Source organism: Gopherus evgoodei, chromosome 8 (assembly GCF_007399415.2).
Source record: "Gopherus evgoodei ecotype Sinaloan lineage chromosome 8, rGopEvg1_v1.p, whole genome shotgun sequence".
NCBI classification, from domain to species: domain Eukaryota; kingdom Metazoa; phylum Chordata; order Testudines; family Testudinidae; genus Gopherus; species Gopherus evgoodei.
The window spans coordinates 63,585,163-63,657,251 of NC_044329.1; positions in this window are offsets into that span (position 1 = coordinate 63,585,163).

Consider the following 72,089-nt stretch of genomic DNA (forward strand, 5'->3'; position numbering starts at 1 on the left):
TGTGATGGGAGTGAGGCCAGAAGGAAATGCAGAGTTGGTTCTGCAATACCCTGAGCCCTTGCTTATTCCAAGAAAGCTTAAAGCATAGTAAACCCTTCTGTCCTCCCTTGCAGCTCCTCAGAAACACCTCCATCTACATTTACACCTAGAATTTGTTTGTAATGTAGTGAAACTGTGTGTGTTTTCATATAGCTGTATGCATTTATTGTAAGGATTATTTTGTAAGAATGGAAGGGAAGATGGCGTACTGGAATTAGTGGCAATGACTGACTCCCATCTCATCCCTAATCTTTGTAACCAAAGAGCCTATGTCCTTGTGATTCCTTCACAATAAAGAGTGTCAATTTCCTTCATGATTTCTCTAATTTCTTTATTAGAAGAAAAGTGTTAGACACATTTTTATTCTAAAAATAAATTAAAGGGAATTTATGGACCTGAGGGTAGTTTGTTTGAAACTTAACCTACTTTTCTCTCTCTTATATCTCTTTGCAAAGTCTATATAATTCTTTTAGCTCCTCTTTTAAAAAAGTCCTTCAAAATTTTGCATTGTATTCAAATAATGATGATAAACAGCTTTGCATTACTGAGCTAGCATGCAACAAATGATGGAGGAAAAACATTGAGACAAGATCAGATTTGAGTTTCCAGGGTTTTATATAACTGGTATTGTTTTTTTAACACAACTTATGAAAAACTCCATAACAAGTAACCCTTTTAGTCTAACATATGCGTTTTGATTTAAGAGTACAGTGATTAAAGGTTGAAAACTTGGAAGTCTAAGCATTAGATTTTTCTTCTGGTTGTTTGAAATTGGTTGAGTTTATGGAGCAGAAAATCAAGAATTTTGACAGGTTTTTTAATATGTTCATTTTCCTTTTTAAAGCAGCACATTTAGTGCTTCTGAAAAGATATTGTTTTCCACGGGTGACATGTATTTACCTGATTTTTCATAGGCTATGAAGTTCTTAGGAAAATATGGCAATTGCTGGCTGTAAGTCTCTAGGAGTCACTTGTCTATTTTGTACTTGCTTTTATAGGCCCTGTAGGAAACTAATTAAGTTTTTCCCTGAATAGGGATAAATAAATAAAATAAAATAAATAAATAGGGATGGTGGACTTAAACTTTTTTTTAAAAAATGCTTTCCTGAATCAAAGTCATGGCATAACTTTCCATAATGTATAAAAGTTCAAATATATATTGTAATAAGTGAAGACTATATTTATAGTTATTTTCTGCTTTAGCTGGTGTCTCATTTAGTACTGGTAGTAAAATATGGATCAATAACTGAGATGTGAGTGGCAGTGGTGATTTTTTTTTGTTTAAGCCTGTCATATGTTAAAAGGCTTGGGACAGTATTAGCTTAAATGGTAGTATTAGGTAGGCACGACCTCGCCTTCTAATGTTCTGAAGAAAGTGCATATTTTGCATTTTGTACCCTTTGACTGTTATCCTTGGTCAGTTTTATTGTTTGTTTATTATTGGTTATTTTGTTATTTACAGCGGATTGATGCGGGAGGTCCTTGACAAATAAATTACATGTTTTTAGGGTGGGATGGGGCACTGCTTCATAAACTAAGTTTTTATTTTAACTAAAGAGTCCTTTCTCTCACAGCATAATTATAAAAGTTTTTTTTTTTCACCCTCATCAGTATCATAGAATCATAGAAGATTAGGGTTGGAAGAGACCTCAGGAGGTCATCTAGTCCAATCCTCTGCTCAAAGCAGGACCAACCCCAATTAAATCATCTCAGCTAGATATTTGACAAGCTAGCCTTAAAAACCTCTAAGGATGGAGATTCTACCACCTCCCTAGGTAAGCTATTCCAGTGCTTCACCACACTCCTAGTGAAATAGTATTTCCTAATATCCAGCCTAGATCTCTCCCACTGCAATTTGAGACCAGCCGAGCTCCATCCTCTTTGGAACCCCCCTTCAGATAGTTGAAGGCTGCTATCAAATCCCCCCTCACTCTTCTCTTCTGCAGACTAAATAACCCCAGTTCCCTCAGCCTATCCTCATAAGTCATGGCCTCCAGCCCCCTAATCATTTTTATTGCCCTCCGCTGGACTCTCTCCAATTTGTCCACATCCTTTCTGTGGTGGGGGGCCAAAAACTGGACACAATACTCCAGATGTGGCCTCCCCAGTGCCGAATAGAGGGGAATAATTTCTTCCCTAGATCTGCTGGCAATGATCCTACTAATACAGCCCAATATGCTGTTAGCCTTCTTGGCAGCAAGGGCACACTGCTGACTCGTATCCAGCTTCTCATTCCCAGGGCCTTTTCTGCAGAACTGCTACTTAACCAGTCAGACCCCAGCCTGTAGCGGTGCATGGGATTCTTTCGTCCTAAGTGCAGGACTCTGCACTTTTCCTTGTTGAACCTTATCAGATTTCTTTTGGCCCAATCCTCCAATTTGTCTAGGTCACTCTGGACCCTATCCCTACCCTCCAATTTATCTACCTCTCCCCTCAGCTTAGAGCCATCTATGAACTTGCTGAGGGTGCAGTTCATCCCATCATCCAGATCATTAATAAATATGTTGCACAAAACCTGCCCAAGGACCAACCCCTGGGGTACTACGCTTGATATCGGCTGCCAACTAGACATGGAGCCATTGATCACTACTCGTTGAGCCTGACTTCTATCCACCTTATAGTCCATTCATCCAATCCATACTTTTTTAACTTGCTGGCAAGAATATTGTAGGAGATCTTATTAAAAGCTTTGCTAAAGTCAAGGTATATCATATCCACGGAGCCAGTTATCTCATCATAGAAGTTGGTGAGGCATGACTTGCTCTTGGTGAATCCATGTTGACTGTTCCTGATCACGTTCCTTTCCTCCAAGTGCTTCAAAATGGTTTCCTTGAGGATCTACTCCATGATTTTTCCAGGGACTGAGGTGTGGCTTACCAGTCTGTAGTTCCCCAGGTTCTCCTTCTTCCCTTTTTTAAAAGATGAGCACTATATTTGCCTTTTTCCAATTGTTGAGGACCTTCCAGATCACCATGAGTTTTCAAAGATAATGGCCAATGGCTCTGCAATCATATCAGCCAATTCCCTCAGCACCCTCGGATGCATTACATCTGGACCCACGGTCTTGTGCATGTCCAGCTTTTCTAAATAGACCTTAATCTGTTCTTTCACCACTGAGGGCTGCTTACCTCCTCCCATACTGTGTTGCCCAGGACAGCAGTGTGGGAGCTGACCTTGTCTGTGAAGACCAAGCCAAAAAAAGCATTGAGTACTTCATCTTTTTCCACATCATCTGTCACTATGTTTCCACATCATCTGTTACTCCCCCATTCATTAAGGGTCCTGCACTTTCCCTGACCTTTTTCTTTTTGCTAACATTTAAAAAAATCTATGGAAATAATCTCATTTTCTTTTAAATTCAATAGGTTTTTTTAGAATATTTTAATGGAAATTTACTAGTTTTTCCCTGGCAAATTGTATAGGGCTCTTTCAAAGTGTTAATTACAATGTTAAGTTAAACTATGAACCAGTCTGAATTTTAAAATGTAAGAACATAACACCAATTCAGTGAGTGTGCCTATAGGATTAGGAGAAAAAAATGTGAGGGATGCTCTGGTTATATATATGTACTCTAAACACAACACACAATGAATAAGGATGAACGACTGAGCTACTTATTTTTTTTGAATCAAAACATTTCTAAATAAAAGTGCTGTTTAAAATGATTTTTTCCCGATTACAGGAAAAATCACTGAAATTGTTTTAGATTAACAGAGCTAGGATGTGAAGGTAAATACCCAGAGATGATGCAGTAGCTAAAAGTGATGGGATTATTCAGAACTGACACCTACTGCTCTGTTCAAACTGACACAGTAGCAGCCTTTATTTGTATCCCCCATTGCCAGTTGTGCCACCATGTCACTGCAGATTGTGTGCAGAGATTTATTTTCATGCCCCCAAGGTAAATAGTTGTTTCCTGTATGAGACAAGTAGCAAGAAAGAAAAATCTCTTGGTGGAATACAGGACCTACATGAACTATAGGCCAACTGAACTCCAGCCAATCACAGCTGAGGCTCAGTACTGAAAACTGAATCGATACTGCTCACCAACAAAGATCTCCCAGATCTCAGATTGCTGCCAGAATTGTGGTCGTGTGCAAGATCTATCATACTGTATTTGTGACTCCTAGAGTTGCTAATAAGAAAGTTGCCAGTGCACTATTACAGGTTGTACACTCGATGACATTACCTGACTTTCTCATTAATACTTCACAAGGGCAGTGTTCAGCCTTTAGAATAAGAATAATATTTCATTACTAACAAGTTTAACCCCTCACTAGTTCACATCCCATATAGATTTGTAAAGAAATTAATACAATTAATGCAAAGCAATTAGTTATCCCTTTCACAGAATATTAGGGTTGAAAGAGACCGCAGGAGGCCTGCAGAAAGCTTTCTTTTTACCCTACATATCCTTTGCTAGCTACAGCTCCAGTTGTGTTTTGGCCTTCCTGATTACACCCCTGCATACTTGAGCAATATTTTTATACTCTTTCTCATCATCTGTCCGAGCTTCTACTTCTTGTAAGCTTCCTTTTTGTGTTTAAGCTCACCAAAGATTTCACTGTTAAGCCAAGCTGATTGCCTGCCATATTTACTGTTCTTTCTGCACATTGGGATGGCTTGTTCCTGCGCCCTCAATATGGCTTCTTTAAAATATAGCCAGCTCTCCTGGACTCCTTTTCCTTCATATTAGCCTCCCAGGGGATCCTGTCCATCAGTTCCCTAAGGGAGTCAGTCTGCTTTTCTGAAGTCCATGGTCTGTAGGTCTTATCCATCCCAGTACTGAAGTTACACAAGGAATGAATTTTTCCCAGTGTGTTTTAGCAAATGCTTGTAAGTGACTGAACTGTGGAAGTGTTTTCAGACATGTCTACATGCAGCATAAATTTAGTTCTGTAACACAGATAAGGAGTGGGTGGTTCCACTTGTTCTCAATGTCATTCTGCTGCTAGTCAAAATCTGTCATTTAATGATGTCTGTCATTGTCTCAGAGATGAAAATGCAGAGTGTTTCAGTGCAAAAGAGACTTTAATCAATAAAAGATCAGACAACAGATCAATATGTTGTATCCTTAAGGATGAATCAACTAGCGACATGAAAGAAATCCTTTCACCCAGCAAACATTCATGCAATAAGAATGAAAAAAGCTATCCGCTAACACTGGTACCAGCAGAGCACGCAAGCTTATAGCATTTATTTATTTATTTAAAAATAGGTCTTCATGAAAACGTGGTTGGAATGATAAACATATGAACAGAGGTAACATGGAGGGGGAAGGGCATGCGGGGTCACAGGCCCCCCCCATTTGCTGTTTGGCTTGTACTGGGCGTGCTCACACAGATTAAGTGTGCTCAGTAACGCTGCTGAAGCCTGCTGCCCTCACTCTGCCGCCTGTACTGTCGACAGGCACTGGTCGTCTCTGTGATATGACGCCAAGCTAAAACCTCCTTTTAGTGTCCCCATTTATAGAAAACTTATGAACTATACCAATACCTTGACCTTTTGCCATAAGATCTCTTTTGACTCCAGCCTAGAAAGAAGTGACTGAAATCTTTCTTAACTAAATTATGAAAGGTCAGAGAAAGTACAGTAGTTTAAATGATTACTAGTAAGTTGTTAATCAGATATTAAAAAAAAAAAAGAGGGATGGGTAGAAGAAAGGAGGAGGTAGTTAGCTTCGCTATAGCCTGCTGCAATGACTTAAGCTGATTGATTTTGCATTTGCATGATGACTTCATTTTCTAGGCAACTGACAGCAAAAAGAATTTCAAATTGAAGAAAGGAGATCCTGGTATTAGTAAAGTTAGAAATGTAGTAGTATTGTTAAAACTATCTTCTATAAAATCTTCTCTCAATATAGATTGCTTGTCTCTCATAAACTTCCACAGAAAAAAAAATACTGTAAGTGCTCATTGTAAAGCATTTTAATAGATATATGTCTTGCTTGAAAGAATAGTGGGGAAAATAAAATCTTAAGTGAAAGATGTACTATATGTGCCCAGATTTTATAAAGTACTAAATTACTTTTTAAAAGTACTAATTACTAAATACTAATTAGCCATGCTAACATACAGGGAATTAAAATGAAAGTGCGTATTTAAATGTTTTAAATTAGAAATCTGTTTCAGTCAAAATATCAGTTATAAACAAAAATATCGAAAAATACTTTTTTCTTACCATGTTGTGCAACAAAGGAATTATTTGCTTAAAATCCCAAAATTCTTTATTTGAAAATGATGTTCTGTGCCTGTATGCATTGTTGTCCAGTCTGCAGCAGTATGAAGTGGGGAGCTGCAGAGGTATGAACTGTGTGTGTGCGCATGCACACGTACATGTACATATAATGCTGACTAACATCTTTGATCTGGGTTTTTTTGCATATATTAATCCTACAACTTTCAAATGTCTTCTGTCTCCCTGAGTAAATTCCACTGAATAACACAGTTCCTGTAATAAAGACACTATTTTCCTGCAAAAAAGGTACAGTTTATATATATAAAATAGGCAGGTGTGTGTGGCAGATTTCTGATACATTAACAAAGTTCTTTGGTGGGTCTCAGATTAATTTTTACAGCAGCTGGGTTTGCAGTATTGCAAATAAATTGGAGTAGGGGAAAACAAATAAAAAAAGTAGAATTGAGAATGAAGCTGTATTCGTAAGCAGCAGGTACAATAGGCAAGGGCAGGGTAATCCTCCTCTGGCATAGCTGCACCTGCTGGCCACTGGTTGCAGGATTTGCACTGGAAGTTTTTGCTTATTATGATGCCCCATGCAGGTTCCAGGGGACCTGAGGAGGTGGTATATGCTACTCATCTTCCTCCAGGGAGATTATTGATGAACCCAGGAAGCGATTAACTCATACTGCCAAGGCCCACTGCTCAGTGAGGAGGAAGAAACAGTAACAGGAAACTTGGAAATGGCAGAGATGCTTAATGACTTCTTTGTTTCGGTCTTCACTGAGAAGTCTGAAGGAATGCCTAACATAGTGAATGCTAATGGGAAGGGGGTAGGTTTAGAAGATAAAATAAAAAAATAACAAGTTAAAAATCTCTTAGAAAAGTTAGATGCCTGCAAGTCACCAGGGCCTGATGAAATGCATCCTAGAATACTCAAGGATCTAACAGAGGAGGTATCTGAGCCTCTAGCTATTATCTTTGGAAAATCATGGGAGACAGGAGAGATTCCAGAAGACTGGAAAAGAGCTAATATAGCACCCATCTATAAAAAGGGAAATAAAAACAACCCAGGAAACTACAGACCAGTTAGTTTAACTTCTGTGCCAGGAAAGATAATGGAGCAAGTAATTAAGGAAATCATCTGCAAACACTTGGAAGGTGGTAAAGTGATATTGAATAGCCAGCATGGATTTGTAAAGAACAAATTGTGTCAAACCAATCTGATAGCTTTCTTTGATAGGATAACGAGTCTTGTGGATAAGAGAGAAGCGGTGGATGTGGTATACCTAGACTTTAGTAAGACATTTGATATGGTCTCGATGATTTTCTTATCAATAAACTAGGCAAATACAATTTAGATGGGGCTACTATATGGTGGGTGCATAACTGGCTGGATAATCGTATTCAGAGAGTAGTTATTAATGGTTCTCAATCCTGATGGAAAGGTATAACAAGTGAGGTTCTGCAGGGGTCTGTTTTGGGACCAGCTCTGTTCAATATCTTCATCAATGACTTAGATGTTGGCATAGAAAGTACGCTTATTAAGTCTGCAGATGATACCAAACTGGGAGGGATTGCAACTGCTTTGGAGGACAGGGTCATAATTCAAAATGATCTGGATAAATTGGAGAAATGGTCTGAGGTAAACCGGATGAAGTTTAATAAAGACAAATGCAAAGTGCTCCACTTAGGAGGGAACAATCAGTTTCACACATACAGAATGGGAAGAGACTGTCTAGGAAGCAGTACGGCAGAAGGGATCTAGGGGTTATAATGGACCACAAGCTAAATATGAGTCAACAGTGTGATGCTGTTGCAAAAAAAGCAAATGCAATTCTGGGATGCATTAGCAGGTGTGTTGTGAGCAAGACATGAGAAGTCACTCTTTTGCTCTACTCTACGCTGGTTAGGCCTCACTGGAGTATTGTGTCCAGTTCTGGGCACCACATTTCAAGAAAGATGTGGAGAAATTGGAGAGGGTCCAGAGAAGAGCAACAAGAATGATTAAAGGTCTTGAGAACATGACCTGCGAAGGAAGGCTGAAAGAATTGGGTTTGTTTAGATTGGAAAAGAGAAGACTGAGAGGGGACATGATAGCAGTTTTCAGGTATCTAAAAGGGTTTCATCAGGAGGAGGGAGAAAACTTGTTCACCTTAGCCTCTAAGGGTAGAACAAGAAGCAATGGGCTTAAACTGCAGCAAGGGAGGTTTGGGCTTGACATTAGGAAAAAGTTCCTAACTGTCAGGGTAGTTAAACACTGGAATAAATTGCCTAGAGAGGTTGTGGAATCTCCATCTCAGGAGATATTTAAGAGTAGGTTAGATAAATGTCTATCAGGGATGGTCTAGACAGTATTTGGTCCTGCCATGAGGGCAGGGGACTGGACTCGATGACCTCTCGAGGTCCCTTCCAGTCCTAGAGTTGATGAATCAGCTACAGTGGAATCTGCATGGTGCATATCAAAAGCTCAGGTTCTTCGGCAAGAGACAAACTTTTCCAATGGAACAGCTTGGGGTCTCAGGAGGGGAAGTACAGCATGGCTGGAGGTCAGGGGGAGGGGCTCTGGCTGGCCTGGGGGTCCTCTGGCTGCAGGGGGTCTCGGGGCTTCAGCCTCTGGGGAAGGGGGGCTCAGGCACAAGCAGTGGGGGGGGGGAAAGCCACAATTGGTGGCACTTCGGCATTAGCTCTACTGTGCCGCTTCATTCTTCAGTGGCAATTTGGCAGCCAGTCCTTCCCCCCGAGAGGGACTGAGGGACCCGCCACCGAAGAGCCAGACATGCTGTCCCTTTCCATTGGCCGCCCGAAGCACCTGCTTCTTTTGCTGGTGCCTGGAGCTGGCCCTGGGCACAAGAAGTAGGGCCAGGGGGGCTAGTGTCCCCAAAGAGGGGTTCCACCCACCACCCATCGCTGTATTCAAAGAGTGATCACAATGAACGCCTGTGTCAAATCCACACTTGCATGTCTATATCATGGCAGATGCCTCTCTGTAGAGTTTTGAAGCAGTGGAATAGAATTGGGGTGAGAAACAGTTCCAAATGCAGATAGTCAAATAAACATGTGACTTGTCCAGGGAGTAGGCTGCACTTTCAATGAGACTTAGGCTCCTAAATGACTTAGATGCTTCTGAAATTTGTAACCCAAGTGTTTAACAGAGTGTCATCCATTACAGTTGTAATACATCTGTGATGCTTTCCATGGGTATCCAGGGTATTGAGACACCTCACCACCACCTGCCCTTAGTATGAGCAGGTGCCTGCTGTGGATCAGCTCCTTGAAACCACCAGCCTCTGCAAACACAGGCATTACCATCCAGGCCTCCCTATCTTTGTACAGTTTAGGAATAGGCACACATCAAGCCCCAAGTCCTCCAGATGTTCTCTGTAGTGTCCAGCCCCCATCCACTGAAAAATTTGCAGAATTACCAGGCCTGCTGTTCTCAAAGAAAATCTACACTACAGATTACCAGTTGGACCTTAGAACACAGCTCTGCTGAGCATGCTATATTTAATATATTCATAGTGAAAACAAGAATAAATTTGTTATCAAAGAACAGAGATTCAAGTGATAGCAAGTAAGAATATTGGAAACAAATAGTTACATATCAAACAAAACCATAATCTACTTTCTAGAGATTAAACCTAATTAACAAATCATTCCCCTATTTCCTGCTAAAAAGCTACCCCAGTTCTGTCATCAGCATTTTCAATCAGTTTGGTTGAGACCCCTTCTCATCAGATCAACCCCTCATAGACTGAAGGAAAAGCTTATCCTCATAGATTGAAGGAATACCGAGGGATTCATCTGTACCCCAGATATAGCTTCAAAAGTTCATTGGTTTACCATTTAAGAAGATTAATCCTACTGTTCATCTATTCCTGTTACTTTCCTCTCTTTGAAGATGTCATAGTCCTTCATTAGCATTTGTCTTAGAGTTGTCAGTGTTCGCCCATTGTGAACTGTACAATATTTAATTTATGCACAGATAAACATTTCATGTCTGAAAGAAAACTTGCTTTTCACCTTCACTGGTGACCAGTCTCTAAAAACAGATCTTAAGCACATAATTTTCAGTGTAAATACATAACTCCTTACACTACATACATTTCACAATGATATTGATGACCAGTGTGACACAGCCTTTTATTAGAGACCTCACATGATACTCTTTGGTGAACTAGACCCCTTACGCCCTCTTCCAGTTTGGCATCAAGAGGTCCCTGGATCACATCATCATGACCACTCAGATCCCAGTGTTCCACCAAAAATATGTGCAACATCTGAAATCCCATTAGCAGTGAGAAAGAAAATAAAAGCTGAACTAGCTTAATTGTGGTTCTGTTAACTAGTGTAGAGAGCTATCTTCAAAGGTTTTTAGCAGAAAAGCAGAGGAAAGGGTTACAATGGAGCATAGATGTTCAACAAGAGCAGAGCTCTGGTCAGTGAAACTACAGAGTTTCATAAATGTGGGCTTCACTGTACATGGGGACCTGGAATGATTTAAAAATATTTTCCAAGAAGCTTCTTTAGCTTTTTAAGAACTGAACACTTCCAGCTTGGAATGCTGTGTTTTAACACTGCTAGAGCTATCATGGTATTAACATTGTATTATATGGAACCATTTCATTCTGAATGAGATTTTTGCCCTCGTGGCTGTTCGCTATGTTCCCTATGGCCATGTCTACATCTAAAATTTTGCAGCGCTGGTTGTTACAGCTGTATTAGTACAGCTGTATAGGGCCAGCGCTGCAGAGTGGCCACACTTACAGCAACCAGCGCTGCAAGTGGTGTTAGATGTGGCCACACTGCGGCGCTGTTGGGCGGCTTCAAGGGGGGTTCGGGGAACGCGAGAGCAAACCGCAGCGAAGCTGGTCTCCTTTCCCGGTTTGCTCTCGCGTTCCCCGAACGCAAACCGGGAAAGGAGACCAGCTTCGCTGCAGTTTGCTCTCGCGTTCCCCGAACCACCCTGCAAACCGCAGGGAAGGAGACCTGCTTGCTCGGGGGTTCGGGGAACGAGAGAGCAAACCGGGAAAGGAGACCAGCTTCGCCGCGGTTTGCTCTCGCGTTCCCCGAACCACCCTGCAAACCGCAGGGAAGGAGACCTGCTTGCTCGGGGTTCGGGGAACGAGAGAGCAAACCGGGAAAGGAGACCAGCTTCGCCGCGGTTTGCTCTCGCGTTCCCCGAACCACCCTGCAAACCGCAGGGAAGGAGACCTGCTTGCTCGGGGTTCGGGGAACGAGAGAGCAAACCGGGAAAGGAGACCAGCTTCGCCGCGGTTTGCTCTCGCGTTCCCCGAACCACCCTGCAAACCGCAGGGAAGGAGACCTGCTTGCTGGGGGTTCGGGGAACGAGAGAGCAAACCGGGAAAGGAGACCAGCTTCGCCGCGGTTTGCTCTCGCGTTCCCTGAACCACCCTGCAAACCTCAGGGAAGGAGACCTGCTTGCTCGGGGTTCGGGGAACGAGAGAGCAAACCGGGAAAGGAGACCAGCTTCGCCGCGGTTTGCTCTCGCGTTCCCCGAACCACCCTGCAAACCGCAGGGAAGGAGACCTGCTTGCTCGGGGTTCGGGGAACGAGAGAGCAAACCGGGAAAGGAGACCAGCTTCGCCGCGGTTTGCTCTCGCGTTCCCGGAACCACCCAGCAAACCGCAGGGAAGGAGACCTGCTTGCTCGGGGTTCGGGGAACGCGAGAGCAAGCCGGGGAAGGAGACCAGCTTGATTACCAGAGGCTTCCTCAGGTATGCTGGGATACCTGCTTATTCCACGGAGGTCAAGAAAAGCGCTGGTAAGTGTCTATACTTGATTACCAGTGCTGGATCACCAGCGCTGGATCCTCTACACCCGAGACAAAACGGGAGTACGGCCAGCGCTGCAAACAGGGAGTTGCAGCGCTGGTGGTGCCCTGCAGATGTGTACACCTCCTAAGTTGCAGCGCTGTAACTCCCTCACCAGCGCTGCAACTTTCTGATGTAGACAAGCCCTATAACTGTGTGGCTTGTACTTCTTCTGCCTGTGCCTTTCCAAGGATTCCCCTAGTAAAAAGATGATACATCTCAATGGGATCTTTCCTGATGTCTCTGTGGTTCTTGTATGTGCCCAAGCAACAAATGGTGAAACTATATTAAATTACTGAGACACCCTCTCCTATAGTAAGTATCTAGTCGCACTGTAGTAAGCTTGTGACATTGGGCAAGTCACTTGGTAAACTTAGGTTAATACTTCCTTATCTATCTGGTCTCTTTAGACTGTAAGCTCTTCTGGGAAGGGACTATCTGTTACCGTATACTTGTACTGAGCCTAGGTCCCTGAATTTGCGGGGAACCTTAAGGAGTTCCATGACAGAAATAAGTGATAATATATCACAACTGTTTAGACCTGCATTACGTGAGGGGAGAAGAGTGATAAATGATCTATCATCATTTAAAAAGCAACAACAAAGAGATGGAAGGACATAGCTGTATCGTCATTGTGCTGATGTTCATTCAGAGCCTTAAGAGGCTGTCTAGTTTGATGTCTAGTTTGTGTGGGGAAGCTACACAAAATAATTTGATTCTACAGTCTTTCCTGTTCTAGCAAGGACCAATTGACGAATTCAGGGACAAGGTTTTCAATAGTGGCACTAAAAAGATGATTAATATGTAGGCCTCTTGTATTTATTTTCCTGTGATTGCTTCATATCCCTTGACTCGGTTTGACATAAATAGGAATGATTTGGCAGAATAGCGATGCTACTCTGCTAACAACGTCACTGAACTCTGGATCCTGTACTTGATCATTGACTTATTTGCTGGGGAGAAAAGAACACCACTCTCATAATTCACTGAGAAACCAACTACATTGTGGTATGTGAAACAAATCCTCCTTAGATCAAAGTTAAAGGTCATTTTTGTATAAATACAGATCATGCAATTGATTCTGTGACAAGTATATCAGAAAACTAAGATATTTTTCTTCTGGCTTCTATATTGCTTTAAGTGATCACCTTTCTAAGAATGCAAGTTGTTCGGTTGCTTTGTCAGGTCTGTGTTCAATGCAGAATTTAAATGTGTCTTCAGAAGCTGCCACTCAGTGAACAACAGTCACATTGCCCTTCTAGAGGTCTTGGGATATATGATTGTAGTGCAGCTGATTTTAAAACTAGAAACAATGTGTGTGGTAGCATGTGTTCTAGTTGAAGATCTCAAGATGGAATCTTGCTAATGCATTATATTACATTTTTACAACATTGTTGTTTTTCTGCACTTTTATTACCAAGGACATTTATGGTCCTGCAAATTAGTGTTGAAATCTCTGTGAGTTTTCAAAATTACATGTTAGGCATAAACAACTAACAGTCATTTTCCAGAAAAGTTCAAAGTACCATATTTCTGGCTTTGTTTGATAGAACCTCATTCTATTATGACAATTTTACAAGCCTGCATTGTATCTCAGATCATTTTGATATGAAAAGGTAACCCAAATTGCTTTGGTGTACACAAATAAGATATTAAATAGGGAAGTTTGTGCATAACTAAAGCAAGGATCATTTTTTTCAGCAATAATGAGGAATGACTATGAATTGGGGGGTGGGGAAGGGTTCCCCTACAATCTCAATCTTAATGTTAAAATTTGCTTAGGTTACCTATAACGATAGACCTACAGCAGAAAAGTTGTGTTCTGAGGATTTGGATTAGGGCTGTCATTTGTTATCTACAATACAGGGTAGTCAGATGAAGGAGAACATAAAGCATAGACACATAACAGATTTCACTGTCTTGCAGACCTTGGATAAGGTGTCGCTTCTGAGGAAAAATAACGATGCCAAACTATTGAATGCCAGCTTCAGAGTGATCCACTCTTCTACAGCAGAACGCATGGAGCTTGGATCCCTTCACACTTCCAGTTCCACTGGCCTGCATTTCACCTCCATGATTCATAGATAAGTAGTGACAATTTATTTTCTCTGTTTGAATTTTTAACATTTTTTTTCATGGTGGCATGAAGCGGAACAATTTAAGGCAATGGTGGTGGAAAACCATGCAAAATGGATAATGATTTGTCCATGCAAAATGGATAATGATTTTTCCAGCTGGTTACAAAAATATCCTAATAGTCAGTAGTGAATTTACCAGCCATTTACTACTGACAAACAACCAGAGGACTGATGGACCCCAAGGATCTACAGCACTCTTCTTGGGCCAGTTATTTCCAATCGCTAGCCCAGTGATTTATTCTCTTGGAAAACTTCCATGTTTGAACTGAGGTGAAAGATTCCAGGGCCGGGGGAAGAGCATGAGGTCTGGGGCAGACACTGTCTTTGTTCTGTGCGTCTACAGGGACTAGCACAGTGGGGTCCTGGTTCATGACTGGGGGGTCTTTCAGCCCCACTTTTGTTTGGCAGGAAAGCAGTGATTCATTGCTATAAGGAAAATTTCAGTGTACTCAGCTGTACAGGTTTCAGATTTGTATAAATTGCACATATTCTTGGGTTTAGTACACAAGGCTTGGCTGTGCGATTTAGACATAGTCTTGCATTGGAATTAAGGCAGAGCCACGCTGGCTCCTGAAGGCATATACCATCCCCAAATCTCCCTCGCATGTATGGTGTGGGGGAAAGACTTCTTAGGCTGCAACAGCCCATATCATTTTAGTTATCTTCAGAGAGAATCCCAGGGCTTTTTGCAAGGGAGAACAAGATAAGCCATTTGGGTGAGTATGGGTCCCCGGGGGGTTCATGAACTTTCTACTTGTAAAAACGACCTCAATCCCTGTTTGAGTTTTTGTAAGCATTGGCTCATGAATGAACTGAATCTCAGGTTGAGGTTTAGTGTGAATATTTGATAGAACAAAAGGGGGAAATCTGATTTTAACTGGTTCTTCTCAGTTTAAAATTGTATGCTTTCATTAAGCTCTCTGGGACATACAGGACAAAAATGGTCCTGTTTCACAGCACCTCCTGAAGACAGTGTCAAGTTTTGTGTGTGTTGGTATGTGTTTACCAACTCATTTGCCCCTAGCTGATATGTTGATAGGAAAACCTGAAGCAAATACTCACCAGCAACCACAGACCACACAACAAAAACACGAATCCAGGAAACTATCCTTGTAACAAAGCCCATTGCCAACTCTGTCCATATATCTATTCAGGGGACATCATCATAGGACCTAATCACATCAGCCACAATATCAGAGGCTCGTTCACCTGCGCATCTACCAATGTGATATATGCCACCATGTGCCAGCAATGTCCCTCTGCCATGTACATTGGCCAAACCGGACAGCCTCTACGTAAAAGAATAAATGGACACAAATCAGACGTCAAGAATTATAACATTCAAAAACCAGTCAGAGAACACTTCAATCTCCCTGGTCACTCAATTGCAGACCTAAAAGTCACAATTGAGAGATTGCTGAATTGGAATTAATTTGCAAACTGGACACCATTAAATTAGGCTTGAATAAAGACTGGGAGTGGATGAGTCATTACACAAAGTAAAACTATTTCCCCATGTTTATTTACTCCCCCCCCCACACACTGTTTCTCACAACTTTTTGTCAACTGCTGCAAATGGACCATTCTGATTACCACTACAAAAAGTTTTTTTTTTTTCTCTCCTGCTGGTAATAGCTCACCTTAACTGATTACTCTCGTTAGAGTGTGTATGGTAACACTCATTGTTTCATGGTGTGTGTGTGTGTGTGTGTGTGTGTGTGTGTGTGTGTGTGTGTGTGTGTGTGTGTGTGTGTGTGTGTATATCTTCCTACTGTATTTTCCACTCCAGGCATCTGATGAAGTAGGCTGTAGCCCAGGAAATCTTATGCTCAAATAAATTTGTTAGTCTCTAAGGTGCCACAAGTACTCCTGTTCTTTTTGCGGATACAGACTAACACGGCTGCTACCCTGAAACTTTTGTTTTGTGACCCCACATACATACAGTGCTCAGAATAGTTGTCAAGGTGCAAAGGATACTCATAAAACAGTTTGTTTGACATTATTGGTGCTGTAATTGGACTGTGCTTTTCTATAAACAAAGAATAAGCAAGACTCTTGCTGCTTTCAGCTCAAAAACCATTTCTTCAATCAAGTCTACCAATAATATAATAAAATATATGTGAGATTCTGGGGCTGTCTGCTTGTTACATTTATGTTTAGACTTTCTGGAACACTCTGATACTATGGTGATAAGTGTAGTATAAATCTATGGATACACAGATTAATAATATACTTTCAGTCAAAATTATTTTTATTTCAGATTAAAGGAAAGTAAAAATAAATAAAAAATGTGGAGGGGTTAGGGGAAAAATGAAGTTTCCCTGAAAGAACATGGTGGTATAGTAGCAGCCATCCTGATCTGAAACTTCCTTTCATAGTGAGATCCTCACTGGTGAGAGCAGAAAATGGAGGTGACTCCTTTGAAAAGTAAAGATGAAGTACACAGAAAACAGTAGTTACACTTATGTCTCCGTACACATCATATCACCCTCTGAATCATCACTATCTACAAAGTCTGATTATTCCCAATCTATGGAGGCACTGCTAGTTTCTAATTGTTCCCAACAGGATCATCTTTTTCTTCACCTTCTCTCATCAGTTGGGGCTGGTGGCTCTTTTTCTTCCTTTCCAAGCATTATTGTCAAGTGTGTCTTCCAAGATGGCACCAACCTTCCTCATATTCTCCTCCAAAGAAATCAGCTTTGATCTGTTTGCTATCACTTATAACACTGCTCTACAGCCAAAATGCTTCTGAAATAAATGTAGTCCAACTTTACTAATTCTGGGTCACTGAGAACAAAAAAGATGCTTAAAATTGTTGATTGCCTCTAGTTTTCAAGATATGCTAATGGGTCAGTATATATGACCCTTGACTTGGGAATGGTGGAGGATAAGTGAGTTATAAAGCGAAGGGATCTCAATTTAAACCAGAAATGACTAAAATACACCTTAGACTGGATCTATGAATAAATCTATGACTGGGTTTGGACAGTACTTGCTTTTTAGGCAAAACAATGAATGATGCAATCTGAAGCTGGTATTGCGTCATACATGATATGAATTGCATCATGTTATTCCTAGAAGTCATGGACGATGCAATCATAACGAAGCTTACATCACTCTGCTGAACAAATTGCCCTATATCAGCTCTAGAAATCATACAGTGTCGTGCTCTCTTCTTTGTCAGTGTTTGGTTTTGCAAAGGGACACATTTCTGTTTAGCCAAAGTGAGCAGAGATGTCTCATACTTGTGTGAACAGTGCAGATAACTTCTGCTATGTTTGTGGTGAAGTGACTTTTGCATCACAAAAGTGCAGTATAACCACTATGGTTAAGAAAGCCTATCACCTTTATTTTGGCTGCAAAATTGGAGATCAGGACAAGAGGTGGGCCCCACACATATGCTGCAACACTTGTGCAACAAATCTTGGCCAGTGGTTGAACAGGAAAAGGAAATCTATGCCTTTTGCAGTGCCAATGATTTGGAGAGAGCCAACAGATCATCCCAGCAATTGTTACTTCTGCATGGTGCCTCCAGTTGGGAAAGGTGTGTCAAAGAAGAAAAAGTGGACTGAGCATTATCCAAACATTCCATCAGCTATATGCCCAGTACCCCACGGAGAAGGACTGCCGGTTCCTGATGCACCAGAATCATTCTCACTTGAGTCAGACGAGGAAGAGCAAGAGGATGAAACTTCTGGTCCTGAACCATCAATGTCACAGGACCCACATTTTCTCCCATCCTCCTCCTCTGAACCACACCTCATAACACAAGGTGAACTGAATGACCTTGTCAGGGATTTGGAACTACCCAAGAGTAAGGCAGAGCTGTTGGGCTCCAGACTACAGCATTGGAATCTCCTGGCAGGCTATCAGGGCAAATGGAGCCCATCAATGCTTGCAGACTATTGCTGGACAGTGACAAGAGATGCTCCATTTAATGAATACAAGAGACAAGCCAAGAAGCGCCAAGTAGACACTGAATAGGACTAAACTATGTACAGAATAGTTTTTTTGCCTTTTGTTTCATAATAAATTTTATTTATATAACCCTTTTGCTGATTTTTAAAGTGTTACATAAACAGGACAGGTGAAATGTTATCATGTAAAGCAACCATAAACACATGAAAAGACCTAGGTTTACAATTTATGATTAAAACTATACTATCTACACAATATACAAAGACATAAAATGTAAAAACTTAAATATCTTAGAAACAGTAGCCAATCAGTTGTTTTAATTGTCATATTTGAATTCAGCACATCAAAATACATAATAAATATCACATTTTATCTCTGAAGCAGACGACTTTTCAAAAATTGTAGACCAGTGTAATCACTTGAAATCTATCTTTTTGTAGTTAATAACTTGTTGCTTTATCTAAACAAGTGTGCTTTTGAAAGAAGTGTCTGGGGAAAAATCTCAGCTTGGTTAACATAGTCTTGTTGCATATCTTTTCCACATCGAGGGGAGAGCGAATTATGAATGAGCTTACTTCGTACAGATCCCTGAGCCCTATAACACAGTATAATTTTGGGTTTATACTGCAGCAGGAGGGGGAAAAGGGCAGAAGGGAGGGAATGCTTGCTTGAGGAACTGAGAAATTGGCTGGTGTCTGCTGTTTGCACTCAGGTAGGTCAGTTTGGGTTAGTGGCGCCACCTGCTGTCTTGTTCGGTGATAGCATGGCCTGGTGAGGCTGTCTGTGTGTCCAGCAAAGCCGTGTGAACTGAATCAGCCCAGTTTTGTGCCTTAGAGAGGCACAGTGATTCCCAAGGCTCCCAGACTACACCCTGGGGTGACAACCTGTCACACAACCCTCCATGGTTCTGGGTTGTTTCCAGCTCATATTTATGTTCCCGGCATAACATGTCATTGTCAAAAAGCATGCTCCATGGAGCCTCTCCCCTAATCTCCGACATCAAGGTGTCCATTACAATCACAAATAGGAATGGGCTTAAGACTGATCCTTTGTTACAGACTTACCTTTGTTGTGAATAACTCACTGTAGCTTCAGGTGCTTTTCACTACTGTTGTAGTGCTACCCTCATTCATGTCCATGATAGTCTGAACACATTTCTCTAGGAATTCTGTTATAATCCTCCTCTAAATCCACAAACACTACATGCAAGAATTTGCATTTCTCCCTGTACCTCTCCTGCAATATTCGGGCTGCAAACACTGCATCCACTGTCTACCTTCCTGGCATAAAAACAAATTCATTGTTGCTTTCTTGATGCTATACCTCTTCCTGAAGTCTCTTCTTGATGATTCTTCCCAGCCAATTCATCATGTGACTCTTTAATTTAACAGGGGAGTAAGAAGTATGGAGAATTAAGTTGACAAAATTTGTCATCATCCCTCTCTCATGATTTAAATTCCTCTGTTGGTACACCATCTCTTCCTGCTATCTTCCCATGTTTTATCTTCAGCACTATGTGAGTCTCCATCATGGTTATATGCCTTGTGAGGTTGTTGCTTGTGCTTGGTTCCTTCAACTGTTTCTTCACGCTCTCTTCGTTGAGCAGTTTCTCAGAAAACTGCTGCCACCTCCTACTGAGTTCACCCGCTCCCTCCAGTACTCTTTTGTTTTTATCTTTGAGGCAATTCACAGCTGCTATGTTTTCTGTGCTTCTTTGATTAACCTCGGTTAATCTATAATGTTCCTTTTCCCCCTTCCTTAGGTAATAGTTCTGTGTATAAGGCTTTAAATGCCCGACCCTTAGCTTCTGCAACAACTCTTTCTCTTGTTTCCTTTGCCAGCTTGTATTCCTCATAACTTTCCACCATTTTGACTTCCTGCCACCATTTAGACTTTTTCTCCTCCTCTTTTACTGCCTCGTACTCACTGGAGAACCACCCTGGCTCCTTGCCTTGGAATTTCCCTCCTTTCATTTGGCCACAGGTAGCTTGTGCATTTTCTGTAACATCTAGATATTTTTCTCCAGACCTCATTTGTATCATGGTTAGTTTGGTTCTTCTCCAACCTCCATATGACCTCACTCTTAAATCTCAGACTAATTTCTCCATCCGTAAGTCTCCAGTGCGTAAACCTATGTTCTACAACTAGTCTTTTGTCCCCCACTAGAAATTCATTACACGAAATTTATGTTGCTTTGCCATCAGCTCTCCCTTGACCATTTTACAGCACATTTTTAGATCTTGTCCTCTTGTTGGGAAGTAATCGATATGGGACCTATTGGCACAGCTCTTGTATCTAATTAAATGTTCTTCCCTTTTTACAGAGTACATATGGGAAACAATCCAGACATGGTTTCTGGCTAACTCTAAGATATCCTCATCAGCCTCATTTCTGGTTCCAAAGTCTCATCTTTCATCTCAATTGTCATGGCCCTCACTGTGTTCTCTCACACATACATTCAGATCTTCAATAATCCAGTATTCAGTTGTGGTACATTACTTAGCGCTTGGTCCAGTGCTATCTAGAATTCTTCCTTCTCTTCAGTCACACAATTGACCTGTGGCACGTGTCCACATATAACTTTAAATATTTATTCTCTGTTCAGTGGTAGTCTAACTTTAATCATTTGTTCACTCTTCTTTTGGATGTCCAGTACTTTGTCCTGTAATATTTATGTTATGTTTATTTCTGATCCATTCCTCTTTGCTACTGAGCACTGATATATTATCTTGTAACCTTCCGTGATGTGCATGGATTTCAACCCTTTCATTTTTGTCTCTTCTGTAGTGGCCAGGGGCGGCTCCAGGAACCAGCACTCCAAGCGCATGCTTGGGGCGGCAAGCCGCGGGAGGCACTCTGCCTGTCACCGCGAGAGCGGCAGGCAGGCTCCCTTCGGCAGCTTGCCTGTGGAGGGTCCTCTGAATCCACGGGACCAGCGGACCGTCCGTGCTCGGGGCGACAAAGTGTCTAGAAACGCCCCTGATACTGGCAATGTTCACACTTCTTCTTTGCAAAGTCTCATCTAGTTCTTTAGATTTTCCAGTCACTTCCATATTCAGGGAAGCCAAACATATTTCTTGAACTTGGTTCTCTAGCTGCATGTGTCTAGAATGCCTTTTCCCATTTTTTCCACAGCCATCAGGCAAAGTGGTTGTGCATCACTTCTAGCAGATACTCTAACATTGGACCAATCTACTCCTTGAGGATGAAGACCCATAGAGCAAGTGTGATTGGCACAACTTTTACAAGCTGGCTGAACAGGTCTGATATCTTAGGTAGGTTATCTACCATGGCTAACAAGCCCTGTCTACCTGGAGCAACAGGATGAAAGATCAAATATCAGCATCAACTGAGAACGCTGGCATGCATGTGGATTTGAGGAAATGACTTCTGCTTCCTTTGAAAAATAAACTACGAAAAATGGTGGTGGGAACGGAACAGAGGAAAAAATTGAAAAGTTATTGACAACTGGAAAAGGCTCAACAAGTATAGCCCTAAGGGTAAAGTGTTGTCCCTTGTTTTTCAACACTTATCTGCTGCAAGAAAGACCTATCTACAAGTTCCTAAAAATGCTACATGCACAAAACATTCCTCTGTAAATTAACATTGATATTGATGGGCATTCAGATCTGATGGTAATGGGGACCATCTAACTAGCTAGAAAATATTAGTTATCAGTGTCAATCTGTGAGTGATGTATTATAGGAGAAGCAGTAGTAATAGCAAACACATTCATTACTGATTTCTAGAAATTTGCTCCTTCCTCTTAATCCAAAGAGTTGTATACCCTGTGCTTTAGTGCTGAGCCCATACTTGTTTCCATTTCACAGACATTCTTGATATTTAGTGTATTGTACTCAGGGGCAGCTCCAGGCACCAGCATGCCAAGCATGTGCCTGAGGCGGCAAGCCACAGGGGGGCGCTCTGCCGGTCGCCGTGAGGGCAGCAGGCAGGTTGCCTTCGGCAGCTTGCCCGCGGAGGGTCCGCTGGTCCCGCGGCTTCAGCGGGCCTCCCGCAGACATGCTGCCAAATCCGCGGGACCGGGAACCTACCACAGGCAAGCCGCCGAAGGCAGCCTGCCTGCCGTGCTTGGGGCGGCAAAATACCTAGAGCCGCCCCTGATTGCACTTAGTGCACATCCTTGAAATATTGTATTTATTCTGCTCTCTCTCTTAATGCTTCCCTTGAGATTGTTTTCTATTGCAGAAGGGCATCCTCATCTTTAAAGTGGCCCTCTCTTCAATTGCTTTTATTAGCACATTCAGGGCTGACCTTAACATTTTTTCCACCAACCTGGCCCCTCTCCCTGCCCTAATTCCCCTACCGAACCAAGAAAACACATTAATTTCTATTCCTCCCTCCTCCTGCTATCCTCCCAAATCATCTGTATATCACAAATGCAATTTCATGAATGCAAATGAAAAATGCAGTTTCTGTTTTTAATAAATAGGGAAATCATATCCCTGAATACCAGAAATTGCCCTTACAACAGCATCCAGAGTCTGACTCTACATGGACCTGTCTCTCTGTGCATATAGCAGGAAGGTAATTGTGGAGGAAGGTTGAAAAAGTGTTCCTGAGGAGGCCTAATGAAAGGCAAAGGGTTAACATTGCTGTATAACAATAGATCTGAAAGTGGTGCCTGAAGTGAACATTATATGTGCCCACCCAGCCTCCTGTTAGTTTCACGAGTACAGCTGGCTGTCAGTTCCTTCAGGTGGTCAGTCAACTGTGTTTTAAAACCACTAAGACACTTTGTAGAGCCAGCAGGGACTTAATTTTTAGGTAAGACATTCCTATGTTTGTTGGACCTTATTCGATTACCATATTTGTTTATGAAATCTAAGACGGTGTTGTTCATTTACACTAATGCAGAAACAAAATCCCAAGTTTAGTGCTCCAGACAGTAATCTGCCAATGTGGAAATCACCTTCATGATAAATTTGCATGTTAGAGCTTCACTAGTGGCTTGTAATGCTTGGTATTGCCTGCATGGCTTATGATATTGGTTTATAATTACAAAAAGCAGCAAGACCTTATACATGTATTTATTTTTAAATGGGAGGTACCATTGTGGCCATTGCAGAATGCCTTGCTAGTTCTATTTAACTGAAAGTATAGAAATTAGATTTTCGAGAAATGCCTCTTGTAGAAGATGACATAATTCTATAAATTGAGCAGATTAGTTCCAGCTATAGTGCTAAAATTACATTGTACCTGAATATCTCCCTGAGACAAGGTGTGTGAGGTTATATCTTTTACTGGACCAACTTCTGGTGGTGAAAAAGACAAGTTTTTGAGCTACATGGAGCTACTACCTACAGTTTACACCCCACAAGCATATGTGCCAAAACCTTACCGATGTTAGTTACTCTTTCTTCTGAGATGGACATGTCCTGCCATACTCAACACAAATCAGGAAGATTTTTTGCCCACATTTTAATCATTGTACATAAGCTTTAGAGACTCTGGCCCAAATTCAACTAAGCAGAAAACTTCAACTTCAAATAACTCATTTAAGCAGATGGTATTCTACTTATTACATAATTGAATGTATTCTTGATCAGAAAGTAACAGTTATTGAAGACATCATTTTCAATTGTCAGTGATCTCAAGAAGGACCTTGTTCTTCATCCTGCTCAATGGGCCATGCTGGAACACCTGTTACATATTTTGTAATGCTGCCAAAGAAGCCAGTGCTGTAAAGCATCATTAAATCCAGTTAAACCACTCATCCTCTTAAGACGGAGGAAAAAAATGTGGAGGAAAACTGTGACCTCTGCCAACTTATTTTTCGTAGCAGAAATGGATGGAAATGTAATTTTCAGACCTCCCCTTCTCTCTTCCCTACACAGTTTAATATTAAACATTAAGAAACTGCTAACATTAGCAGTGATGATGTGGCCTCTTGAGCACACTTTATACCAAGTCTGAGTAATCGGGATAAACTTTGAATAAGCATAGACTCTCTGAGCTGCTTACGAAAGTGGAGGAATGGCTCCTCACCGGGGTGTAAGTTGATATAGCTCCACTGAACTTAAAAGATTTTGTTGATTTATACCAGCTAAGGATCTGGCCCCAACTGCCATACCCTGGGGTTTGTTCCCATCATTACTACTTTCTTCATGTCTGTAGTTTTTCCTCTTTGTTTTGTCTATGACAGAGAGAGACTCTTGTCCTTGGAAAAGAGCTACATGCTCATGGCAAGGTGATACATATGATGATATTACTAATATGAAAATGACAGTGAGTTTTATTACCTTCTAGCCTCTTACAATAGGAGAATGAGATTGTTTAATGCCAGATCTGTATCATTAAACTGACTTTAGCTTTTAATGAAGGCTCCTTTTGGAATCAAATTGAGAAAAAAAAGTTAACTCTGCACTGCAACAATGCTGCAGGGACAGAAAGCTTTTGGAATCCTATTGACTGTAAATAAAACAACAACATATTTTTCAGTAAGGAGCACATCTTGACTTTGTTTCTTTGAAACCTGGCCTTCTCTACTGTCGTTGCAGATGAAGTACCATCAACTGATAGAATGCAAACTTTTTTTCAGAAAAATCATCTTCATTCCTTCGTTCCTTTATTCATCAATCAGTTTGGAACAGGTTGAAAACAATTTAAATGTCACCAACTTTTTGTGTCTCTTTCTGAAAAACTTGAAAATTTGCTGTTAGTACAGATGGAATTTTTGTTTTTTAATTCTTTAAACAATCCTTTTGCCCTTCAGATAAAAGGTTTAAAATTCAGTAGGTTTTCTTTCCTATCCACCTCCACCCACTCCCAAACACTAAAAGTTAAGTTTTGCATTTGAACAAAGTCAAAAATAAGGAGTTATTGTTAACTGTCATAGTGACTGTGAAAGAAAAAATTTTCTCAAAGCCTAGAAGGATCCAAAATTCCTTTGTTCAAATCTGCAAACAGCTTCAATGAAAAGAAAACAATCATAATGAAGGAATTTTTTGGGTGGGGAGATCTTCTGGAAAATTTCCTATAGCCAAAATTTGTCTTTTGGAATTTACTATGTTTCTTTCCATTATTTTTCTGAATTTATAGAAAAAAATAGGAGTTCTTGTGGCTTCTAGAGACTAGCAAATTTGTTTCGGCATAAGGTGCCACAAGGACTCATCATTTTTTTTGCTGATACAGACTAACACGTCTACCACTCTGAAACCTGAATTTATAGAGTGCAGGTTAATCATGATCATACAGTACATAGCTGGGTCCATTTAAATACAGATATTTCCCAGAATATGTCAGACAGAAGTGTGTCATGCAGAAGTATGTCTGAATATAATGTTATAGTTACAGGTATGACAGCTGTCTCAAAGAATTTTTCCCTGATTTCTTTTTGATTTTTATAGTCAGCTTAGCTTCAAAAGAACCTTTAGGGTTTGGAAGTTTGCAAAGCCTATCATTCCAACCCAGGTGCTGTTTGAACTCTCCCATAATTTGCTTGCCTTAGCAGTGCCTTTCAGGGCTGACTAGTTCTATCTAGATGTCTATCTAGATGTCCAGCAACACAGTATTTAAGCACCTCACAATTGTTGGATTTTTCCCATAACTCCATGCAAAGCAGGGAAACTATTATCTATTTTACAGATTAGCATCAAGAGTTAGATGGCTTTCCCAAGGTCACACAGGAAACTTGTCAACAGGCCCAGGAAGAGAACATAGTTCTCCAGTGTTCCAGTCTAGTGGATTAATCACAAGAGCATCTTTCCTCCCCGTTGATATCACAGATTCCTGGTTGAGAGAGAAAGCAGTAACTTGTGTGGTTTAGTGAATTATCCCTATTTCTTATATAGATGCCACTGTCCTCTATCGTGTGAGTGTTCATTTCTGCCTGGCAGGTCACAACAAAAGACTTCCAAAAAAAGAAAACTGATTGGTTTGTCAGGCACGCTGATAATATCTCCAGTTAGAGACAAGAGCAGGAGTTCTGCAAGCCACTAAGAAAGGCCATCTTTGCAGCAGCACAAGTTCTCCAGCTTCCTTTCCTACCTCTTCAAGAATTGGATGATTTCCTCCACAATATTTCACACATGAGAATTGAGGCATGAGATTCATGCTTTAATCCAGGGGAGGGCAAACTTTTTGGCCTGAGGGCCACATCTAGGTATGGAAATTGTATGGCGGGCCATGAATGCTCATAAAATTGTGGGTTGGCATGCAGGAGGATGAGAGGGCTCCAGCTGGGGTGCAGCCTCTGGGATGGAGCTAGAGATGAGGGTTTGGGGGTGCAGGAGGGTGCTTTGGGCTGAACCAGGGGGTTCAGAAGGCGGAAAGGGGATCAGGGCTGAGGCAGGGGATTGGGGCCCAGGAGGTAGTCAGGGAGGCAGGCTGACTCAAGCAGCTCCCAGAAACAGCGGCATGTCCCCACTCTGGCTCCTTCCTGGAGGTGCAGCCAGGCAGCTCTACGTGCTGCCCCCGCAGCTCCCGTTGGCTGTGGTTTCCAGCCAAATGGGAGTTGTGCAGGTGGTGCTTGGGGCGGGGGCAGTGTGCAGAGCGCCATGGCTACCCATAGGAGCTAGAGGCAGAACCTGACGCTGCTTCCAGGAGTCGCATAATGTGAGGCAAGCCTCTGACCCCGCCCTCCCAGTGGGAGCTTGAATGCCGGATTTAAATGTCTGGAAGGCCGGATGCATCCCCGGCCATAGTTTGTCCAGCCCTGCTTTAATCTCTTGCTCAAAATGTGAAGTACTATCTCTGGGTTTGGTCCATAATGTGTCCTTTCCTAACCTGCCCTTATATCCAAATTCACCTCTGTAGGATAAATATTAAATTAAAGAATAAGGGTTAGCTTAAGGAAATATGTCTTTTAAAGAAAGGCCCTGACTTGCAAGTAGAAGAAGGGCCTTGAAAATAATGAGTTAGAAGGCAAGAAGGAGTGATGTAGGGAGAATAGCTGGTACAAGGAATAACTCATGATATAAGTGGAAATTTCTAAAAAGGCTGTCAGGGTTCCTTCCACACTCTGAACTCTAGGGTACAGATGTGGGGACCCGCATGAAAGTCCCCTAAGCTTATTTCTACCAGCTTAGATTAAAAACTGGTATGCTGCCACCACCAAGTGATTTAATGAGAAACACAGAAGGGACCACTTGGAGTTCCTTTGCCCCCAAAATATCCCCCCAAGCCTTTACACCCCCTTTTCTGGGGAGGCTTGAGAATAATATCCTAAACAATTGGTTACAAAATGATCAAAGACCCAAACCCCTGGGTCTTTGGACAATGGAAAAATCAGTCAGGTTCTTAAAAGAAAGATTTTATTAAAAAGAAAATGTAAAAATCATCTCTGAAAAATCAAGATGGAAAATAACTTTATAGGGTAATCAGATTCAAAGAGCCCAGAGGTATCGCCTCTAGCCTTAGTTTCAAAGTTACAACAAAACAGTGATAAACCTCCCTCTAGCAAAGGTAAAACTCACAAGTTGAGAAAACAAAGATAAAGTAACATGCCTTGCCTGGCTATTACTTACAAGTTTGAAATATGAGAGACTTGTTCAGAAAGATTTGGAGAACATGGATTGATGTCCGGTCCCTCTCAGTTCCAAGAGTAGACACCACCAAAACAAAGAGCACAAACAAAAGCCTTCCTCCCACCCAAGATTTGAAAGTATCTTGTCCCCTTATTGGTCCTTTGGGTCAGCTGTCATCCAGGTTACCTGAGATTCTTAACCCTTTACAGGGTAAAAGGATTTTGGTGCATCTGGCCAGGAGGGATTTTATAGTATTGTATACAGGAGGGTTGTTACCCTTCCCTTTATAGTTATGACAAGGCAGCCTCTGACAATAGGGGTGACTGTAGATGGTTTTTAATAAGACAAAATAAAGCTGTCTTAAAATGAACCAGGATGGCCCTTCCCACTGCACACACAGTGTTATCTCAATATTTAGGGCCTGTGTGAACCCAGATGCAAAAGAAAAACTGTTGGTCAGCAAAAAGGAGGGGAAGAAAGGCCTTGGAGAGAAAGGAGGTTATAAATTTTATCTGCATTAAGACTGGAAATAAGGGTGAACTGCCTCAAATTGTTTTTTAGCTGAAGTCTGTAATTGGCAATAACATCACTCATTTATTAAAGGGTATAAAAAGGAAGCTTTCAAAGAGTTCATTGCTAATACCTTCCTGACCACTTTGGAGCTTACAATGTGGCTTTAAGCACCCCTGGGTTTTTCCCATTTGTAAGTATTTTGATCAAATGCTTATAAATGTTTTGTTGTTGTGTTGGGTGTAGTGACTGCATATTTGTAGGTTGTTAGATATGTTTAGAGCAACTGTATAAATTACCATTTGGCCTTTGGACTTAATAAAGGAATTTATGGTTAAATCGGTGTTACATGGTTTCCCATATCAATATTAATAATTGCCAGTATTATTGATAATGCCAAAAAGCCCTATCAAGTATCTCAGTTGCACATGCAGATCAGGAGAATGTGCAGACAGATAGTGAGTTAGGCACCTAACAATTCACATGTGCATTAACCTGTTTTTGTGTGCACAGAAATGAGACCAGCACAAGTGCAGGTATGCAACTGCATGACTAAAAAAGCTATGTTAACAACTGGGATCTCTCAACTGCCACTGTATTTTGTTGTCAAATATACCTCCATCTTGCAGGCCAAGTAATGTATCTTTTTGAATTACTCTTTGCTTGGGCTAAACTTAAATTTCCTTTCGTTCAGCTTTGTGCAGCCCTTTGCAGTGGTCATATTAAAAATGTATTATTATTTTGGGGCAAGGGTTGTATTTGGGAGGTAAGATAATGGCCCAAATCCTTTATTCGTGTTGAGTGGCACTTACTCTGAGTCATCCTCTGTCAGATTAATTAATTATTGGAACAATTTACCAAGACTCGTGGTGGCTTCTTCATCACTGACTATTTTCAAATAAAGATTGGATGTTTTCCTAAAAGATGCGATCTAGGAATTATTTGGCATAAATTCAATATTCTCTATTACACAGGAGGGCAGGCTAGATGTTCAGAATGGCCCCATCCAGCCTTGGAATCTATGAATCTATGAAAACAGTCTTCAAATATATTAAGGGCTGTCATAAGGAGGACAGTGATCAAATGTTATTTATGTCCACTGATGGTAGGAGAAGAAATAATGGGCTTAGTCTGCAGCAAGGAATGTTTAAGTTAGGAAACCTTTCTAACTGCAAGGGTTGTTAAACCCTGGAATAGAATTCCAAGGGACGTTGTGGAGTCCTCATCATAGGACATTTTTAAGAACAGGTTGGACAAACACTTGTCAGAAATGGTCTAAATTTATTTGGTCCTGTCTTGGGAAGAGTCTGCAAACCTATAAAATCAGCAGGAAACAAGGAAGAGGAACCAACACAATGAGGGCTTGTCTACATCAGAAAGTTGCAGCGCTGGTGAGGGAGTTACAGCGCTGCAACTTTGAAGGTGTACACATCTGCAGGGCATCACCAGCGCTGCAACTCCCTGTTTGCAGCGCTGGCCGTACTCCCGTTTTGTCTCGGGTGTAGAGGATCCAGCGCTGGTGATCCAGCGCTGGTAATCCAATGTAGACACTTACCAGCACTTTTCTTGACCTCCGTGGAAGGAGGAAGCCTCTGGTAATCAAGCTGGTCTCCTTTCCCGGTTTGCTCTCTCGTTCCCGGAACCCCGAGCAAGCAGGTCTCCTTCCCTGCGGTTTGCTGGGTGGCTCCGGGAACGCGAGAGCAAACCGCGGCGAAGCTGGTCTCCTTTCCCGGTTTGCTCTCTCGTTCCCGGAACCCCGAGCAAGCAGGTCTCCTTCCCTGCGGTTTGCTGGGTGGCTCCGGGAACGCGAGAGCAAACCGCGGCAAAGCTGGTCTCCTTTCCCGGTTTGCTCTCTCGTTCCCGGAACCCCGAGCAAGCAGGTCTCCTTCCCTGCGGTTTGCTGGGTGGCTCCGGGAACGCGAGAGCAAACCGCGGCGAAGCTGGTCTCCTTTCCCGGTTTGCTCTCGCGTTCCCGGAACCCCCCTTGAAGCCGCCCAACAGCGCTGCAGTGTGGCCACATCTAACACCACTTGCAGCGCTGGTTGCTGTAAGTGTGGCCACTCTGCAGCGCTGGCCCTATACAGCTGTACTAATACAGCTGTAACAACCAGCGCTGCAAAATTTTAGATGTAGACATGGCCTGACACTATGGTAACAAACAGATCTCAAGGAAGCACCATATAGTGATCCATAGACCACCTGTGGTCTGTGCATTAGAGTTTAAGAACCATGCATTACAGTAGCTGTTCATGAGTCTTAAATGAGCTTGTCAGAGGTACTGTCGGCAGATACTTTTGTTGTTGTTAAGGGGCCAAGCCAGAAAATTTCCTTCTCTAAACCATTAGTTTCCTCGCTATACATTTTCAATAATTTCTAGCCTTGGAAATAGACCTGCCTCTCCTCTCTTCCATCTGTTTCTTCTTTGTTTTTGTTATGTTTGCATTATTACTTAATAACTGTATTAGAACACACTACTGACAGTAATTTGTTTGCTGCCTTGAGACTTTTGTTTGATTTGTCCACTCTGCTTGTAAGGTTTTCACACAATAAATCACAGGTTGTTGCTTGTCAGTATTAAGATCTGCATGGGGTAGTGTATATAAAACTCCTCTGCAATATAGCTGTCCCACTAATGTCCATCCCATTGTTATGTTAACATGCACTCCAATATATCCATTAAAGAAAGAAATTAACTAAAACATTGTATTTAGGTATTTGAGTTTACAGCTGGATGAGAAACTGAATTAAACAATGTTAATAAAAATAAGTTTTTGATTTTTTTAAAACACAAATGTGTGACTAAATAAAGCTCTGGTACTGAATGCAGAATAGAGTGTGTTCCCTGAATTCCACTATTATAGCTGCACTTTTGTTGATGATATTTGTCAGTTTGCACTAGTAAATTGCTCTTCCCCCCCTTCCCCTTCTTAGCTTTACTAATATATTCAGAATTAAAAGCCACTGCCAGTTCTTATGTTCATGGTTTATCTCTTGGCTTTGAGGACTGGAGGCTTTCCATTTTAGTACGAATATTGTGGTGCCATTTTTCGTATATCTTTCTGTCAGTATTGTCATTTCAGATACTTAAACCATACTGAAAATGAAAAGTACATAAAACTTCAGTAGGTTTGAGAAAGAGTTAATTGCTTTGTATAATAGGATGCCAATTAGAGACATGATAGGTCTAAAGGGACAATCTCTTTTAAGGGTTTTCATCACATCATTTAGTAATATTGTAACTGGTATAGAGAGCTGCAGTGGAGCTTTTAAAATGGGTTTATTAAACAATGCATAGATGTCCATCAATACAGTGTTGTTTTACAAATCACAGGATAAGTTACTTTGTGCTGAGAAGAGTGTTTATGAGTTGTCACGGTATTTGAATGCTTATTAATAACATGAAGCTTTCCCATTAAAATTCCTTTGTAATTCAACTGGTTTCATTTTACAAACAATTGATTTTCAATAGAATTTCACAGGGGGGAAACCGTGGTGGTTAACAGTTGCCAGCAACATTGCCTCCTCAGTCTAGTACTGCATCCCCTCCCTCTAGAAAATGCCTGCCTCTCTTCCCACCAAAACTATCAAAATGGGTACATGTAAATGGATTGCATGCTATATATTTTAACTATGAAATATAATAAGATATACATTTGAAGTTTGTTATATTTTGAAATATGAGTTAAGTATGAAGAACATCAGTTTATATGAATTTCACTGATTATAGCTATATTTTAGAGGGGGTCAACAAGCATGCGGACAAAGGAGATCCAGTGGATATAGTGTATTTAGATTTTCAGAAAACCTTTGACAAGGTCCCTCACTAAAGACTCTTAAGCAAAGTAAGCAGTCATGGGATAAGAGGAAAGGTTCTCTCATGGTTTGGTAACTGGTTAAAATATAGGAAACAAAGGGTAGGACTAAATGGTCAGTTTTCAGAATGGAGTAGGGTGACCAGATGTCCTGTTTTTAAAGTGAGGGTCTTTTTTGGGACTTTTTCTTATATAGGCACCTATTACCCCTCACCCCCTGTCCCGATTTTTCACAGTTGCTATCTGGTCAGCCTAGAAAGGAGAGAGGTAAACAGTGGTGTCCCCCAGGGATCTGTGCTGGGCCCAGTCCTATTTAACATATTCATAAACGATCTGGAAAAAGGGGTAAACAGTGAGGTGGCAAAATTTGCAGATGATACAAAACTACTAAAGATAGTTAAGTCCCAGGCAGACTGCAAAGAGCTACAAAAGGATCACACAAAACTGGGTGACTGGGGAACAAAATGGCAGATGAAATTTAATGTTGATGAATGCAAAGTAATGCACATTGGAAAACATAATCCTAACTATACATATACAATGACGGGGTCTAAATTAGCTGTTACCACTCAAGAAAGATCTTGGAGTCATTGTGGATAGTTCTCTGAAATCATCCACTCAATGTGCAGTGGCAGTCAAAAAAGCAAACAGAATGTTGGGAATCATCAAGAAAGGGCTAGATAATAAGACAGAAAATATCACATTGCTTCTATATAAATCCATGGTACACCCACACCTTGAATAGTGCATGCAGATGTGGTTGTTCCGTCTCAAAAAAGATATATAGGAATTGGAAAAGGTTCAGAAAAGGGCAGCAAAAGTGATTAGGGATATAGAACGGCTTCCGTATGAGGAGAGATTAATAAAACCGGGACTTTTTAGCTTGGAAAAGAGGCTACTAAGGGGTGAAATGATAGAGGTCTATAAAATCATGAGTGGTATAGACAAAGTAAATAAGCAAGTGTTATTTATTCCTTTTCATAATACAAGAACAAGGGGCCACCAAATGAAATTAATAGGTAGCAGGTTTAAAACAAACACAAGAAAGTATTTTTTCATGCAATGCACTGTCAACCTCTGGAACTCCTTGCCAGAGGGTGTTGTGAAGGTCAATACTATAATGGGGTTCAAAAGGGAGCTAGATAGATTCATGGAAGCTAGGTCCATCAATGACTATTGGCCAGGATGGGCAGGAATGGTGTCCCTAGTGTCTGTTTGCCAGAAGCTGGGATTGGGTGACAGGGCACGGCTCACTTGATGATAACCTGTTTGATCATTCCCTTTGGGATACCTGCCATTTGCCACTGTCAGAGGACAGGATACTGGGCTTCATGGACCTTTGGTCTGACACAGTATGGCCATTCTTATGTTCTTATGCACTAGAAAACATGTCATAGGATTAGGGAAAGAGTGAGAATACTCATCAAGGGACTGATTTTGCAACCTTTAATCATGGTGAGTAGTACTTAAAGACTTCAGTAGTTCCATATCTCTGGACTGAGGGTCTGAATCCCACTCAAGTAAGCATTTAACCAGATGATTAATTCCATCCATACACGGCAAAACATTTAGGTATGTGTTGTGCTTTTAAACACACATAAATTCCATTGAAAACAATCAAATTTAAGCACGTTTAACTTTTGACATGAGTTTAAGTGCTGAGTCAAGGCCTCAATGAACTCAATGGCTACGTCTACATTGTGCTGATAAACTTGTGGCACCAAGGATATGGCTACACTTGCAGATGTAGAGCACTTTGAGTTAAACCCGCCCTCGGAGAGCACTCTGTCAGATTCAAGCACATTGGCATGGCCACATTAGCAGCTCTTGCAAGGCCACAAAGAGCAGTGCATTGTGGTAACTATCCCAGCATGCAAGTGGCTGCAACATGTTTTTCAAATGGGAGGGTGGAGTGGAGTGTGACAGGGAGTGTGTTGTGTGTATGTGGGGGGAAAGAGAGTGAGTTTTTTGGGGGGCGGGCTAAGAGCATGTCAGCATGCTGTCTTGTAAGGTCAGAAAGCAACAGACACCCTCTCCCTGCCCCTCTCTCTCTCACTTTCTCAACAGCAGCATTCCACAGTAATGGTTGCTTTGTCCCAGATCAGATAAGCATGCCCGCTGTCAGACATGGAGCTTTACAAGGGCATATCCGCATTTCTACAGCCAAGTTCAAAACAATGACAAGAGTGGCCACTTGACTTAAGGGTATTATGGGATGTTTCCAGAGGCCAATCAAAGCGCAGTAGTGCAACGCTTCATTCACACTGACGTTGGGGCGTTTCAGCCGAGGCACAGCAAGCGTTATGCTTCTTGTGGAGGTGGATTACGAGGAGCACTCCAGCTGCAGAGTTCATGCTCTAATTGCTTTGCAGTGTGGATAGGTCGTGAGTTAGGGCACCTGGGGCTTCTTTAATGTACTCTAACTTGCAAGTGTAGCCAAGCCCGAAGTCTCAGACTCTGGCTTGCAGTGCCTGGACTGCAGAGCTATAAAATTGCAAGGTAGACATTCTGGCTTAGGCTGGAGCCCAGGCTCTGAGACTCTTCCCCTTACAGGACCTCAGGGCCTGGACTCCTGTCTGAGCCTAAACCTCTATGTTGTAATTTTACAGGCCTGCAGCTCAAGACCCATGACCCTGAATCAGCCGATCTGGGCCTGCTGCCATCATGCTATGGGTCTTTTCTTGCAGTGTAGACATACCTGTTAGACTGTTTGGCATGAGAGATGGAATCAGGTCCTAAATCTGGAAATCCTAAACATGAACATATTATACACTAAATAGTATAATTAATATTATGAGTTATATGACCCCTTTATTCAAGGGTAATGCAATAAAAATTACTTGAGGCTTCTCTTATTAGGTGGCTTTACATTTATGCAAAAAGATTATTCTTGTTCTGTCGGGAGTGACAAGCTACTGTTTCAATCCATGTTAAACATATTGTTTCTTGTTATCTCATTCAGTGTCTGCAACTGCACTGCTCGCTCTCTCGCTCGCTGTCTGTAACAAGAAAAGGAATACTTGATCTGACCCAGGGATACAGGGACTCATGAGTCATAGATGCTAAATGACAATTATTTTCTACATAAAAAGTTTCTGAGGGGTATGTAAGCTGTGCTACTGAAAAGGGAAACATCAAGAATGCACTGCCATTACTGTTTTCCATTCCACCTGACCTTTCACACTTGTTTTGTCTGTTTTCAGTATGCTCTCATCAAATAAATCTGTTTTCTTAGTTTCAGTTAAAGAGAAAATGTACAAATGTGCTCCTCTTGTTCTATACCATTTTGCTCTCAAAAGAATGTTTGGGTTTTTTTACTAGATCAATCACTAAGTAGTTCTCACTGCTTACAAATTAGTGCCATCCAAGTTATTGTTACTTTAAAGCTATATGCTTTAAATTCATGACATGGTTCCAGATTGTCTCTAAGGGGTATCTGATTGTTATAGGTGAAAACTATACCACATTGTTCATTTCCTTGACAATTTATAGCTGAAAACCCCCTATTTTCAGTCATAGTCTCCCCTCAGGATATAAGTATCTCATACTGAAGTCAGTGAGTTGCTTGTCCTCTGTGGCAGGGAATAAGCCCCCAGGAGTTTTAATTTGCTTGTCTGCATTATCTCCTTCTATTCTAAAACTGAATATTGCCATATACGTACAGTGAATTTCCTCATTAAAACCAGGGTTGATATTTTAACTCTGGGCAAATATAGAGCCATGATATGCTGATAGAAGTTAATCTAATAACATATGCTTTTATAATCTTTCTGCAGTCTAATGCTGTAGAGGACACTCCCATTATATATTCTATATATAATGGCCATTTTTGTGTGGACACAGAAACAACAAGATGCATGCCATAGTAGGGCTCAATGCAGAGACTATAATTTTACTGAAACCCTTAACTATTCCTCCCCAGCTACCCAGCAGGGCTGTTCCAGTGCAGATATCAATTGGGCACAAAGATTCTGGACTCTATAAATGTGAGGGCAGGAATAAGGACAATTGCCCTTCTCCATCCTTAGGCCTGTTCAGGGACCCTGGCTGGAAGCCAGAATCCCAACCCTCTCCTCTTCTCCATGTAGGAAGTAGGAGAAATTAGATAAGGGGAGCCACAGTCCATGTAAGACACAGATGCAGACCCTTTCACAGTGCAATGTCATGCTTGGGCCTCATGGCTAAGAGTCAATTGAATTGTAGGGAACTCACATTGGACTTTTTCTAACCCATCAACTGCACTGGAACTCATTAAAATTACAGCAGACAAGACAGCAGGCAAGAGCTAGTAGAAGCTACCTTCTCCTAATCCCCCGTTCACCCATCCTGGCAATTGAGAACCTGTCAACCAGCTCCTACTGGCTCCTCCATCCAATGGCAGCAAGAGTAAGTGGATATGAGATTGCCATGTGGGTTGCCCCTCCTCCCCCTGAGCACGTGTGGAGGGAATGAACAAGAAATGAGCAACACCTTCCTCCAACTCCATTCACTCAGGCTTCAGGGAGGAAGGGAAACCAGAAAGAGAACATGTTGGACTGCCTCAGCCGTACTTGCGAGGTGATCTCTGCTTCCATCCTCCAATCCATGAAGTGGGGGAAAGGGATCTTTATTGCCTCCAGATACATCAAACTCACAGCCTGGCTAGCGAGATTAGTATTTGACATATATGTAACTTAAAGTTTAGGATAACCTTATGACATTATCAGAGGGGTAGCCGTGTTAGTCTGGATCTGTAAAAGCAGCAGAGTCCTGTGGCACCTTATAGACTAACAAACGTATTGGAGCATGAGCTTTCGTGGGTGAATACCCACTTCGTTGGACGCATGTAGTGGAAATTACCAGAGGCAGGTATATATATGCAAGCAAGAATCAAGCTGGAGTTAACAAGGTTAGTTCAATCAGGGAGAATGAGGCCCTCTTCTAGTAGTTGAGATGTGAACATCAAGGGAGGAGAAACTGCTTTTGTAGTTGGCTAGCCATTAACAGTCTTTGTTTAATCCTGAGCTGATGGTGTCAAATTTGCAGATGAACTGAAGCTCAACGGTTTCTCTTTGAAGTCTGATCCTGAAGTTTTTTTGCTGCAGGATGGCTACCTTTAAATCTGTTATTGTGTGTCCAGGGAGATTGAAGTGATCTCCTACAGGTTTTTGTATATTGCCTTTCCTAATATCTGATTTGTGTCCATTTATCCTTTTATGCAGGAACTGTCCAGTTTGGCCAACGTACATAGCAGAGGGATATTGCTGGCACATGATGGCGTATATTACATTGGTGGATGGGCAGGTGAATGAACTGGTGATGGTGTGGCTGATTTGGTTAGGTCCTGTGATGGTGTCATTGATGTAGATATGTGAGCAGAGTTGGCATCAAGGTTTGTTGCATGGATTGGTTCCTGAGTGAGAATTTCTATGGTGTGGTGTGTAGTTACTGGTGAGAATATGCTTCAGGTTGGCGGATTGTCTGTGGATGAGGACTGGCCTACCACCTAAGGTCTGTGAAAGTGAGGGATCATTGTCCAGGATGGGTTGTAGGTCCTTCATGATGCATTGGAGGGGTTTTAGCCAGTGGTGGCCAGTGGAGTTCTGTTGGTTTCTTTCCTGGGCTTGTCCTTCAGTAGGATGCTTCTGGGTACACATCTGGCTCCATTGATATCTTTCCTTATTCCCTTGTGTGGGTATCATAGTTTTGAGAATGCTTGGTGAAGACTTTGTAGGTGTTGGTCTCTGTCTGAGGGGTTGGAGCAGATGCGGTTGTACCTCAGTGCTTGGCTGTAGACAATGGATCGTGTGGTGTGTCCGGGATGGAAGCTAGAGGCATGAAGGTAGGCATAGCAGTTGGTGGTTTTCGGTATATGGTAGTGTTAAGATGACCATCACTTATTTGCATCGTGGTGTCTAGGAAGTGTATTTTCTGTGTAGATTGGTCCAGGCTGAGGTTGATGGTGGAGTGGAAGCTGTTGAATTCATGGTGGAATTTTTCCAGAGTCTCTTTCCCGTAGGTCCAGATGATGAAGATGTCATCAATGTAGTGTAGGTAGAGAAGGAGCGTGAGCGGACAAGAGCTGAGGAAGCATTGTTCCAGGTCAACCATAAAAATGTTGGCATATTGTGAGGCCATGTGGGTGCCCATAGTGGTATATATTGTCATCAAATTTGAAATAGTTGTGTGTGAGGATAAAGGCACAGAGCTCAGCAACCAGTTGTGATGTGGCATCATCAGGGATACTGTTCCTTCAACTTGTATTCCGTGTCTGGGATGTTTGTGTAGAGAGCCTCTACATCCATGGTGGCTAGGGTGGTGTTTTCTGGAAGGTCACGAATGTATTGTAGTTTTCTCAGGAAATCAGTGGTGTCACGGAGATAGCTGGGAGTGCTGATGGCATAGGGTCTAAGTAGAGAGTCCGCATATCCAGACAGTCCTTCAGTGAGAGTGCCAATGCCCGAGATGATGGGGCATCTAGAATTTCTGGGTTTGTGGATCTTGGGTAGTAGATAGAATAACCCTGGTCGGGGCTCTAAGGTTATGTTGCTTTGTTCTGGTGTTAGTGTAGGGAATATCCTGGGTAGATGGTGCAGTTTCTTAGTGTATTCCTCAGTGAGATTTGAAGGAAATGGCCTGTAGAATTTGGTATTGGAGAGTTGTCTGGAGGCCTCCTTTTGGTAATCAGACCTGTTCATGACATTAATACCTCATTTTCACAGAGGTCTTGGAGGAGACAACAGTTTTATAGCTTTATTCCAGTGTACTTAAGTACAACAAAAACAAGATAATGCAGAGCACACAAACTAAAATTACAGAAACTGAAAAGACACAATTTCAGTCTGTTTTACCTGGAGCTTCTTAAATTGAGAATAAGAATTTCTTAAAACCACAGAATGTATGCTTTTAGCTATTTAGAACTTACAACTCAAAATAATTCATTTTAAAGTAGGATGTCCTGGGATATCTTGATTCTGCAAGTTTAATGGTACTCTCACTCTATTTTTAAGAAACATCTTGAACTAAATATGATAGTCTGGACACGGTTCCCATAATCCAAAAAAGTCATTTGAACAAAATCTTAAGATTTTTCACATATATTTTATAAGTGCTGATGTGCTCAGCACATACAATGCATGCTACGGTTGGTCCCTGCCTTGAGGAGTTTACAGTCGAAAAAGGATTAGATAGAATAGACAGGACACATCAGGAAAGCCTGTGAAATGAGTGAGCAGGACTTAATAATATTTGTTATTCATTGTATTGTTGATTCACTTCTTCAGGATATGACAGAAAATTCTTTAGCAGTGATATGAATGACTTGTGTGTGATGTCTTGGCAGATTGGGTTAGGAAGGACATTCTCTTCAGGGATAACAATATGGAAGAGGTATAGAAAAGTTTGCAGGAGAAAAGGATACATGGAGCAGTGAATGGATTTTTACATTATACATTTGATCATAATGCTAAAGAATTTAACAAAAAAAATCAGCTTGGATGTACATTAAACACTGATTTCTAGCATTCTCTGATGGTCTAGATCAGGGGTCGGCAACCTATGGCACACGTGCCAAAGACGGCATGCAAGCCAATTTTTACTGGCACGCTGGAGCCTGCCGGGACTCCAGCATGCCACTAAAAATCCTGCCCAGCCCGGCCCGCTCTTCTCTGCCCTCCACTTCCCCCGTGGGCGCAGGGAGCAGAAGCATAGCTGTGTACACGGGGTGGGCAAATAACCCCACTATCCCAGCACGGCAAACCTCGAGGTCCGCGCTTCCGAAACTGAGCGCCGGCAGAGCGCAGCGAGCTGCCGGCCCCTCTCCCGCTTTCTGCCCTCCCCTGGAGCCCTGCTGCCACGCGCAGCGCTCTGGGGGTTGGGGCTGCGCACTCCCGCGGGGCAGCGTTTGGCTTCGCAGGGAGGCAGACACGCTCCCCGCTCAACCGGCGGGGCGGGGCGCTCCCGCGGAGCAGCGCATCTAGCTCTGTGTGGAGCGTCATGGTAAGGGGCCCGAGGATAGGGGGGTTGGATAAGGGGTGGGGACAGTCAGGAGACAGGTAGCAGGGTGGGTTGGATGGGAGGAATCGCGGGGAGGGTTGGATGGGGCATGAGAGTCTGGGGGTTTGTGAGGTGGCAGGGGGTGAATAGGGGTCAGGGCAGTCAGGGGACCAGGAGCAAGCAGGGTCTGGGGGGGGGAAGTTAGGGTGGAGGGTCTCTGAAGGGGGTGGGCAGGGGACAAGGAGCTGGGGGGGGTTGGATGAGTTGGGAGTTCTGGGGGTCCTGTCAGGAGACAGGGGTGTGGAAAGGGGTTAGGGCAGGCAGGGAGTCGGGGGGGGGTTGGATGGGTCAGGGGTTCTGGGGAGTAGTTGGATAGGCATGGGAGTCCTGGGGGTCTGGATGGGGATGGGGGTGTGGATAAGGGTCGGGGCAGTCAGGGGACAGGTAGGAGGTAGAGTCCAGTCTGGGGACAAGGAACAGGGAGGCTTAGATAGGTGGTGGAGTCCTGGGGGGCAGGGGTCCCAGGAGGGGGCAGTCAGGGGACAAGGAGCAGTGGGGTTGAGAGTTTTTAGGGGGCCAGTCACCCAGCACTCTCCCCTGAGCTCTGACCCCTGACCTCCACCACCATGCCCTCCCCCCAGGCCCCTGCCCTGAGCCCTGTACCTCCCTCATACATACCCAACCCTCTGCTTGACTCTTTCATCCCCCTCCCACCCTTAACCCTAGCCCTGACTCTGGCACCCCACCCATACCCAGCCCCCCGCTGCCCTGACACCTACACCCTCCCACATACCCAGGCCCCAGCCCTGACTCCAACCCTCTGCCCCTAGCCCTCTGGGTCCTGACCGTCAGCCTCGCACAGCCCGCTGCTGGTCTGGGGTTCTGGCTGATGGACCCTTGCCAGCTGGGATCCCAGCTGCAGGCCCCGCTCAGCCCGCTGCCAGCCTAGGTGAACAGAACCTCAGACCAGCAGCGGGCTGAGTGGACTGGCAGCGTAAGACCAACATTTTAATTTCATTTTAAATGAAGCTTCTTAAACATTTTGAAAACCCTGTTTAATTTTACAATACAACACTAGTTTAGTTATATAATATATAGAATTAGAGAGAGAAACCTTCTAAAAAACGTTAAAATGTATTACCGGCACATGAAACCTTAAATTAGAGTGAATAAGAAGACTTGGCACACTGCTTCTGAAAGGTTGCCGACCCCTGGTCTTGATTAAGGAAATGGGTTTCCCTGAGCTTGCCTGTGAACTCTAAGGGCTTGTAAAAAGCTCGGAAAACTTTTCTTAGGAGTAATTATTTATGCACCTATTAAGTGGCCTTATTTTTTTAAGCAGCATACAGGAATAAGATACCATCTCACTGTTGTCTTTATCTTCACTGACTTCAGTTTTTGCATTTCTCTACTGTCTCTGTGACTTTGCTACTTGCTCAAGAGAGTAGGTCAATGGGGCTTTGGAGAAATGATAGCTTGGGGGTAAATGAAGAGGAATAGCAATCTGGACATTTTCTTCCTCGTACTTTTTTTTTTTTTTTTTTTTTTTTTTTTTTGCAACAGAGAAGAAAGCAGAAAGGGAGAACAGAGCAGAGTTTGGTGACTGAATGTATGTCCTGAGATGTATTAGTTGAGTATATCTTCAAATATGGTTGCCAACCCTCCAGGATTGGCCTGGAGTCTCCAGGAAATAAAGATTAAACTTCAATTAAAGATTGTCATGTGATGAAATCTCCAGGAACACATCCACAACCAAAACTGACAACTCTATCTCCAAATCACCTAATAATCTATTATTGCTGGAGTAGAAAGTAAATTGGAAGATTTAGAGGCACAAACTAACTGGGTTTTTTTTTTTTAAGACAAGAATAGGAGGTGGAAAAAGTGCACTGATAAAGAAGAATTCCTGTTAGCAGTGAAAAGCTGAAATGATGGAGAATGCAATTAATTCTCCCCCGTGCTCCTCCCCCTGGAACTTAAGGATTCTAAGACAGGTTTCTGCTCTAGAAGGTTAAGATCTGGAGGGCATATAACCATTCTCTTCTGTCTGAAGCCTGGTCTACACTACGCTTTTATACCGATTTTAGCAGTGCTAAACTGGTTTAACGCTGCACTCGTCCACACAATGACACCCTTTATATCGATATAAAGGGCTCTTTAAACCAGTTTCTGTACTCCTCCCTGATGAGAGAAGTAGCGCTGAAATCGGTATTATCATATCAGATTAGGGTTAGTGTGGCTGCAAATCGACAGTATTGGCCTCTGGGCGGTATCCCACAGTGCACCATTGTGACCGCTCTGGACAGCAATCTGAACTCAGATGCACTGGCCAGGTAGACAGGAAAAGCCCCACGAACTTTTGAATTTCATTTCCTGTTTACCCAGCGTGGAGCTCTGATCAGCACGGGTGGCGATGCAGTCCCAAATCCAAAAAGAGCTCCAGCATGGACCGTAAGAGAGATATTGGATCTGATCGCTGTATGGGGAGGCAAATCTGTTCTATCAGAGCTCCATTCCAGAAGACGAAATGCCAAGGCATTTGAAAAAAATCTCCAGACAGAGGCCACAACAGGGACTCAGCATAGTGCTGCGTGAAAAGCGTAACGGAAAGACAAAGAATCAAATGGACGCTCATGGAGGGAGGAAGGGGGTACTGAGGACTCCAGCTGTCCCGCAGTCTCCGAAAAGCATTTGCATTATTGGCTGAGCTCCAAATGCCTGTAGGGTCAAACACGTTGTCCGGGGTGGCTCAGGGTATAGCTTGTCAATGTACTCCCTCACCCCCATGAAAGATAAGGGAAAAAAATTGTTTCTTGACTTTTTTCAGTGTCACTCTGTGTCTACTGAATGCTGCTGATAGACACGATGCTGCGGCAGTGAAGAGCAGTATCTGCTCCCCTCTACTGAATGCTGCTGATAGACGCGATGCTGCAGCAGTGAAGAGCAGTATCTGCTCCCCTCCCCTCCTTGGTGGTAGACGGTACAATATGACTGCTATCCATCATCATCTTCAGCCTGTGAGTGCTCCTGGCTGGCCTCAGGTGAGGTCGGCCGGGGCACCTGGGTAAAAATAGGAATGACTCCCGGTCATTCCCAGTAGATGGTACAGAACAGCTGGTAACCGTCTTCATCATAGCAACTGGAGGCTGAGCTCCATCAGCCCCCTCCTTTCATGTCTAAAGAAAAGATTCTGTACTGCCTGGACTATCATAGCAGCGGGATGCTGGGCTCCTCTCCCCTGCACCATTTAATGTCCTGCCTGGACTATCATAGCAGCTGGAGGCTGCCTCCCCCTCATTTTATCTCACTAACAAGTCAGTGTTTCTTATTCCTGCATTCTTTATTACTTCATCACACAAATGGGGGGACACTACAATGGTAGCCCAGGAGAGTTGGGGGAGCAGGGAAGCAACAGGTGGGGTTGTTGCAGGGGCACCCCCTAGAATGGCATGCAGCTCATCATTTTTGCGGGATCTGACATGGAGCAGCTGTGCTCTCTAATACACTGGTTCTCTAGCACACTTGCCCCATATTCTAGGCAGGACTGACTCTATTTTTAGATACAACATAAAGGAGGGAATGACCCAGGGGGGTCATTCCCATTTTTGTCTTTGCGCCCCGGCTGAACACAGCGAGGCCAGCCAGGAGCACCCATGACAGCAGCAGAAGGTACAGAACGACTGATAACCGTCTCTGCTATCGTGCAAAGGCAAATGAATGCTGCTGTGTAGTGCTGCAGTACCACCTCTGTCAGCGGCATCCAGTACATATACGGTGACAATGACAAAAGGCAAAATGGGCTCCATGGTTGCCATGCTATGGCATCTGCCAGACCAATCCAGGGAAAAAAGGCACGAAATGATTGTCTGCCGTTGCTTTCAGGGAGGAAGGAATGAGTGATGACATTTACCCCGAATCACCCGCGACACTATTTTTGCACCATCATGCATTGGGATCTCAACCCAGAATTCCAATGGGCGGGGGAGACGGCGGGAACTATGGAATAGCTACGGGATAGCTTCCCACAGTTCAACACTCCAGAAATTGACGCTAGCCTTGGTACAGGGACGCACACCACCAAATTAATGTGCTTAGTGTGGCCACGTGCACTCGACTTTATACAATCTGTTTTACAAAACCGGTTTATGTAAATTCGGAATAATCCTGTAGTGTAGATGTACCCTGAGTTTCAAAAGAGAAATTTGATCCTCATGTTGCCTGGAAAGAAAATGAAACCTTTTAGATTCTGATTTTGTAACAAATGTCGAGGTCATGTTACATGAGAGGGAGAAAAGAAATCTGACAGGCCTTCTGGGACTTTATTTACAACTTTATTTCAGAACAGATAGAGACATAGTGTTAACTACTATGAACAAAAAGAAAACACTATCATTATAAGCAAATGCACTTTAGCTAAGAGTGGGGTGTTAGGTTTAATTTAATCTTGCTGATTTAGTTTGTATTAGTAGCTGAATTTTCTAAGTTACATATCCACCTGTTCTGATGGATGGTAAATAATATGATGGCGCAGACCATCCACTCCTGTAAATACAACAGAACTCTTTGCTGCACAATTTTAGATCCCGATTCTGAAAATCACCCCAAACTCTGTGCAGATGCATCATTGATCAGGACACACAGGCAGATGAACAAGAAGACACATGCGCTAGATTTAAATCAACAGGCCACCACTTTACTTATTTAACACTGTGCCCCGACCTCTGCTTTTACATACTTGGCAATTAACTGGGTCCAGTGCAGTGTCATCATACCTTACAACCACACTTAGGACTCAGCTCCCTTTTGAATTCTTTCCACCTCCTCCAACATGAAGGGGTGGAGGCTCAAGATACCAAAGACTTCAGATCACTCCCTTTTTTTCCCGTATGTAAAAGCACCACCAGCAAACTCCAAGATCTCATTTAACTCCGGGGGCAGGTTCCTTTTAGCCTGATTCATCCTGGTCATCAGCTGCAAGTTGTGACAATCTAAGCAGTCTTTCATCCCCCCACCCCCGAGTATTACATTTGAAGTTTTACTGCTGTCACCTAAGGTGTACCACCATGGTGCTGGAAAGAGAGCAGAATTCTTGCCAATTTGGTCCAATGGAAAAATTCCTTTCTGATTCTAAACTGGCTGATCTGTCAGCATTCTAATTACAACAGCAGCAACACTATGCAGTCATGCACACTCTCTCGTGTCTGCCTCCTTTCATCTGGGCACTGGATTCTCTTCTGCAGTCCATTCATAATTTCCTGCCCCATTGATTTGGAGAGAAAGGTATTGTGTCTGCATTCAGTAAATTGCCAGATCCAGGACCTTTTGTTTTATAGTGTCCTTGCTTTCTGAAAGCACCATCTTGACAGATCTGATTTGTGGGTCTGATTTTTGTCTCCACAATTTTCATAGCTTAACAAATGAAAATAATTTAAAGCACAGTACTCAATAGTTTCCTTTTCAGTTCTCCCAAGAATAAGGAATTAACTTGAGTCTGAGTCAGGCATAGTTTGGTGTTTCTTTACACAGTGCAAACTTTCCCACAAATGTAAACACGAGCACCTGAATCGGGACCAGGTTTTGACATAGGCACAATTGCATGTGTTTAAGGCCTCAGCTTCCCAGAGTCAGGTGATGAAATCAGAATCTCAGATTTCTTTTTCCTGGGTTGTAAAGAAAAACTTGAAAATATGAAGCAAATTTAACCCAAAGTAGTGATGTTTCTGAGTCTGCAGACAGTGTCCAACAGAAGGAAAAGTGGCAGCCATTAGAAAGAAGGAGAGGGAGCAGCCAAACTTGATTGATACTTTCCATCAGGTCAGCCCAAACCCATTAGTGTTTGGTGTGAGAAGGGGCAGTGCCTCTCTTCCCATCATTGCTGGTGCAAAGTGGCACCAGTGGAGGGAGGTTAGAATTAGAAGTTGAGAGGGGAAACTCCACTGCTGGGAGCAGGAGGGGAAAGAACAACTGCTGGTTCATTGAGAAGCATTGCACTTAATCATTGTCTGTGAAATGGTTTAATTCTAAAACCCTAGAGCCCAGAGCAATCTTCCTATTAATATACAAATAAGACTTTGGGATTGAAATGCTTTATAATTTAGGAATGTCAAATACTTTCTAGACTGGCATTTACCTTAATTTTAATGTAATGTGAATACTTTTATTTTGTTGATCATTTCACTCAACTCCACTTTAAAAACAAAACAGATCTTTGGCCATGAACTCAGAGGTGGATTAGGGGTTTGTGGTGTCCTGGGACAGCACAAGTGGAGGCTCCTGCCTGCCCCCCCAGTGCTCCTGCCAGGGAAATGGGGTCAGGGTGTGGGGCCTCGCCCCACCTCTCCCCCCTGCCCGGCACTCCTGCAAGGGAGCTAGGTCAGGGCACGGGGGCTTCCCCCGCTCCCCAGCAGGAGTGCCAGGCAGATAGGGCAGGGAAAGCTCTGCACCTCAATCCCCCCCACTCCCCCATCAGGAGCACCAGCGGGCGGAGCAGTTGGGGGCACAGGTGTGTCCATTTTTCCAGGGGGATCCCAATTGCCTGGGGCCCCTGGGCATGGGCCTCATTGAACCAGTGGCTAATCCACCACTGTGTGGACTATCCTACCCAAAACCAAATGCTGAACATTCTGCAAACTGGTGAGTGTAAGACAAACTCTGCTTCAAAGTTAGTGCTGCTTTCAGAAAAGCGACAGATTAAAATGTAGTTAATATTAGAAATTTGTACTGAGAAAACACAGCTAAAAATGACCACAAGTGTCCCTTTTTCCCCCATAAGCACGCTTTAATGATGAAACACATTTCAGTTGCAAATATACTCAGCACAGAATGTTTTATTTTTATCCCCTGCAGTGGGAATGGATACTGATGCAATGGTTTTATTTTACTGAAGATCCAAAATATAATTTTTAAGCTCATTAACCTGTAATGTAAGGCTTAGATATTAGAACAGACATAGACAAATATATTCAATCATGATAATGGAGCTTGTGGACCAATGTAAGCACTTTCTGCTGTATATTAATGTGGTGTCTTGCATATTGTGAAATGGCAAATAAGTAAATAAATTCTAAAGATTCATGAGAAGCCTGAACTGTCAAATCCAATTTTTAGCTACAAATTGTCTCTCTTTAGGAAAATGGATATACAAATGTGGTGTAGCGGCTCATATAATTATTGCCTAAGCATCTTTGGGAGCTACATATCTATATTATAACTCGAAGTTTAGTATGTATCCTTTTTCTTCTTGGTATAGACTTTTCTATAACACTTCTGTTATTTAAAAGAAAACTGAAATGTAAAGCCAAGCCTTAGACACATGATTAAATCTATTGATTCAGCTGCAACTATAACAGAAATAAATACTAATACTAGCAATAGTAAAAATCTGATTCATTTAAGCATGATAGATCTTAAGATGATGATGTGCCATGAGTTTTTTTGGGAAACAGAATAATTGTGGAATGCAAGCGTGCAGTGGAGGGCAGTATTTTTATAAATAAATCTTACAGTAGTGGATTTTACAGTGCATTTGTGGAATTGTGATTATTTTAAATCCTTTCCTTAGGAAAATATGGTATTTTTAACCTTTCATCTGATGTATCTTAAATTCAGTATAGACAGTCTTTTTGTCCATACTGAATTTAAGATATATCACCAGGTCCTGACTGGGAACTTTGTGCTACAGCAGTGCCTGTGATAAAAGTTCAATGAAAGTCCTGGGGTTTGGTGGCTAAACCAAAAAGTAGGGGGAATCAGTTTGGATCAACCCAAAATGACATTTTAAAAAATGGTGAAATTGAAAAAAATTGTTCAACTCAAAGCTGTGTGCTTTGTTTAGTTTTTGATGGATTTTTACTTCTGTCAATTGAAATGAAAATAATTTCAAATTGAAAAATCAAAATGTTTTGTTTCAAAAACATTTCAACAAAACACTTCAAATTTTTCAGATTGTTTTGCAGAATGTTTTGGATGAAACATCTCTGAATTAAAAAATCAAATAAAATTACCCAGCTCTAATTGTATACAATTTCTTAGACATTGATTCTGCAATTCTTAGTATGCAGGCAAATGATGAAGTCAATAGGGCTTTACCCCGATGCAGCACTTCACCTGCCTGCTGTTTAGTTGAAGGATCAGAAACTTCTTGTTTCCTGGACTGCATTTTTGTTTTCAGTGTGTTTGTAGAGAGATAGTACAATCTCCCAGTGCCAGTTAGGACTACATGCTATTGTAAATATTAAATTAAATAAGTAAAAATCAGAAGGAACATATCTGGTTGTGTTGGAATCTTAAGGCGATACATATGTTATCACACTACCTTAGTAAATTTACTAGAACTTGTTCCTAGAGATTTTACAGGTGAGATGCTGAAATGTTGGCAAAAGGCAGAAGATGTCAGTGAAAGATGAAGAGCATATACACACAAGAGCCAGTTTCATATTAATTGTTGGAGATTTCAGATGCTGCTTTACTGCATCTCTTTACTGTTGGAACATTCCAGTGCACACTCCCTAGTTTTTTTTTGAGACTAAACAAGAGGTCCCCTAGGCATTGGTGCTGTGATTCAAACACACTCCTATTTTCTAGCTAATGAGAAAAGACCAGCTCCATCTGTAATGAACTGAACGTTTTCAGTGATATTACCTTTCCAAGAGGCATGCTGACAGAGAACACCAATAAAAGAAAATTAAATGTATAGCACTTTTTCCCATTCTTTAGAGTGGGTCAAATATCCAGTAGAAAAGAAAAGAAAATCACATAAAATGGAAATATATAGAAATCACATTAGCTTTTTTTGCTTCCCATTAGCTTTTTGTAATGTTCATGCTAATGGGATGCTCTATTGCCAGGAAATGATCAGGATATACAAAGTAAGAATTGCAACAAAATTATTCTCTGCAATTTTAGAAATTTGTATATGTCTGTTGGATTTGAAATGCTCAGAAACTCCTAGGCACTGCACAAAACCAAACTATTTTCATAATTCTTTTTACATCTTTAGGTTATACCATTTTCTTTCCCCCTTCATTCCCTCTCTGGAGGACTCCATTCCAGTCACTCTGTTTTGTCATACTGCCTGGCTCATTTGAGGGTAACTAGTCATCCAAGTGCTCGAGAATACTATATCAGTAGGTGCAGGGCAACCTTCTCACTTACTGTTCCTGGGGACTGCACCTAAGTCCCATTTATGTGTAGTTTTCAAATTCATGGTGCTATCATTAAGATTCATTCTTGGATAATGCTACTGTTCCCCTCCATTTTAACACTGTTACTTTGTCTCAAGTCCTATATTGAATCTAGCTCTTATAAGGATAGTTATCTAATCATTTAACTTCTATCTATTTTAATCTTTATCTAACATGTTTTAGGCAAATATTTTAGTATCTAAGAAATTCATATCTAAAATCCATCATACTGTCAGAGGCGACCTAATTTAGTATCATTTGCTGTTACGTCCCCAGGAACTTGTGTAGCCCTTCTCCTCATCCTACTTCTGTTGTTTATGTGATTTGGTGTGGGAAATGACTATGCTTTAGACCAGCGGTTCTCAACCAGTGGTACATCTACCCCTGGGGGTATGCAGAGGTTCTCCAGGGGATGTGTCAACTCATCTAGATCAGTGTTTCTCAACCTGGGGGTCGGGGATGGGTTGGGGGAGTTACAGTTGCAAGGCTGGCATTAGGGAGTGGCAAGCAGGGCAATTGCCTGGGACTCCATACCACAGGGGGACCCATGAAGCTAAGTTCCATGCTTCAGCCCCAGGTGGTTAGCCTGGGGCTTCAGGCTCCTGAAAGGGTTACAGTAGTCTGAGAACCCCTGCTTTGTATTGTCAGCTTCTTGAAGCTGTTCAGTGATAAGCCCAGATCATGCCTTGTGGGTCTCTACATAGAAAGACCCTTCTATGTGGGCTCTCCCTGCCTATGCAAAGGGCAGGTAGCGGGGCTCATCCATCCTTTGTGGGCCCAGGATCTGTGAAGGGTTAGGTGATAAGAAGAGGCAATGAGAGACATGCATGATTCCTTGTAGTCAATCTGCTCATCTGTTTATGTACCTGAGGTTTCATTAACTTGTGATTAAAGTCCCTTGTGCACTATGTAACTCCCCTTTAGAAGGAGGTTTTAGGGGGAGCAGCTGGTACAGAAAGCCTTGTTGTCAGCATGGATCCAATGAAGCCATACTGGCAAGCAGCCACGGGAGAGCTGCAGGAGGTCATTTCAGGGGGTTTGGACATGGCATACATGCAGATCTTCCTGGTCTTCTGTAACTCCTCTGAGATCACTCAGTTCTGTAGGCCAAATTCTCTGTTGTTTCTCTGGGGAGAGGGCACAGCAATATCCTACCTTGTGGAAGATTTTAAAAGATTCTGCAGGCGCTTTGTGATCCTGTCACATGGTGCATTTACCACTGGGTTGCCTCTTCCTGCTTGCTCTGAGGATTAGTTCCTGCCAGGTGTGACACCCCTTCCATTGCTCATTCGAATCCCCCACAACCTCCCTCTCTAAGACTTGGAGTGATTCTTCGTGGCTTGGTTGCACCCTCTTCATGGGTTGGGCCTTTGGCCAGGTCACTGTAGTCCTTTCTTTCTGGGATATCAAACTACTGGATAAATTGTTATCAAGTTCTTTCTGTGGTATCATCTACTGGATAAGTTGTCTCAGGCAGTGTTCACCTCCACTGCTCAATCTGTGCTACTTCCCTACTGGCTGGTAGGGAGAAACTGGGACTGTCTACTACTCCAGGTTCCATTATATGGATCCTCTATCCAGCAACCTCAGCCTGCTCACTCATAGACCACATTGCTACTTCCTTATGTTTCTTCCTTTTTCCTTTCCTACCTTCTAGCCAGTCCTTGGGTTAGCAGTGGAGTGTCCTCTGCTCCCCATGGCTATCTCACCACTCTCTGGTTCTTGCCAGAGTATGTCTCCCAAGGCAGGATCTCAGGACTTCCCGCCCCTTGTCTGTTGCCATCTCCCCTCCTCTCTGGCGAGAAACTGCAGAATTCCTCCCAGCAGCCCCCTTCTGCTCTCAGCATCTTGGCTTTATACAAACCCAGCCTGCTCTTGCCCAACTGGGCTTCACCTTCATTCATGGGTTATTTAAGCCAGTGGTTCTCAACCAGCGGTACATGTACCCCTGGAGGCACTCAGAGGTCTTCTAGGGGATACATCAATTCATCTAGATATTTGCCTAGTTTAAAAACAGGCTACACAAAAAGCACTAGTGAAGTCAGTACAAACTAAAATTTCTTAGACAATGATTTGTTTATACTGCTCTGTATATTAGACACTGAAATATATGTACAATATTTTTATTCAGATTGATTTATTTTATAATTATATGGTAAACAATGAGAAAATAAGACATTTTTCAGTAATAGTGTTCTGTGAGACTCGTATTTTTGTCTAATTTTGTAAGTTTTTAAGTGACGTAAAACTTGGGGGCAAGTCAGACTCTTGAAAGGGGAACAGTAGTCTGGAAAGGTTGAGAGTCAGTGACATAGTAGGGGTTAATTCAGTTAATTGGCCCCTTCTCAGCCACATTAATCCTTTTGAGGCTAGTGAGGGGTGAACACCCCATCATAGGTTCCTATGTTCTTCCCTCTCTCACTGCCCCTGAACCGCAGGATACATTTTGGCTCAAAGGGCCAAATTCTCATTTATGCTATGACCCCTTTAAGAAGCTATGACAGAGTAAAGAAGCCTGAAGGCAAATGTAAGTTACAGCTTCATCTATTTTAAATTGTCCTATTATAATTGGCTCATAGTTTTTACACGTCAAGGTTTTGGGGGGTTATTTTATTCAAATTTTTTTTAAATCAACACAAGGTATGAACTCGATATGTGTCAATATTATGTCTGACTTGTGTAAAAAGTTCCTATATGACTTATCCTAAAATACATATTTACAGTGACAGATTGTACAAATGGGCAATTATTATAATTAAATCAAGAAAATCATTGCTAATGCAAAAAGGGTTTTAAATAATCTAAGACAGAAAGTGCCCATTATAATTAATATGTATTCCTTTGTTAGGATTATCCTGGAAGCTTTGGGATCTTGAGACTTCTTTTCTTATGAAAAGCATTTTGATTGTTTAAAAATACTTTTCATAAGAAAAAAAGTCTCAAGATCCCAAAGCTTCCAGGATAATCCTAACAAAGGAATTGTTGATTGTTTAAAAGAAAGGCAAAAGTAATGCTAGGGAAATGAATAGACCCATAATGCCCAGAGCATCTGCTGTTGCATTTCAAATTAAACAAGACTGTAGATTTGTCCTTAATGTTCCTATAATTAATATAGGTAAGTTTTTCTCCATTCTTAATTATCACTCTACGTCACTTCCTTAAATACACAGCTTCTTAAAGAAAAAAGGTTTAAGATTATTTCTGCATTCTATATAATGCAACATGTTTACAGTTTGTCTGTGTGCATGTGCCTAGAAGAAAAGCTACACTAATTTCAGTTTCTATGTGAAACAGTAAACCTTTCTTTTAAGAATGTAGCATATCTAAACATGTAATTACTGTTCTTAGAAATGAAAGATTGCTAGAACTGTCTACAGTGAGGCTTATATCATGCAGCGTTGCTTGCACTCTAATGTTAAAGAAACTTATGCAAAAATGTTAACCTTTTTGTTCGGTAGAGCTATAGCTCTAATAATATTTGGACTTGTAAACAATATTATCTTGCTATGTCTCCCTCACATGCTAGCCCCAGTATATTTAAATTATTTGCATAGGAAACAATAACGTTTTTGTACTGATTTAACAATTTCAGTTAGGGAATATTAATTTTATTTTTATACTGATGTAGGTAAACTGATACAACACCCCAGTATGGATGCAGTTATCCTAGTAATTTTATTCCTTGTATAGGAATACTGTTTTAATGTCATTCACACTAGGATGTTGTACAGATCTACGTATGTCAGTTTCTTATCTGATCTGCAGTTTTGTGGGTGGCTATAACTTTCAGTAAGTGCTACCAAGGCATTACCTATCCATTTGTAGATAACACAACAGAGAAATCTAATAAAAAATGGAGATTTTTCTGATTGAGAAACTAGTCTGGTATAAAGGATAGAGTGATTAATGAACTGTCGCCTTAAACTTTCCAACTGTACATCAGATGAATTGTTATGGTTACCTCAGTATTTGCACTGTTCCCTTGTACTTCTCTATATTAAATAGGGGAAATATCCTGACATTGATTCTCTAAGACCATTAGGTGACTACTACATATACAACAATGTTCAACAATAGTGTCAAGTGCCTCATGAAGAGGATGGAATCTAGCCCTAACAACCCTGCTGAGAATACCGATGGTAGATCACTGATTAGAGACAAATTCACAGTCCTCTGTAAGTCTGTTCCCTTGCAAGGATTCACTACTGTCACCCTCTCCATGGGTTCTGTAAATTGTGCGGACACTTTCATTGCACCCTTAGTGAAAATGTAAGTCCCACTTGTAGAGGCTGCCAAGCAGATGTGCTGAATCACTTGGCTAACCCCGCTTAGGCCGTGCTGTCTGGGTGCCTGCAAGCCTTCTGGTGGAGGGAGGTTTGCCAGCATCTTTTGCCACCAAAATTGCTCTCATAGCTAACTTATTGACATCAGGGGTCTTATGCCAGACTGTGGTGCTAGCAGAATAATTCTGTTTCCATACAAACATGGTTCAAAAATATCAGATGATACAAAAACAAATCTCTTAGAAGTAGTTAGAGTGCAAAATGGTATCCTCTCCAGATAGTATCTTATTTCTCAAATGAAGAATAAATAAAATCTGATCAAATAAATTACCATCTATAAAATAATAACATGAAATAGTTTGTTTGAGGCATAAAGATCCTATCATACATATGTAAGCACTAACAATGTGTGCTACCCAGTGACTACAAGCTGTTTGTTTATTCATTAGATCTTCAAAAAACCTACATTGCCTCAAGATATAGAAGACAGATGAATCTAAACTTTCCAAGCAAATTATACCATCAGCTTCACAGGGTTCTACAGTTGATAATAGAGCATCACCAAGAGGTTTGAAATACTGAACGGCAAAGGAAAGAAAAACAGTTACAAATTGAAAATCATTGTGATAACTCAAACAGACAATACCGATTAATTTTATATGCCAACTTTGTATCACAGTTTTCTTTAGTGTAGACTTCTCTTCAGCAACTTGTATCTTTCTGCAGGCTCACCCTGTCATGAATTTTGACAGCAAAATTTACCTTAAATTACTATTAAAAGATACTTTAAACTCTAGCTAATAAACTTGATTTTACTGACGTAGGTTTTTTGTCGAGCATACAAACGGAATCGAACAGCAGCTAGTTATACATTGTGAAGCAGGTTTAACATCATCCTCAACCATGGGTGGTGTGTATAAGAGGCTGAGGGAGGCTAAATCTCCCCAAAATAATTTACCTGAATCATCAGGCCAAAAAAAAAAAAAGGCTGGCCATGAAGGGAGAAAATGCCTGATGTTGGTCACCTCCCTTTGGAGGCTCATCGTTTCCTTTTTTTTTTTTCCTTCACTTTTCAGCAACCACCCTGCTACAGAGGTGGGGTGGGAGGGGACCTCTCTTCCCCTTCCTGACTTTGCCGGGTGGGTGGCCTGCCTCTCCACAGCCTGCTGCCTGCCTCTAACCTTGCCGTCCCACTTTTCATGGGCTCAGGCTGCCTTCTTGCTCCAGAGGGTGGCTTTGGCACGGCCCATGCAGCCAGCCATCCCAGCCGGCATGGCTGCATTCGAAAGCTGGCACCAGTACTGAATTTACTTCAGATTTCAAATGAGCTTTGGAAACAGGTTGGAGGCGGCCCACTGCCTTTGTGCATGAGTCGTCCTGTATATTGTTTGGTTAGTAATACAAGGAAAAACTACAGAGTAGCCTCCCCAAACAAAACACTCAGACACTGCCTATGCCCACAACTGGGTTTAGCTCTTGTTTAAGCACTTACAGAAAGGCCACTTTTCCAAACTATCTTAGTACCCACCAGCTCCCATTGGGACACTTTTATAGTCTCATTTTCTAAAGAGCTCAATACTCAACGTGCGGACTGACTACTTATTTTAGTTCCTAAATGGGAGTGGAGCTCTTTTGAAAATCTGGCCTACATTCTCAGGCACAGGCTCTTCCCTACTCCAGATAATTTACTGGTGATTGCTCTGTGCTTTAGGAGGAGGGACAAACAGGCTGTGGTTTTTGTTGGTGCTTGCTTCTGATAACTCTAATCCAACCTCCATGGTCTCCAGTTGAACAGCATCCACTCAGGGAAACACCTGTGCTCTGCTTCTTTCTTTTCTCTGAGGGAACAATTGTCTTGAGGGGATCTTTCTCCCTTAGGTTTTCATGTAGCACTACTGGAAAGTTTCGTAGTTGTTACTTTATTTCCATGGGGGATTTTTTTTTTTTTTTTTAGCATTTTATCTGCCATTTCCTTTTCCATGGCTCTTTGCAGTACTGATGTAGCAGCTGAGCCTCCAATCTCTTACTTTGCTTTATTTATAAACAGTGTCTCTTTTGTCCACGTGATTTTCTAGCTCTTCTCTGTTGTGGCCTGACCTTCTTAGCGTCTGTGCAGTTTGGCCCAGGCTGTTTTAATGACATTTTAGAACCTTTTATTGGAATTCTTTCATCAACTTCCCTTTACCTTCCATTGAAGCTACCAGTCCTCACATTTAAAGTCCAGAGTGTATCTATTCCTTCCTGTTGCCCTTGTTTTATTTATTCCTACTTGCTCTGTAGTTTCAACTAATCAAGAATTCCCACCTAACTGCTCACAAAATATTTTCATTCACAGAAGTTTGAGCTGAGATGATCCCCCTCACCTCTGAAATGCCTCATACACCGATAGTGTTTTATGTACCAAATTCTAACACAATACAGCTTTTTGTCCCCCTCTAGTGGCTAGACCCTTAAGAAAGGTTATGAGTCTGGTACTGCCTGTGTCATAATGCTACTTATTTTTTAGCTCAAGCTGTAATAGTTTGTGGGTTTTTTGAACTGGAGGTTGTGGGTTCTGTCCTTGCAGATAACCCAGTCAAGAGACATTATTACTTGTACAAATACAGATGGTTCTTGGAAGAGTGTTATTTTTCTTGTGTGTGCTCATGTGCGTACATTCACACAGAACCTGTGCTCTCACTGTGGTCAATGAGCACAGTAATTGGGTTTTAGATTTAGGGGCTTCTAGAGGAAGAATATGAGAGATGTAGGTGATCAAGTACTTGGCATTCTTTTCTTCACTTTTTGTGTTTCAGTAGATGTTCCAATGAGCTCATCTTGCTAATCATTGCATTTTTGGTTCAGCTCTTTCATCATGTTGGGAAGAAAGGTGACATCTTATTGTCTTCTTCATCTGCCAGTTCTAGTTCAAGCTGGACATTCTGTTACATATTACATAAGACCTTTTATTTCCATGATGGCATTCTCTTTTTCTGTGTGTATGTGTCTCTGTCTCTGTCTCTGTCTCTGTCTCACACACACACACACCACCATGATTTTTTGCTTCAATGTTTGTATGTTTTTAATTTCCTTTATCAGTAGTGGCTGGAATGTATGAAATGCCAGCTGGATTATGTGGTGATAAGGCCTAGAGAGAGAGGATCCTGCTTTGCTATGTCTCTAGTCTTTCTATGTGATAGACTGTGTCTTGCAATCAAATCCATTTTTGGTGGGCGAGGGGTAGTAATCTTACAATAAGCTAGTGCTTCACAGTTTTGATCTGTGACCTCACTACCTTGGGATGGTATTAAGATCGGGGAATACTTGGGTTTTCCACAGAAGACTTCCATCCAGGTAAATGCGAAAAGAAGTGGTGCTGGTGGCTGGCGTTTGCACACTTCCCTTGGCATCTCTACTGGAGCTATTCCCCTGGATGGTAGTAGAAGTGCCATCCGTTGGATGAGATGTAAAGCTGAGGTCTTAATTGCCTGTAGTAATTGGATCCTATTGCACTTTTTGCGGGGCGGCGGGGCAACATGAAAACATGATGAGAAACTGTAAAAACGATTTCTCCCCCCATGGCCAGCGTTGCTACTGAAAGCTGCAATAGCCTGCACCCTAAGAAACATCATCGATGACAGGGAAAATGAGAGATTCTCCATAGTGGTGCTTCACCCTTGCCTGAACTCATATAGAGCGTGCAAACCTGAGTCAGAACCACAAAAACAGCCAGCCTATTTCAAAACCTTTTGTAAGTTAAACAGATAAAAAAAGTTCATTGGAAAGTAATGTTAATAGTAACTAAATGGTCCATGGAAGCCATTCAAGAAAAGTCTTGGGAATTTGTTTTTTTTTGGGGGGGGTAAGGGGGAGGAGAGGAAAATGAGGATAAGTGTGTGTGTGTGAGTGTGTGTGTGTCCAGCTTCTGAATATAAACACTCAATGATGCAAGCCATCCCCCCTGCCATGAGTCTCCCCAGAGCTTTCAGTTTTGAAAGGTAATTCTTTGTTTTCAGTAAGATGTGGAAATGAAGAAGCGTTGTTCTATTCTTTTGGGTTATACAGTATAATGATATAATTTCACTAGTAATTGAGTTTTCCATCACACTAATTAAAAACTGAAATATAGATTAAATGAAAGGAATCAGATTCTCTAGGGACCTTTAAGTTTATTAAGTGTAACATTTGTAATCCAGTTCATATCAGTAGAGTCAGTTAAAGTTACCAAGATGTGTGTTTTTATACTTGGGCCCTCTCCCTGTTTGATTTCACAGCTCAGGAAAAAACATAAATTTTGTTATGATTAGAGAGCCACTTACCTCCAAGTTCTGCGCTCCTCATGTTTATCATTAATCTTATCCCATTTCTTTTGGGATGCACATCTGTTATACATTCATGAAACTTATGTGAGTATATTTATATTTTAAACCAAAATAATACAATGGAAACTTGAATTATGAGAGAAAATTATAAACTACAGTTCAGTTACCATTTTAATGACTTTTAAAAATGAATTTGAGTATTAGAATCATAGATTAGGGTTTGAAGAGACTTCAGGAGGTCATCAAGTCCAACCCTGCTCAAAGCAGGACACATCCCCAACTAAATCATAACAGCTAGGGCTTTGTCAAGCCAGGCCTTAAAAACCTCTAAGGATGGAGATTCCACCACTTCACCAGGTAACCCATTCCAGAGCTTTAATACCTTCCCAGTGAAATAGTGTTTCCTAATATCCAGCCTAGACCTCCCCTACTGCAAATTGAGATCATTGCTCCTTGTTCTGTCATTTGCCACCACTGAGAACAGCCTAGCTCCATCCTATTTGGAACCCCCTTCAGGTAGTTGAAGTCTGCTATCAAATCCCTCCGCACTCTTCTCTTCTGCAGACTAAACAAGCCTAGTTCACCTAGCCTCTCCTCGTAAGTCATGTGCTCCAGCCCCCTAATCATTTTTGTTGCCCTCCGCTGGACTGTCTCCAATTTGTCCACATCCCTTTGGGCCACACAATACTCCAGATGAGGCCCCACCAGTGCCAAATAGAAAGGAATAATCACTTCCCTCAATCTGCTGGCAGTGCTCCTACTAATGCAGCCCAGTATTCCGTTAGCCTTCTTGGCATCAAGGGCACACCATTGACTCACATCCAGATTATCATCCACTGTAATTCCCAGTCTTGTAATTGTATTGACAACTATGAATGCATATCTTTAAAACACATCATAATGCTACATTACTGTGTATTTTAAAATATGTATATAATAGGGGCTTAAAATATTTCTTTTGTTAGGTAAGGTGATTCTGTATTTTCTATGGGAAAGAGAATCTAGCACACAAAGTAAATTTAGGAGTTCAGCTTTGTACCTGCCTCTTTGGTCACTTGATCATAACTCCTAGACCAGCTCAACAGGCTATTCTGACTCGTCCAGAGTTAACATAAACATAAGAATGGCCCTGCTGGGTCAGACCAAGGGTCCGTCTAGCTTGTCTTCCAACAGTGGCCAGTGCCAAGTTCCCCAGAGGGAATGAACAGAACAGGTAATCATCAAGTGATCCATCCTCTGTTGCTCACTTTCAGCTTCTGGCAAACAGAGGCTAGTGACACCATTCCTGCCAATCCTGGCTAATAGCCATTGATGGACCTATCCTCCATGAATTTATCTAGTTCTTTTTTGAACCTTGTTATGGTCTTGGACTTCACAACATCCTCTGGCAAGGAGTTCCACAGGTTGACTGTGCTTTATGTGAAGAAATACTTCCTTTAAAGTAATATAATAATTTGTTTAAAACTTGCTGCCTATTAATTTCATTTGGTGACCCCTAATGAAGTAGTAAACAACACTTCCTCATCCACTTTTCTCTACTATGCACCAGATTGGCTTGGTTTCTTCTCTATACTGTCATTTGGGGGCAGTGTTGCAGATTGTAACTCATATAGTGCAGGAGTGCCCAGCTCAACACCTAGGGGACAGTTTACAATGCCTAGCCTCACTTGATACAGAGGCTGTCCTCTTGTTATAGAGCCTGGATAGTGAGCTCACTCCTGTCCACATGGGAGAAGAAGTAAGGTGATATATTTTTGCATATGCACAAAATACATAATAAATGTCTGTATTTATATTTCACAAGCAATAGACACAGTCTATTCTATGTATGTGCATACATAATATTTTTGAAGATTAATTCTTAAATACATTTTCCGATATGTTCTAAAATACATTAGAAATAAAGCTTAAAAGCATGATAGATTTAATTTTTTTAATTTATACTTTACATATTTCTCCAGCCCTTATGAAAACTACTTCTGATTTGATTGTTATCTATGTGTGCCTTCTGCAGAGAGCTAGTAATTGGCAGAGATGACCTAATAGCCTGCTAATGAGCTCTTTCCCCAGTGGAACTTTAAGTCTGATTTGGGAGAGTCATTGACAGCCAAGTATTGAATTAAGATGGATAATAAATTCAGTTGAGGGCACAAGTTTACATTATTGTGCACCTGGCGATCACCAGCCAGGTTTGTATAGATAGTATTTTTATTCACAGTTTCCACTGAAAGTTTTTTTTTTTTACACAATTAAAGGTATGTCTTTGGGGTAACAAAAGGCATTAAATTAAGGTCCCAGGGTGTTGGTTGATATTTGTGGAGCTTTATGACTGATATATGACAGTTTAAAAATATATGTATCCGTTTGGGTGGAGGAACAATCTCTGGCCCTCATTTTCAGGTTCTCTTGTTTTCAGAAAGATGGACAGAATTGTGAAAGGAGGAAAGCATCATAAAAATAAGAATACACTTTGGAACATTTTTCCATGATCAGAGCATTGGTCAGAGAGGGTTAATAGCTCAGGAGCTAGGTTGGTCTGTCAACAGTAACAACGCCAGGATTCTTGCCTTTGTCAAAATGGAATATATCCATCTGTCCCAGGCAACAATCAGTCATTGCTAGAGATGTTGCTTTTTAAGTTAATGATCTCTTTTGTGTGTGTGCTATAACTGTTCTACCCATTCTCTCAGAGAATGTGAGGGCTGCTTAAGCAAAGAAATAGAGCTCACCTTCGCACTCTGAGATGGACCTGCCAAACATAATTGATGATGCTGGAGAGGGATCACACCCCTATGTATAGGGCTGGTGTAAGGTGTTTAAGGATAATTAGTCAGATGATTCTTTGGGGAGCACTGTAAACTTAATGACTTATTTTAATTAAGTGTGGGGTTCGGGAGAGTCACCTCTGCTGTGAAAGTGCAGTAGGCTTCCAATGCTGGTGTTTGGTTTGTATTTTCAAGGTTATCTTCACAATGAAAAGATCTTGAAACTTTTTCTTTAAAAGCAGCTAAGACTCTTCTTTACAGGGTGGCCCAGGGCAGCAAGTTCAATGGAGCCCATCAATCAACATCTAACAAAATCAGAATTAGTTTATTATTTATATTTCCAAAGCACACCCCATGAGACTCTAGCCAATCAGCCCCCATTGCCATTGATATTCATTGGACTCTCTTGGCTAAATTGCTATGTGGTGTGTCACTATGAAAGTTTAAGGTAGTAAAAGGTTTTCTGTGGTGAATCTTTGTTGATTAAGTCGCATTCTGATATGTTGTACTCAAATTGCATTTGATTACAACAAACTGCTTTTCTCCTTTAAATGGGTTTATTTCCAGTTACTGATTACAAACTCTTAAAAGCTACCCTTCTCTAATCCCTTAGTGCCCTAGCATTCATATTGTTTGAGACTTGAGACCTGCTGTTGGCATTGCCCACAAACTAGAGACATATCTATTACTTAGGGCTTCTTTACATGGGAAGGCATTGCACATGGATGGGGTGTGGGGGGCGGGGGGAGATTTCTAAGTATGTGTTTGAAACAGTACTACACTAAAGCACACTAGAGCACTTTTTTGTGCACACGAGCCAGAGTCTACATAGACCAATTACTATGCAAAACATTTGTGTGCTTCACAAATCGCACCCCTATAGTTCACTTTGCTGCTTTGTGTGGTCAAAAGTAGGTATTTGTGGTAACCAGTGGTTAAATTTCTAAATACATTATGCTTGCTGAAGGTCTACCAATGTAAGTGGTACATGCTGGTGTAAGTGCAAATTCCATTAGGGAATTTCAATGCAACAGCAGCAAAACTATTTAGAGGTTAGGTAGAATTCAGTTGAAAAATTTCACCCTATATAGAATTGTGTAGTTTTTTTTTCTTCAGTTTCTTTGTGTGTATCATTTTACTTCTGCTATGCCATTTTGAATATTGATTGGCCTACCCTTCTACTCCAATGAGTGTATAGCTTGGTTAGTATTTATTATAGTAGGGCTGTCGATTAATCACGGTTAACTCCATGCAATTAACTCAAATTAATCATGATTAAAAAATTAATCAGGATTAATCACAGTTTTAATCACTCTGTTAAACAATGGAATACCAATTGAAAATGATTAACTATTTTGAATAGTTTTCTATATTTTCATATATATTGTATTCTGTGTTGTAATTGAAATCGAAGTGTATATTATTTTTTATTCTAAATATTTGCTCTGTAAAAATTATAAACAAAAGAAATAGTATTTCTCAGTTCACCTCATACAAGTACTGTAGTGCAATCTCTGCGTTGTGAAAGTGCAACTTACAAATGTAGATTTTTTGTTACATAACTGCACTCAAAAATAAAACAATGTAAAACTTCAAAGCCTACAAGTCCACTCAGTCCTACTTTTTGTTCAGCCAATCGCTAAGACAAACAAGTTTGTTTACATTTACAGGAGATAATGTTGTCTGCTTCTTATTTACAGTGTCACCAGAAAGTGAGAACAGGCATTTGCATGGTACTTTTGTAGTTGGCGTTGCAAGATATTTACATGTCAGAAAAGCTAAACATTCATATGTCTCTTCATGCTTCAGCCACCATTCCAGAGGACTTGCTTCCATGCTGATGACACTCATTTAAAAATGCATTAATTAAATTTGTGTATGAACTCCTGGGGGGAGAATTGTATGTCCCCTGCTCTGTTTTACCCGCATTCTGCCATAGATGTCATAATATAGCAGTCTTGGAAGATGACTCAGCACATCTTGTTCATTTTAAGAACACTTTCACTGCAGATTTGACAAAACCAAAAGAAGGTACCCATGTGAGATTTCTGAAGATAGCTACAGCACTTGACCCAAGGTTTAAGAATGTGAAGTACCTTCCAAATTCTGAGAAAAATGAGGTGTGGAGTCATAAAAGAGCTACACTCTGATACGGAAACTATGGAACCCAAACCACCGAAAAAGAAAGCTGCTTTGGATTGTTATGAAGCAGAACCCATCAAACTGAGCGTGTGTCCCCTGGAATGGTGGTTGAAGAATGAAAGGACATATGAATCTTTAGCACATCTGCAACTTAAATATCTTGTGATGCCGGCTACAACAGTGCTATGAGAATGCCTGTTCTCACTTTCAGGTGACATTGTAAACAAGAAGTTGGCAGCATTGTCTCCTGCAAATGTAAACAAACTTGTTTGTCTTTGCAATCAGCTGAACAGTAGGACTGAGTAGACTTTCAGGTTTAAAAATTATACAATGTTTTATTTTTGAATGCAGTTTTTTTGTACATAATTCTACATTTGAAAGTTCAACTTTCCAGATAAAGAGATTGTACTATATTACTTATATTAGATGAATTGAAAAATATTAGTTCTTTTGTTTTTTACAGTGCAAACACTTGTAATAAAAATCAATATAAAGTGAGTACTGTACACTTTGTGTTTTAATTGAAATCAATATATTTGAAAATGTAGAAAACATCCAAAAATATTGAAATAACTGGTATTCTATTGTTCAACAGTATGATTAATTGTGATTCATTTTTTTAATTGCACGATTAATCATGATTCATTTTTTAATCACTTGACAACCCTAATTATAAGTCAGAAAAATATTGGAAGATTTGTGTGAGGTAAGAATCTAGTGAGAGAGACCATGACACATCAAATGACTACCATGTGAGCCTAATTCTTCTTCCTCTTACACTGATGTAAATCAGGAGCAACTCTATTCAAGTCAATGCATTTACACTAGTGGAAGTGAGAAGAGAATCTTTAAATGCTGCTTGAAGCTCTTAGTAACGTGTAATGTATGAAATAGCCTTGTTCTTCCTGATATTTTGAGTCTTTCTTTAGGTCCATAAAATTTGCCAATTCTAAGCAAAAGAGCAATACAAGTTCTAATAGTATTGTGTCAGAATATCATTTCTTTAAGAGATGTTGAAAGTACACATTCAGAAGTTTCTCATGGGCCACAGGAGGAGTGGATTTTGTCTAAAAGGATTTATGGAACTAGGAACTGTCCATTCAAGATTTATCCTTATATCCTCAAATAAGCATGAGGGTTGAAAAATCGCTTCTTGGTGTCAGTAAGTGAATTGTCTTTATTGTGGCCAAGTATTGGGAAAGAATCTTGGAAGTAGCAGGAAACAAAATGTCTCTTGTTGATTTTTAGAGATTCATAAATTCACAATGAACAGCTTAACTGACAAAGTTAAACATTTTTGCCTTTGAATTCTTGGGTAATTGGTTATTTTTACTGATCTGTTTGCTTTTTGTAAGTGTTTGAAACTTAATGTGGGTTGTGAACATTTTACAAAGGAAACCTTAATTGCATGAATGTTTGTTAATAAACAACAAGAAAGAGGATGCAAACATGGTGGACCAAATCCTTAACTGGCATAAATTGTTTTAGGATTTGGTCTGGTGACTCTAAATTCAATTTCTTATTTGTCAAATTGTCAGAATTTTTTTTTAAACATGTACTAATTTTTTAAGTGTGTACTAACATCTAATTTGTTTAGGACCAGGAGCAGCCATTGAACAATTGGATTGATAAAAAATATAAAATTAGGGACATGTGGATAGCATTTTATTAATTTTAAGAATTTCTAGAGGAAGAGCATTAAGGATTAGCAATGAACATACTCCATTAACACTTGTATGGGCCATTAACTTCCTCAGGGGCGTTGTGAAGATTAATTAACATTTCTACAGTGCTTTAAAGTTTATAAAGTGCTATGTAAGTGCTAAGTACTATTATAGAATTGCTAAATTATTTTTTAAAATTGTGGTTACTAAACATTTTTGAGGGGAAAAACACAATTAAAATAAAAAGAGAAACAGAAGTTATCCTTCACAAAGATTAACACAGAGAACATTTTAAATGTTTCTTTTATGAGTTAGATAGGAAAACCTAATGAAAAAATAAGGATTAATTTTGTGCGTGTGTGTGTGTGTGAGAGAGAGAGAGATAGAGAGAGAAAGAGAAAGAGATGGAGAGTAACTTCTGGATAGAAGGTTTTCTTATGTCTTAAGCTAACAGAATGAAATATTAGCCAGTTTGGTAATATTTAGTGGTTCCTAGAAAGTTTTGGTTTTCCAGAGGAAATTAATATGCAAAAGTGAAAGATGTTGCTTTTGTATTCTGGACAAATTGCATGAAGCAAAGATAGAGAAATAATTTGTACACAGGCTTTATAGCAGTAAATGAAACAGTTTAGGGAGGGGGACATAATTTAGCCTTTGCTTTTTATGTTCACTGTTTTCACTAAAAGATTTAAAAAGAAATGGAAGCAAAGCTGAATCAAGTTAATTTATCATGACAGTCCCTAATCATGTCTTTGATAGGAATAATGCAGGCATATCTTGTGCACTATCAGAAAGACATCATAAACAAACTCCATTAGTGGCTGAAATCTTTGGCAAACCCATTAGCTCCCAGCCAGTATCTGAGTGTAGCTAATCCCTTGAATGCTCATCCTACTGCAGAGCTGTTTACAAATCTATGCATAGCAAGCAACAGCACAGGTTGGTTCCCAGTCTGCAATAACTTCAGACAACAAATATGATTGTCAGTGGCTATAACATGCCCACAAAGATGGGCTTAGAACCTCAGACCTTCAGCTCCAAACATGCAGGCCTCTGACACTTGAGCTAAAGGAAAACTACTATTCTATTACTCCTTTAGCTGATAAGAATAGTAGTAATAGTAGGCCCCATCTGTGGGTCCGTCACTCACTAAGCCATATGCATAGAGCTGGCCCATTTATTTGAAGATGCACCCATTCTTTGACTCCTTTTTTTTCTTGCAAGGGGATGCAAAAGCCTTGTCTATCAATGTGCAGTTGGCAGGGGGGGAGCCAGAGAACTTGGTCTGCAAAGGAAGGTGGAAACAGAATTTTATATGCAGAGGTCCTACAGTGAGATCTCTTCTGTCTCTTTCATTAGGCTGGAAAGTAATTATCTGTGGGTACTAAATAAACAAACAAACAGGAAAAAAATTCATCCAGTAGCACACAATGTCAAAGTTAAAGTAAAAACTTACTGGGAAAATGTCTCATGTCACATTCTTCAGGAAATTGGGACATACCTTTTTTCCAATGCATTATCCATATTTGTCTTCATTGCAGCCAAACATGCACTCAAGATGTGCATTGCTAATCTAATCACTTCTAAATCGAAAAGAGGTAACTTTGAAATACATCTGGTAAAGGGGAACAAGTGAAAATTGACAACATACATTTTAAAAGAGGAGATAAAATACTTTGTCTGAGACTGGAATGTGCTACCTAATTAAGGGAAAACTACAGAGACACCACTGCCCTTAGAATGTAAAGAATAAGGCCAAAATGCACTGTCTCAGTCTTGGTGTGTGTCATTGCTGAAAGAGTCACACCTGGTGTAATAACCCAGTTGCTCCAAAATTTAACATTGGAGGATCTGATGCACTTTATCTGTGCACATAGACTCTCCACAAGGAGAAGAGGAAATCTGGAGTGCACATTACAGGTCATCCTTTCTGACATTCCGTATCAGGACACCTTGCTGAATACTAAGTGTCCCTCTTTATCAAAGAAATGCTGTCTGACAGAGCTAAACGTCTGTTCTTTCCTGTTCTTGAGCTAAACTCAAAAGCTAACTAACGAGAGAGCACTGAAGTTGTGTTTTCAGACAAGTTTAAGGTCACTCAAGACCAGGGGGAAAATACCCCAATGCTTTCTTGGATTGACTGCTAATTGAATGCTAAGTAAAGTCCAGTAGAAGAACCAGAAGAAGCTAACAGGAAATGACAATAAAGAAAATAAAATCAACCTGTCCTCCCCAGTGAAATGTATCTTCAGACAGTTGCCCCTTCAAGACTCTTAGCCCTGGATCACTGACTATGACATCCCAGAATGACTCCAACACCCATGAGGAAACATCTAGATGCCTCACCAAGAGCGCTTCTGGGCTGAATGAGAGACGTTCTTGAAATCAGTAAGATTTTACATTTCACGTAAAGATTGGCAAATTGCCTCCATGAATAAAGTAGTTGTGGAGCCCTGGAACTTCTGCAGGCTGACAGTTGCGGAGGCAGTTTGATACTGGATTCAACTCTGCTTTGTGTTATTAATTTACTATATAATTACATTATAAAAGCAAATTACTCTGCTATTTCATTGCAGTTGTTATTGGTTTATGAATTCATTACTTGCCTTTTCTCATTGCTGTTAATTATGCAAATATAATTTGCTTACCAACAAATATGCTTGTCTCTGATTAATCCCTTCACTAATGGTCCTTGTTCCAAATTCTGTGATGTTGCAGAAAGCAGAGGTGTTCCTCCATAGTGCCATTACTTCACTGGATTGCCAGTGCTTTAGAGGTGACTTATGTGGTGCGTGACCCATGATTCATTTTCCCTACTACATCAGGTGCAGGTCCATGGTGAAACAGAGAAATAATTAGGATCTAGTTTGTGCAATCCTTAATCAACTTGATGAGCAATTATACAAGTGAACCCAGGGAAGTTAGTCAGCCAGTCTACCCACGTGAGCATGAGTCAGTGCTGTTATATATGAGTGAGAAGTAACCGTATGACCATGTAGTCATAAATGTTTAGCCTCATGTCACCACATTTTCAAGTACTACTCAAGTCTTTTTCAGTTTCCCTACAGCAACTCAGCAATTTTATCTTCCAGGAATCCGTGTGTGTGTGTGGTGGTGTAGTAGTAGTAGTGGTATAATCCAATCATACAATCCACTTCTATGACTGACTATTGCTATACTAATCAAATTCCATTATATCCCCAATATCACTGTACACATAATTAACTAATGCACCACATCATTCTGAAAACATTAAGGGGAAAAAACAAAATATATTTCTTTTAATAAATGAAATTATAATTGTATATTTTGAAATTACACCTCAAAATAAAAGGCCATAATTTTTCCAACAGCGCAGACTTAAGTTGAGTGATATTCTGGCTTCCTTTTAATCAGCTGTATTCATGTGCTCATAATTTTCTCAAAACAAATAAACCAAGTACAGAAATTTTCCAGGCTTAGTCCAGGGTCAAGGTTGATTTTTTTGAAAGTTGATAAGTCTCTAGATAGTCTAGAGAGATGGATGAGGAAGGAGGGAGAGAAGTGGTGGGAAATTTTTCCAGCTTTAAACAAATGTGACACAGAAATGGCTGCACAGAGTTGGCAAGTGTCCAGCTTGGGCACTTGTTGGAAGAGCTCCTTCACCAATTAGGAACAATATATAGGCAACTGAAAAGCCATCTCTGAGCATGCTCAGTAGATATATGCCAAAATTTAAGCAAAGTTTAGCAAACAGAGCTATGTGAAATTCAGTTTTGCTTTATGGAATTTTACATGAAAAACATTCACTCTTCTGTTTTATAGCAGTGTTTTAGAGTTGGATGCAAATTATAAGTGTTCTGTAAATAACCCTCCTTCTGTATTTCTTTCTTTTTAGTGCTTTGGAGATAGAAACAATTCAAAAAGAGTGAGATTTTCCAAATTATTCAGTGGTGCCCTAATTCAGCTCCCAGTTGAGTTAGAAGAAGTATTACCATTAACTTTAATACGATAATTTAGGCCAAAACTGATCATTTAGGAAAAGTCTACTCTAAATATTTAAACTTAAACTTTAGGTTTTAGATTTTTGTTTATAATATTCAAGTACAATCTTTGGAACAATATATCTTGCCTCACTTCAGTTCTTCATTCTTCGTTGCATATTTTCTCTTGTGGATGGTTTGGTTCTTGCTTCCTCTTCTGTAATACTGAGCATCTAAGTTACAGGAAAAGTACCGGTATATTCTATACTGGTTCTTTCCCACCCCACTACCGTGGGGATAGGATTTCTTAATAGTCTCATATAATTATTACATCTGCAGACATCAGTGATGTCTCCTTTCTAAGTAGCCCAAATTAGTTCTGACATCTTAAATATTCTGTAGAATGGTGGTAATTCAGGTGAAATGTTAAGTGATAGCTAGAGAACTCAAGGCAAAAACTATGGAGCTTATTTTTTCTGGTTATGCAGGTTACATTTAAATTATATTGAGTTTTCACTTCTATCCTTAGGAAATTGGGTTTATATGACCTGTGGTTTTCTCATTTTTACTCATCACTGTTCACACAGATTTTAGGTAGTTATATGTATTGCACTACAACCTCAGTTTAATTATATTTTTGAAAAGCATTAAACATAAAAATTATTATAATCTCAGCTCAGTAACATTTGCCATTATTGTATTCAGTAAACTGCTTTTATACTTTGGGAAAATTCTTATGTTGAGATTCATTTTTAACACAGGTAGTTATTCCAAAGTCCCCAATATTCATGCTTCTAAAAGAAAAAAAACATTGAGTAATGCTGTACTGAAAGTAAATAACTGCTTTAGATGTACTTGACCCTACTTCTTAGCAGGTATTTGAAACACCGTACCTGGTGTTCTTCAGTTTATTGCAGATTATAAAGTATAACAGTTTTTCAAACCTATAATCCAAGACATAGCCAGAGTCAAAAATGTAATGCCTTATTCCCCACTCTGAAAATTATTTCAGAGGTTCATGTCTCCTATTGTATATTTATTGAAAGTGAACAGATTGAGGAAGTGCTCCAACATATCCTCTGGGAAACTGCAGGGTTGTCATTGCCAAGAGTACTGCCTCCTGAAGTCCATACTGCTAGGAATTATACCCTAGCACTGAGCTAATGATATTAAATCTCATTTTCCATCCCATCAAAGTCAATAGGAACTCTTTTTTTCTTCAAATCAGAGGGGAGTTCCCACAACAAATACTGCTGAATAGTGGGGCCAGAATCTGCCTTCCAATGTTCATGAATAACTGCTGCTGATGCAAGTGGAAGTGGTGGACTAGTATCTGCGGACAGAATTTGGCACAGAGAATTGAGTCATAGAAATGATCTTTTATTTTGTAAATTTAATACTTCAGAAAAATGCTAAATTAACAGTCTTGGAAACTGTTTACCCATAGAAGGGGATATAGCATCAGTAGCAGCACTTCACATTTCTCCATAACTAAACTAACCTAACCACATCAATCATAGGATGGGGGCCAATGTGCTGGAACAGTTTTTATAGTGGGAGTGCTGAAAGCCATTGAACAAAACTACATGCTACAAACCACTTTAAAGCAGGAGATGCTGCCGCACCCCCAGCACCTCTAATTCCAGCACCTATGGATGGAGGGAATCCCTTTGAGGAGTGAGAGTAGCTATACTTCCATAACCCTGTAGTTTCAAAGCAGCCTATGGCAATGGAAGGTTTTTTCCATATCTATAAGAATGCCACATCCAACAGTGATGGCTCTGAGGTTGATGGAAGCTGCGTATATACCAGTGACTAGGTTAGCATAGCTATGGCACTCAGAGTTAAGACAAACTTCACACTAGGATTTTTTCTTATACACTTACACTTATAAAGTTTGTGGAGGATAGTAAGATGGAAGGGGCTGCAAGTGCTTTGAAGGACAGGATTATAATTCAAAATGATCTGGACAAACTGGAGAAATGGTCTGACGTAAATAGGATGAAATTTAATGAGGATAAATGCAAAGTACTCCACATAGGAGTGAACAATCAGTTGCACACATACAAAATGGGAAATGACTGCCTAGGAAGGAGTACTGCGGAAAGGGATGTGGGGGTCATAGTGGACCATAAGCTAAGTATAGTCAACAGTGTAACACTTGCAAAAAAAATAAGCCAACATCATTCTGGGATGTATTAGCAGGAGTATTGTAAGCAAGACATGAGAAGTAATTCTTCCACTTTACTCTGCGCTGATTAGGCCTGAACTGGGGTACTGTGTCCAGTTCTGGGCACCATATTTCAGGAAAGCTGTGGACAAATTGGAGAAATACTAGACAAGAGCAACAAAGATTAAAGGTCTAGAAAACATGACCTATGAAGGAAGATTTTAAAAATTGGGTTTGTTTAGTCTGGAAAAGAGAAGCCTGAGAGGGGCCATAATGGTTTTCAAGTACATAAAATGTTGTTACAAGGAGGAAGGAAGAATATTCTTGTTCTTAACCTCTGAAGATAGGACAAGAAGCAATGGTCTTAAATTGCAGCAAGAAAGGTTTAGGTTGGACATTAGAAAAAACTTCCTGTCAGGTTGGTTAAGTACTGGAATACATTGCCTAGAGAGGTTGTGAAATCTCCATCATCAGAGATTTTTAAAAGTAGGTTAGGCAAACACCCGTCAGGGATGGTCTAGATAATACTTAGTCCTGCCATGAGTGCAGAGGAATGGACTAGATGACCTCTCAAGGTCCCTTCCAGTCCTATGATTTTATAATTCTTACCCATAGAGACAGAAATGCAGTATAGCCCAAGTTCCAAACATCTTCAGACTTTGGGCGTTCAGAATTAAGATCCCTGGTTTGTGAGTCAGGCCAATCAGCATCTGCATGTGTGCTCAGCATGAAATCCCAAGCGTAACTCTTCTGAGCCTTCTGCTCCATAATCTTAATGAAAAGCCTCATATGGAAATCATGATGCACAAACGTCGTTAAGCAGAAATTTTTTAATGGAGTCTCTTTCTGTTGTTCTAATCATTGATTCAGTTTATAATAGGAAAATAATTAATGAGTTGTAGTTATACATCCATCTTCTTACTTACCCTAGCAAAAGAGAGAAAATACTGTTGATTGAAATGGCAGATAGATAAAGTAGTTAATCTCTGCAATTTGATGGGAAATTGTAAGGAAAAGCACAAATTTCATGCTGATTGATTGGGGAAAAAAATTTGAATGTCATGGGAATTTAAGCAGTGATGAGATTTGACACATCTGTAAAATTAGTTTAGAACCATAATAAAGACACAATCCCACTTGTAATGAATTTTATTTAGAAAGCAAATAATGCATGTACTTATTTCTACAAAGAACTGATATAGTGTGAGAATGGGCTACAGTAATGAATCTTGGAAGCATTTTGCTACCTCATTGGGTAGTTTACCTATAAGAATAAGGTGAGACTTAAGAAGAGTCAACTCATTTGCCCAGATTTTACATACAAATATGGTAGTGATGAAGAATTAAGTGGATTACACAGAGAAGATGACTTGCTGAGATTATTTTAATGATCATATAGTCAAGCTTTCAGTTATAAAATCCTCCCATTTTCTTTTCCTACAGGTTTAGTCAAAAATTTATTCTAGGGTGAAACTTGGCAGATATAGACTCTATTTAAAGGACATTTTTACATAAATCTGGGAGAAATTACTGTATTTCTTGTGTTTTAAGAGATCAGCAAAATGAATTTAACATTTAGATAATATATAATATTTGGTACCTCAATATAATTCAACAAATGTTTCTTTTAGAACAAATGTCACAGGACTGATGATACTGTCATATTGTGATATACTCGCTAACTGTTACTTATGGGGACAGCCATTCCATCTCGTGGTGGATGAGACACC